The sequence below is a fragment of the Aphis gossypii genome, chromosome X (assembly GCF_020184175.1).
Source record: "Aphis gossypii isolate Hap1 chromosome X, ASM2018417v2, whole genome shotgun sequence".
Lineage (NCBI taxonomy): Eukaryota > Metazoa > Arthropoda > Insecta > Hemiptera > Aphididae > Aphis > Aphis gossypii.
The window spans coordinates 10,285,217-10,344,659 of NC_065533.1; the positions used below are offsets into that span (position 1 = coordinate 10,285,217).

Genomic DNA, 59,443 nt, shown 5'->3' on the forward strand with positions numbered 1-59,443 from the left:
TTGGCAAAAAGAGTGTTATTTTTAATAATAGTTTTAAAAATGCTTTATTATTTAAAATAGGTATTTAAATTTAAATAATAAAAAATAATTTTTCAATTTTTCGTCTTAAATAAGTATTTTATATAATTTTTTTTTTTTTTTTATTGTCATCACTCAGTAATTGTATTAACAACATAAGTTTTAAGGCCTATAGTGATAAATTAGAAAAAAAAATGTATTTAATTGCAATGAAATTATAGTTTTTAAATTTAAGAGCAATGTAAAAATCAAATGAAAAAAGCAACTTAAGAATAATTTAATTATACATTTTTAAAGATAATTCGTAATGTAATTGAATTACCTGCCGAAAAAAGTAACTTTCTTCAACACTGTAAAACTGTGCCAATTTCACTAAAGCTCCACTCATGGTTGTATTATCGAATGCAATGTATGCTTTAAAACACAATAACACATCCATTGCATCGACTTGTTCAATGACGAGGTAAGTACACTAGAAACCTACTACGCAGTAGAGCGAGTTCCCAATTTTATTTTAATATACATATCCTCTTCTTATTTTACCTCGCCATACACTTCAGACTGTATAGGGTTCGGCCACCCTCGTCATACTACACCATCATAAGGCTCGATCTCTATTACATATCATATATTCACACCGGCCATTTTCTTTATATTCTCTTCCATTTATCCCTCTCTTCTACGGTCTTCCTCCCCTTCCTAGTAGTGTCTTTTCTTCTACATTTTTTTATGCATATAGCGACTCTCGACTGCCTTTGAAATAATCATGTTCACATTATGTTAAAATTATTTGAACCTATTTCTCATCGTCTTATTCACAGTTGATGCTATCCTACTGCAATACTTCTAATTATTATAATGTTTTAATTTTATTGACACATATCTTTTAACATTATCATTTCCGTCACACTTATTCTTATTGTTTTAATATGGATATAAATTCGTTTTACGCGGATTTATATTACTATGTGGTCTTAAATATAATTTAAAGCAAACAAATAATAATAAAAAATATGTACCTACAAAAATTAAAGTTAGTGTCATAAATAAATAAATTATGATTTTATGATGAACCGCTAAAACTGTACCTAGATAATTGCCTATTACCATTAAATTATGACGACGTAAAAATATTGATCGGAAATTGTACGTTTTGGGGGGATTAATTTAAAAAATGCTAATTAGGTGTACGTAAATTATAATTTAAATAAATACCATTAGTAGTTTAATTTGTCTTAAGATGTTTTTAAAATAGGTACTTCAGATTAATTTTATGATTTTTCAGTTGATTAAAACAAAACCTTTTAAAAAAAATAAATAATCAAAATGTTACGTTTTGCATTGTCACCTCTATTTAGTATTTCGTTCTTCCTACGTACTTTTTTTTAAGCAGTTGAAAATATACTCAAACACTAACATTATTATTATTAGACAGAAATAAAAACTATAAAAAAAAATAAGTATAGTAAGTTCTTATAATATTATAATAATAAAATAATAAGTACAAATAAATGCACAGAGTTAAAAATATGAAAAAAGTACTTGCAATCTTTACAAATACAAATAACATTTGATAATAACTAATGAAGTATAAATTTGTTGAAAGACAACTCCGTATTTGATAAAAAGATTTAATTCAATTATTAACGTTAAAAAAACAATCATAATAACAAAACTAGATACTTGTAGTTAGTGTTAAGTAAAGTAATTATAGTTGTTTTAGCTTTTCAACTCTTAAGTATATTATAACTGATTGCTAGTATAATTCCATTTATAAAAATGCCTATACATAAAAAAATCGAATTTTCTATTGTTTTCTTTATATTAATATTTTCCTTTAAAAGATTTTTTTTTTTGTTTCTTTACTATTATACAAAATAAAAAAATAAAAAATATTTTTATAAAACGAGAATTTACCTTTATAAAAAGTTTTTGTTTTGTCAAATAAAAGACGGCTTACAGGATCGAAAAAATGCAAAATATTTTCTCGTTTATTATACGAAAATTCGTTAAGTGTATAGAAACTTTTTCCAGTTTGTATTTCATTCAAAACATTGTTAAAGTCAAAGTAATTTTGTTTTTTTTTCGTGCAAGTAGTTATGAACGATTTTAAATTCTACTGATTATATATTTTTTTGTAAGTAAATTTAACCGGTATTTTTTCATTTTTAAAAATTATTATTAATGTAAGCTCTATCAATATTAATTTTTTTTTTTATTTATTTTGCGTGTTTCTATTATCACTTTTAGGGGCATTAGAAATGCTTAAATTAAAAACTTTGAAAATGGTTTTTGGTAAATATAAATCAAATTACCATAGCATTAAATTACTTTAGTAGAAGTATCAAAAAACGAGTAACCTAAACAACAGAATCTTACTGTACAGAATCATTTTTCAAATAAATTTTTGATATACTATTGAATTATAATTTAACACATTCATTAATCATTATAATGACTAACTCTATCGATACCTATACTGTATAGCAAATGGGAATCAACTTGCTTACCTTTTCAAATTCTAAGTTAAGAATAATTTAATTGTTAAATTATAATAATTATTATAATTATTATGAATTTTTGAGCCAATATTTTTTTTTCACATTGATGAAATTATTATTAATTATTATATATTGATTACCCTCTTTCTATTTAAAATATAATATCAAACCACATGCAATGTTAATTTCATTTATTTATCGATAAAATATTGTATTATAATGTTTTAGTAAAATGTATGATAATATAATAATAGGTATAGTAAATTAATGAATTATATTTAGATACCTACTGCTATAATGTATACATTTTCTGAAATGTAACTATAAACATAAAACGTAATATTATTTTAAAATGCCTCTAAGTAAATACATAAATAATACAGAAAATATTTTAAAACAATTCTATAATATTATATGCACAGAATTATACATTCGCAAAATAAAAATTATGAAAATTGGTAACAGCTATATGAAATCAATACACGGTTTTAATGATTTTATTAACTAATTTTCAAATAAATACATTTCAAAAACATGAATAATTACAATATTGATATGACTATAGATTACGAGATAACATATCATTAGAGCACACAAGTATTACATAATATGTAGACGGTAATTATTAATATTTATATTATAATGTTGCTGAACAATCGTATATTATAACTACGACAATAAGTACAGAACAGTTTTTAACGTTGTGCCGAAATGTTCATTCGATCTTGGCATTCACCGCGTGCCTTATGATTTATATTAACTACATATAGGCCCAACAGTGAACGCAAGGAGCGAATTTTTTACTGCTGCAATGATGTATGAGGTAAGTATATAAACTATAATATTATTACCAATATCATAACAATAAAAAACTGGTAATCGATTACCGGCGTGGTATTTACATACCTATGTTAATTTAGCGAGTGTACTTCCGGTATGAATCTCCGGAACGGTCTGTAATTTTTGAAGATATTTGGCGCTATTTAAGAGCTAAAACAAACTTCGTTATCAAAATTTATTAATAATTAACATAAACAGAACTGTTCGCTTTAATCATAACACACACAAAACAAAAAAAAAAATCATCTTCCGCCGAAAAATTATTGTCAAATCAAATATGTATGTGATTTAGATACTCAGGAAATGCAGAGATGATATTAATATTATAACTAGGTTCACCCTTTTCCGATTTTGGTATAAACAAAATGTTTTGCAATAATAACTCGCAGTTATTTACATATTTACACAATATTTTCTCTCTAAGGTTTTTTAATTTACTAGACATCAACTTTGGCTTATTGTTGACCGTTTTTATACGTTTTTTATACGTTGTTATTATTTTTTTTATTTCCGATTCTAAAATAGAAATGAATAATAACGAAGATTTTAATTATTTATGTCGGAAAACCCTTGATGCTCATACAATGAGTTCAAAATCTATTAAAAGTAATTTGCAAAAAAAAAATCAATTCATTTTTGCACTTTATTAGCATACAAATATATATTTGAATCGTTTAAAATTAAATTCAAATTTTAATGAAGAAACAGAATTTCAGAACATGATTATGCAATAAAAAATAAGGAAATAATAACGCAAAGGTAGAAGATTGGTTTTTTATATATTTTTCAGTATTTACAATTTTTTATATTCGTATTTTAATTTAATGAATTGCCTTTGTATGATAATGTAAGTTATGAGAAATACACTGCAAAATTGAGAAAAATAAATCTCCAATATTTGTATTTTAATGGGGTGAATTGATATTATACGTTTCAAAAATAACTAATACGAGTTCTTATGTACAAATACTGGAATAATTGTTAATTTATATTTTTTTTACCATGAATCAAGTTATATTTTGCTTTTGATTTTATAAGTATAAAAATATACAAACAATATTTAGATACCTACGTATTTAAATCAATGAAAGCTCATTGATGTTTTCATTTAGTACTTATAGTCGATTAAATTTAAATTAGTCAATTAAAATTGTAATAAATGGCCTACGTTGTAATTCTATTTTAAGATGATTATACAGACAAATCTTATTATATAAAATATATTATGTAAATATTACTCTTAATAGTAACGTACGAACAGGGTCAGATTTAGAGAAGGGCAACCGGGGTGACACCACCTGGGCCTCCACAATAATCACTTCGGGAAAAAAAATCTTTCAAATTACAAATGTACTGTCACCCCTGTCACCCCGCCGTCCTGTCGAAAGTGGCCAATAGGATTAAAATAAATTTAACACTGATTCTCGATGGGCAATTCCGTGAAATTTTATGTAGCCAATATATTTGTATATAACCTTGAATCTACTTTGAAAAAAAAATTGTTCATTTTATTTGGAAAATAATTTGGGACCCGGGGGCCCCTACCCTTTGATGCCCCTAGGCCTCACTCCTCTAAATCCGGCCCTGCGTATGAAAAGATTTTATACACATGTAATGTCGTTATTGAAAAAAAAAGTGTATTCTATACATTGTGCACTTCAATAAAATGTTATGAATAGCTATAGGTGTTATCTATGTAGAAACTGTGTATTATTAATAAAAACACTTTAAGCTAGCATACTAAATAAAATAATGTTAGTGCAAATATTATATACAACTTAGCAAAAGGTAAAGTTGTTAAAAGCGTTTTCATTCAAAGAACATAAATACATATGTATGAAAAATATGTCTTGTGGTAACTATATAGTTTTATAATATTGTAGAAGACCATGAAAAATCTAAAAGATTATGACGTAGTAAGGACATTTAAAAACTTTTTGTTCGTAATATATTATTATGTTAGATTAGGTGAACTTTATAATATTATATCAACATTTTAAAAATATATGTTAAGAAGATAAGACTCTACATTTGAAATAAAGTCTGTACATAAAAAATACATTAAAAGAATTTACTTCATATCACGTTATTAAATATTAATACGTATTATAATGGGTTTGTTTGATGTTGGCGAGAAATAAATATATGAGCTATGCATAAGACCAAATATAATGTTACAAAATCGTAATATATTATTTCATGTCAATATGAATGCAATAAGCATGCATTACCTATTGGCTATTAAAATATATATCTTATTTTATTATTCTATTAATCTAATTTTATGAATAATATAAATTTAGATTTAAAATAAATGAATGTAAGAAAAGTTTACCAAAATCCAAAGTTAATGTGATTACATACTCGAAATATTATAATACCTATTTGATAATACAAACATCTTATACAAAAATTGATCCAAATTTGTCAATATTCTACAAGCTTATGTACTTAATATCGCTAAGATAAAATATTGGTTACAACTGATGAACAAATTTAAATAGGTATGTAATATACTTAACTAACTTCAAAGTGAAAGTTTTTACTTATTAACGAATACAAAAACTATTTATTTACCTAATGATTATAATAAAATAACGTCTGTATAATATTATGTCCATTTACCATTGACCATTTTACGTTTAATAAATTGTATGTAAAAAAAAATATTTAGAAACGATATACAGTGTTACAACAAATTCATACTACATGGAAAAAAGACATTAAATTAATAGCTTTCATTCACCTAAACATAATGTGAAGAAGTTTCTATTTCTAAAGACACGACGTTGTTCTTGACTTTAATTTAAAATATTTTACTGACCAGAAATAAAAATAAATGTACATTGTCGAAACAATACATTGTGAATCCCTAAGTCTTCTGTCTTACTTAGTTTTAAATCGATTTCTGAAATTATTAAGTTTACTGTTGGACGACTGGGGAATATAAAAGCCTTAACTTATACTGTAAATACGATTTAAACGAAACTTTCGTGATTAGATAGAATATATTCTCTTGTTCTATCTGATTATTCGAGTTTTATATTACCATATAAAATTTGAAACATTTTGACAATGAAATAAAGTAAATGTTACTAAAACATTAAACATTATGTAGGTACTGAAAGTTTTTTAAACAACTCAATATTTATGAACGTAAAAACCCTTAAGTTAAAAATGAAAAACCGTAATTTTTCTTATGATATTTACGGTTTAGCATTAATTATTTCCAGAAAATATGATGTCTAATATAGTTTGATATGATATACGAATCCATAACTTATTATCTAATAATTATTATTCAATACTCAAAATTGTATAAGTAATGAAAATTATGTTGAGAAAAATCAATCATAATATCAAAAGTTAGCTTAAAAAATAAAATAACTATAGGTTATTTATAAAAGTAGGACGTGATATAATTGAATTTAATGAATACCTACAATATTATAGTACCTATGTGAAATAATAACTATAGGTAAGCAATCACTCACCGAAGAGACTTATAAAAAATTATGAAACACTAAACTTTGTTAGAGGGAAATGTATTATTCAACTGGTTCGTGTATATTATAACTATTGTACCCACATTTTAAAAATACGAGCACACAACGAAATCTTATTACAAGTAGGTATAATTCCATTTGTTTAGTTACCTACGTCTGTTTTACGGTTATTATAATTTATGTAATAATATCACGGGAGCAGGTATAATACGGTATTTTTAAACAATTAAATGAGATAATACGATATTATGACGTGGGTGGGTAGGTACTAAAACCAGAAATAAACGTAAAGCTCTATATATTATTTCAAAGGAATGTTATGTCACTGCTATATATACTATATACACCTACACGTAATACACTATGGTCAATGGTGTTCATCCAAACATAATATCCCCAAGAGCGTATATTTCTCTAACTTAAATTCGCTATTATAGTGTTTTTATTACCCTTTGAGTGGGCTCTGATGAGGGCTCTAAGCGTTGCAAAAAACTGGTATATCAGAGGAAACATCGAAATCGGCTTAAGTATTTTACATTAGTGAGTAAAGCTTTTAAAAATATGCTAAATATATTACTTATTTGTGAATTATTTTGTAATTAATATGTTTAAATTTAGTAGAATCGTCCAAAATTCAACACCATAATAAATCGAATCCTTAATTTTCTAGTTTCCATTTTTTTTTTTTTTTTTTGTAATTTTATTTGACTCGGGTGACGTACGATAATACATTTAGATTTCCGTCTATGGCTTCAGTAAAAATTGGTTAAGGGATAAATGGTGAGTGAACTGTTTGTACTCGCTACTCGCTATCCGGAATCGTAATATCAATAAATAAATAATTTTCACAAAACTCGCATTAGGAACAATTATTTAAGTGTATTTATTTTGGTAAAATCTTGTCTTATGTTATTGTAATAATTAATAAACAATTTAAAGATTTCTTATCTGTAATGTAAAAAATATGTTAATACAATTTTTAAACAATAAATATTAAATACCATTATACTTAATTCATAATATTAATTTAAAAATATATTTTTTTTTCATTGAAGAAATTGTATTTAATAACATTATAATGTTGACTATTACCTATTCTAGAGTCAACGTAACAATATAATACTTGTTATTTTATTTGCTCTTATAATAAAATGTATTTTAAATGTAATAAATTTATTTAAATATAACAAATAGCATTAATAATTGTTACCAAGATACTTCGAAATAATAATTGAACGATTAAATTCGCAATATTATTTTAATGGAAAATCTATTTTAAACAATCTTTATATTTATTGTCAGTATATTTTTCGCTCAATTTAAAAAATGTATATCATAACGACATACGCATTGCACCAATAAATATTTATTCAACGCATGACCTATAAAAATGCAAGTCATTATGAAATATAGTTCAAAAAATTATCCATTTGAAAGAATAAAAACATGATTTATTTTAATGCCAATTGATTCAAAAGAAAATGTCGTGTATAAGTATTTTGATAACGTATTCTCTGACATAATAATAAGTGATAAAAAGACAAGATTACCTATGCTTATAATTAAATAGCATAATTATGCAAATAACTTTATTTACATGTCTATTACAGTAATTTTTTCTGTAAAACTATACAGACAATGAGAATTATACGCGTCAATACACTGTATACATTTATTTTTTATTAATAATATTATTACGTGCACGAGACAAATAATAATATAAAACTGATCAACAAATGTATTAATGCGTAATAACATGAAATTATCAAGACATAAAGTGACCTGTTATAATTATAGACATTGCAGTAATTGATTTTAAACTTTGGACCAAACTATTAATAACGACGCAAATACACGAAGGGTAAGCCACAGCTATTTACTATCATTTCAAAACTTAAACTGATCTATACGAGGCATGATATTGCTTGATCACAGAAGTCGCCCTTAAACTGACGATTTGTGTACCTATGTATAATTATATAAGTAACTATTTAACTCTGATTAAGACTATGTCTGATTACCTTTTAACATTTCCAAAATATTTATGATAAATTCATTAAAGAAACAGACTGAATGATTATGATTTTTAAAATAGAAAGTTCTATAAAATTTAAATTACCTCTTCAAATTGAAGAATCAACAATTACCTAACTTTTTCGAGGTACAAAAAATATTTTTATAAGAATTAATTATCTCCAATTCAGATTTTTTTTTTCACCAAAATGTAGTCTTGAATTAAGAATTGTAAAATTCAATAGGCAACTATAAAACGAACATATACCTAGGTTACTCTTATAATACTGTTTTAATTAAATATATTATCAATAATTATAAATTAATAAAAAGTTAAACATTATTGATTTTAATAATCAGACGTATTTTGTTTTCTACACGATTGAATCCGAATGAAAAATAATGTCCAATTTAACTGATGTTTGTGTGCGCATCAATAACGTTTAAGTGCAAACTATTGGTATTTGTGACGGGATGATAAATGTCGAGTAATAAATCACACGGCAACAACTGATTAATACAGCAGTTTGGTTATAATTAATTCTAAAAAGTATAATAGATACCAATTTACCGAGATTTAAGCTTAATTATATTCCATAGTAACTTTTTACACTACACTCGGGCAGTTGGGCTAGACTCGTCATCCAAAAATCTAAAACATTTTAAGGTATTAATCTTAAATCTTAATTTTCTTATTTGTAATCTCGGACTTAAGGCGCCATCTAGTGCAATAATAATTTGTATTCTACAGCCATTAAAAGTTCTAAGCTTACGCAGTTCCTTCGTAATTATTTTTACTGCGTGGCAAAAGATAACAATTAAAAAAATAACGTCCATAGACATTTTTTATAGATAATTTCTAACTATTATTAATGTAAAAAAATTATTTTTTTTCCTCTTGATACAGATTATAAAAATGTATTATAAATTTTGTAAATGGTAAAATTACACAAGTTATGTTGACCTAACGGGTTATGAACAAAAAAAATAATGTTTTAATGGCGGTATTGCATACGGAACGTTCAAACAGTAAAATATATATGTATATATATTTCTATGGGCCGGAAGTATGAATAAATTCTCGTACTATACAAGATTATGTATTAAATAAACAACACGTTTATATGGATATGTTAAATATTTTTGTGAGAATTATAGTAGTTAACGTTCTGAATCATATTATCGTTTAGCAAAATGTATGAAATGATTTTTTTTTTAAACAAAATCGTTTTAAATACATATTGTAAAAATAATATTCTCCCCATAAGATAACAAAAATATGTTTTTTCGTGAAGTTTTTATAAAATATTTATTTAATATAAAACTGTTTTATAAATTAATATATTAAAAATTCTATATATAACGTAAGATTATTATAAGGATACATTTTTTCAAGTATAATTTTAAAAATAATCTTTAATCAAACAGTAAAGGTCTATATAATGTATAAAAGACGTTGCTGTTATATTCATTTTCAGACGTTTGAGTTATATTGTAATAATAATATGTTAATAAACCTGACTGTCAAAACTTTCAACAGCTGATGACGAAATTGTTTGTATAGTCCTACGAGATGGTATTTACGGGTGATCGAAATGTTTAAACTAAAAGATAAAATTGATTCTGTTCAAAACCCTTTTTTTTTAATGTATTACTATAAATAAAAGAGAACGGATTGTGTATATTTTGTTATAAAAAATGCGTCCTATCTTAAAAATTAGCATTTTGGAATTGGTTTTATAAATTTAACTATATCTTATTACTTAATGTATTATGTATATTTGTAAAATATGTATTAATGTTTATAAACCCTAACCTTTATCTACCCAAGACAATATTTTGTATACAAAAATAGATAATAAGTGTACTACTTTTATTATTATTATTTTTTGTATTTAAATAATTAAAAACGTTTAATAAAATATTGGATTTTTTAAATCACAAGATGTCGCATAGTACCTATATTATAAATAACAATATACAGTGATATTATTAAATTATAAATGTATAGTTAAAATACTAAAACCATTTAATAACGATAATAATAAAATTCATACGGTGAGATATTTATTAAAATTCCTTAAATACACCTTGAAAGATTTCAAATTTTTAAATAATCTAAGTGGAAACTTATATTTTTTTTTTTTTTTAAATAGTAATTTTATACAGCCAAGTGAAATAGTAATGTTCTTTTTTTTTAAACCGAAAGTTGTAATAAAATTATGATTTATGTTTTATACAATTTACAAAATAAAATATATTATCTATTATAGTTAAAACGATAATGTTAATGGCAATTGGTTGTTCTAAAATGTTCAACAACTATAAACAATAAAAATAAATAGTTTTGTGATTTTGTATCGAATAGTATAGAGGGTAATTATTTAAATAATAGCCAGTTGATGAAAAATCTATATAGAACTACCTTCATTGTATAGTTAATGGCTTTAATAAATGAAAAAATTAACTTCCGGGTTATACTGAATAATTGATATTATATTTTAAAAGTTTTATTTGTATACGTATAATCTTATAAATTGTATTATATTATTCTTATAAAATCAATAAAATGCACAAGAAAATAAAAAAAGGTTATACTTTGTGGTACAAGATACAAAATACGAATAAAATGGTAATTGTGTAAAAAAAATGTAATACATTTTAAGTATTATTTTTCGACTAAAAAATATGAGAAATTAAAATATTTTATCAAAATAAACATTTTCACTTAACGTAATAATGCATCATAACATAGGTAATATAAATAGTCAAGAATATAATATCATCTTCCTATAGTTAGTATTATTATTTGTATGCATACAATAAATATAAGTATATCTTGTGAATGATTCTTTCATAAAAATTAATCTAAAATATTAATTCTGCAAAAAACACCGATTTTATGAAAATAACAATATTTAGTTATAAATTGTACAATAAATACCTATTGTTATTATAAAACAAAAATATGGTTATGTTAAAAACGTTGATATGAATTTCAAAATTAAATTTAAAATTAATATTTTTATACAACCATGTAACACTACATTAGTTTTTTAATATTTTTTGGTGTACATATATGTATCCTAACTACGTATCGTTTTTGTTTTGTTTTTAAGATAAAATATATTTTAAGAACAATATTAAATTATTAAAAAATATATTTATTTTAATTAAAATTTTTTTGATTAGTAAACTATAGTTATTGGCATGAATATTACATCAACATTACACTAGTATAATATATAAATATGTACGTACCTGCAAGTAAGATCATAATATAATCTACACGGTTAAATATTTTATAAACCGATAATATGAATAAAAATAATTATTAATATTCTTATAACTAGAAAAGCATAATGTATCTTAATATAATTTTTAATTTTAACTGCAATACACCATTATGCTATAAAATGTTTAGATAGGTACTATAATAATTAATAACTCACCAATATAGTATCGCATTTATGTCTTATAAGTTACCAAAAAACGAATTAATGCAGAAATGACGATGTGCTTAGACACCTAATGTTTTGTATTCGTTTTACAAATGTATAACAGAAAAATTTGCATTTCAAATTTTGTGTTTATTCAATTATAGTCCAAATTTAAACTCGTAGATATTATTTATTTTTACATACTGAAATTTTTTCGTTAATTTAATTTTAAACTTTTAAAGCGAGGTTTAAGTTTTTGAGTTATGACATTTCACCCACTCATATTATTATGTTTTAAAATTAAAATATCAAATAAAAATTAATAACACAAAATTGGAGTTGCTGAATGCAAATTTGCTGTGGTATACATTCGTAAGAGAAAAACAATCTAACGCGGGTGTGGCGTCCTTTTATAACAACAATATAATAATTCAAACCAATATAACACAAAGATAGGATATGAACGATATTATAAGTGGTATTTTGTACAGCCGGGTAACAACATAATTGTAATTGTTCTTATCAGTATTGTCGAGGATCTTGTATATATGTAATAAGTTTAACATTTATGAGTAATGATAAGTACCTAGTACCTACGTCATATAATATAACATCAACAACAATAAACCTAGACCCAAACGGTCGGTATCATCACATGTTTATAAAAACAAAGAACACATTATCAAGTTAAAATATAATGTTAAACATAATATTATTATCCACAAGTGAATTTGGTGAGCTAATAATTTTAACACTCGATTATAATACCTTTAAACGTTTAAAAATTAAAACCTAGGGATAGGTGCACAATATTATAATATAGTAGATAATAATATTGTGGTGACTGCGATCATATACCTATATTATCTTAAAACTAAAAATCAAAGGGGACAGTGAAAGCTTTCGAAGAAAACATGACGAATAAAATAATAATAATACTCGTCACGCATAAATTACATAAATTATTATCATCGCCGAAGAGGAAACGAACGATGGTCTAAGACAATTTAAAACCGTATAAATAATAAAAAAAAAGTCGAGTATCCTTTGAGGTTCTGATATGAATTTATGTAAACACCGTATATTTGATATCAGACGTGTTATACCTATTATATTATCATAATAATATTATATTTACCTTTGACGAGCGAAGTCCTTTGGCGCGACGACGAAGACGATACAGAAAAGGTACCTATATAAAACGTAGTGTTATGGATATCGGTTTAACAATAAAAAAGATGACATTTGAAAACAACAAAAATATACATATAGGTATATAAAAAAAAAACGGGAATCATAATTTGATAACAAAATAAATTGTATTAATATTTACGATCGTATTGCTATATTTATATAATAATATGATGATGATGATGATGATGATAATGACAATGATTTTTTTTTTTATATATATAACGTTAGACAATATACCTAATATTTTTTTTTATTATTTTTTTTTAACCTACAAGACAATTATAATACATCGTGATAATTATCGTCTTCGCGCCCGCGATATGTGTGATTGGCGGCGTGGTGCGTGGAGTCGCGTTGTGGTTTGGTCCCCATCGGCCGGTGGTGTGCACGCGCCAGGCTTGCCGGGCGTACACTGTTCGTCGGCCGTCGGACCGAACCGACGTCGACAACGAGGACGACGACGACGACGACGACGCCGACGACGCCGACGACACGAAACATCCCTCCGACGGCAGAGCCCGGCCGCCCCCCGTGGCCGGGAACGCTAGGAGCGCGCGCGCCGCCGCATCCCTTATATATTATTATTATTATCATTACTATTATTACTATTATTATTATTATTATAATATTATTGCGACCGGAGCCGTGCCGAGTCGCCAAAGTCGTCCGGCGCACGCGGTCCTCATGGTCAACCGTGAGCTCCAACCTCCATGCCGTCGCGGCGTATATATTATAATATATTATAATACCACCTCGCTGCCGCCCGTACGACGATATCGCTTCCTGCACGTCATCGCTTCTCCATATCCGACTCGCTCTCATCGCTCCGCTAAGCGCTCGCCACCCCGTCCGCCCGCCGACAGCACATCTCGCTCAAACCCCACCGCTCGTACGTTTTTTCAACCCCCTCCCCCCGCGACGCTCCGCGGCGGCGACGGACTGGCTGCCGGTGAAACCGCCGCGCCGCGGGAAAGTCCCCGCGGACGCGGTCCAGAGACGAGCGGGCGCGCGCGCAGCGGTTGGCAGTGCTGCGACGTCAGCGAGCGGGGAAAGCGCGCTCGCCCGGACGGTCGTGTACTCGAGGGTAGGCACCCACCGCCGCTGTCGCACGAGCGCGTGTGTGCTAAACTCCGCTGCCAAAACGCGGCCGTTTTCCACATCCGCCTCCCGCCGATCACTGCTGCAGCGTCGCACCCTCTGCCAGTCCACGTCACTCCCGACCACTCGCGTTATACTTACCCCGTTTTCCCGTCGTTCGCGTTTTTTTACGCCGTCGAGTTTACGTTCGCCTAATTAAAATCGAAAAGGGGGAAAAAAATCGGCCGCGCTCTCCTCTCTCGCGCATAGCCCTTAGGAATGCTTTTCAACCCCCTTCCCCGGTTTTTACGACCCCGCGTCTACTGCTGCTAATACCTCTGCGAAGACGCAAAACGCGTAATACTACTGCAGCACCGCACGGAAACGCTCCACGTGTTCCTAATTGTTCCTGTGCGTCGCCTCTCTTACCTGTAAACGCTATGCATAGATGTGTGTTATATATACATTGCTATTAGCAATAAATCAGGACGATTCTGCATAAGCGGAAAAGATAATAAAATATTATATTCGCGAGTTCCAACCGCCACCACAGTTCTGGTATAACAATACTTATCTCTTTGTTTCGTCGGAAACGGATAAAATCTTTATGTTTTGTCGGAATGTTTGTGTTGTGTCGCATTAACAAAAAGAGAGACAGTTTTTGGGGGGTTGTTTTATTTTTTTCGAGCAGTAATCTCATAATATAACCGAAATCCTAAACTAACCCCTGAAAACAAAAATAAACATTGATAATTACTTTTTTCAAATTAATCAAAAAAATACATTATAACATGGGTTTGTACAAAATATCATCATCTATCATAATTGACATTATAATACAACAATTCGATCATTTAGAACAAAAGTTGTTACGCTCAACGTTCTTAAACGGTTACCATTTGCTCGAGTTGAACCGCTAATAATAATAATTGGAAATACTTTTTAAACACGTATTAAACTTAAAACGTCATTTTATCATCATCATTTTTCTTAAAGGAATTTTATCAAAACCATATAAAAGCAGAACTCTCAGAAACCATAACAATCGGGTATTTTAAAACAATCTATACCGTACATATATACTTTGATTTTTTTTATACAATCATATTACACCTGCAATCATATTTGTGTGTAAAAACTCTTTCAATCGACTATTAATAATTCTTCATCCCTATTTAGTTTGATGCGAGCACACATTATTTTATATGCACACAAAACGAGTTAACTTCGTTATCCATACTTACCTACAACGGAAAAATAGGCATGCATACCTTATTATTATTACTTTGTGTCCTTTTTATATTATATGGTAGAACGACTTTTATACTATACCTATATTCGGTCATTTATGGCTGTGCAGCTGCGCATGCGATATTATTTTTTATTTGATAACAATATTTTATTTTTATATAAGACAAAATAATGGTTTTTCAATAATAATATGCGGGGTAAAATATACATGCAATATCTTTATTATTTATTATACTATGCAACCTCTTATAATTTTATTTAAAAACAAATCACAACGTTATAATAATATATTATACCTACCGCTATCGCTATTATAATAACCTACCTATATAAAACATTATATTTATATTATACTCGATATTAACTTCTCGTTTCTATACTTGAGCTTTTATTTTATAACCAATTACTCGTATAAGTATCAACCCTTACTAAAAGATTTTTTCAATTCTACATTCTTACGATTACAAACAAGCCATTATTTAAATATAATAAAAATTGTATGTTATTATAATACAATTTACGGGATTGTATCTAATCGAATCAATTGACCACCAGAAAATGTATTATATTTGTTCATATGAATTTCATCTAAACAGCAAAGATCACAATTGAAAACATTTTTTTGATGTTTTATCTTAAGTTACATTGCATTTAGTTTATTGGAACGTTTTGACATTGGTCCAACAAAAAGTAATTACATTGCGTATAGTTTTACATGCACCTAAGCTTTAAATCATATTACATAATATTGCAGTATATAATATTTTATATTATGAATTTTTTCAAAACGTATTTTGTGTTTGATGACTACACTCTCTACCGCATTATATTATATTACACTGCAGTTTAAATATAAGGGGTGCCGATTGAGAACAGACTGGCTTTTTATTTTTGGTCGTGAATCATCGATCTGTCAATAATTTATTCACTGATGTGCTATTGTATTAAATGTATAAGATTGGAGATACAAAACACAATGTATTCTACTTCTATTTTCAATAACGTTTTATTGTCATATTAAGTATACACTATATTATTATATTTCAGTATTTATGTCCTAATGTGATGCAGTGTAAATAATACAAACCACAAGATATATAAAAAAAAAAAATGAAAAAATGAATATTATTCTAGCTATTAGTACAAAAGAAAAAATGAAACGAAAGTGGAATTGTTAATTGTTTTTTTTTTTTTTTTTTTTTTTTTTTTTAATTTTATCAAGTCTGATTTTTATTATTTACTAAAACGGCATAATTATATATAAATACGAGTATATTATGTTTGTTATTCTATTAATAAAAATTCAGTTTAATTTTACGAATCAACATAATAAAAACTATAGTAATACTAATTGTTTGGTTGATAGAACATTTTGTGAAATACGTATGTAGAGCTGCTTAATTTTTATGGTAAGCATAATATGATTTAAAAAAAAAATCACGATAATTATTTTTATTATTATCATTAGATAATAATAAAACTAATTTTTACCAATAATAATTTTTATTAGTTTTATAGAAAAATAGAAAATAGAAATATACCCATCCGAAAGTCACAATAAGTTTTGTACAGTATCTACAAATTATAATTATTGAATTCAACTAAAAAAACGAATTATAAACATAGCCGCAAGTGCGCAACTATAGAACTTAAATATTAAAGGTACTAAATTGTACGATCCTCCTCGACCTACCAAATACTATTAATAATAAACATTTTTATATGCACAGTAAACACGCTCACCGATATTTAAGTATAAAAACTAGTTCTACTGTATAGTAGATGTCAAGTGTAGGTATACCTTCATTATTCAGAATGTTACTATTTGAAATTACAATGAATATCAGCAATGTAAATACATACTCTTACTCATAAATATTAAATGAAAATTTCAAGTTTCTACAGTTATTTATTTTTGAATTACATAAAAAGAAAAACTAAATCAATATTTTAAAAATCTGATTTTGCATAAAACCCTATGTTTTTCTCAATTTATTTTTTATTTCAATTTTCCTGATTATTTTAAAAAATACAAAAATATATTTCAGATAAACATCATTTAATTCTTTCAGCTGAAAATATAAAACTCATTTATTATCTTTAAAATGAATTTATTTTGTTAACCACCTACACAGGTATTATTTTCTTTAGATTTTTGATATTAAAACATATTTTGTGAAACACCGTTAATTCATTCTGCATATAGTAGCCTATAGCCAATTTTTTGATAGTATTTAAACGATAAGCTTATTTCAACACAAAAAAGTTATCGAAAATAATTTAGAAAAACTAGTAACTACTTAAACATATTAATTTTTTTGATAGTTTAGTCATAATCTAAAAAATAAAATATGCAACAGAAAATAAAAAATAGTTTGTTCCCAAAATTACTTTTGATGTTTGACTAGGATTGCTGAATTAGAATCTCGGACGCTGAAAAACATACCTATTTGTTCCATTGTTGAATCTATGGTCTTATATATTATTTAATAATAATATGTTAATATATTTAAGTGTTTACAATTTTTTATTTCAGAAAAATTCATTTCAAATTTTTTTTAATATTATTATTATACAATTAGGTATATGTGTTTACAAAATAATATTTTTGAAAAACAATTATATTTTCACATTTTTAATCGTTATTATTTTTTAGCGTTTTATTAATGTTATGATTATTATACGTTTTTAAATCAATTAATTAACAATTAGATGGTAGTTTGAAACTTTGCTTTACATTAAGTGTTGTAGACTGAAGATAGTGTATTTTGTCATTGAGTTTAATCTCTGTAATGGATAAGTTAAATTTGATAAATAATTGCTTAAAATTTAAATAAGACAGTCTATCTACTAAATAGTGATATGTATCTCATAAATTTACTGTTTATAATTTTACCATTAATGTTAATATTTTACCAAAACGATTGTACGCAGTAAATTCTTTTTATCATTTTAAAATCAAATGACCACTTAATTTTTGTACATATATATATATATGAGTATATTTAATTTATAGATTAAGATTACAATGCAAATTGGGATATTTATAAAATGATTGTGACCCGCGAAAATGGTTAAAGATCAAAGATCATAAATTTTATTTAATTTTATGGTAATAAAGTAATCAAAGACTAATATTGTATAGTTAAATTGCACTTATTTTAGTCAAACTTCAGTTTCGTAAAAAGCAGGTATCGGTCAAACTGCAGTCGAATATTAATTAACTAATGATTAATTAGCTTTTGGAGTCAAAAAAGGTATTTGACAAAATTATTATCCATTTGAAGGGGTTAAACGTTTTTAAAACACTTATTTCCTTTTCACTTACAGGCTATGAGGACTGAAAATAATTTTAATAATATTGGCGTGGTTAAAAATGATTTTTGATACACATATAAATGTAATTACATTTTTTTTTAATCGTTTTTAAAGTCGTAAATTGTTTTTCGTAGTTATTATAGTAAACCGAATTTCAAAACTGTAACCTGATAATTAATTTTTAAGTGTAGGTATAAATTTATATATTTTTCAATGTTATTTATTTATTTATTGTTGAAGTTCTTGTGTTAGCTTCATTTTAATTAAATGATTCTTTGTGATTATGTATTAACTCACATCGAAAAATTATCCGCAATTGTGAATGGCATTCACGAACCAATATAATTATTAATATGCTATTAGATACGCCTTAAGGTTTGTAAGTAAGATTCGAAACATTTTAAACATATAGAACTTTATTTTTCAAATACTTTTATTAAAACCTTTTTTTTAGTGTAATTCACAAATTACCTGTTTTTACCCGAGTGAAATTCGATCATTTATTTTAGATAAAAAGCGTGCTTCAGCCATCCCAAAGACTAATGTAGATTTACCTATTGTTTTATTTTAATATTTCCTTACCTTTTTTAAATATATATTGTAACAATAATCGATACAACATTAAATGGGTATAGACATTAAACAATATGAACTACAAATTAATGTTAAATAGAAGTTTACCAATTTACTGGTAAAATAGTTCAGTAAATTACCAAAAACTAATTTACTTAAACTTCACATTACTATAACTACCATTATTTTATGATTTATTTAAATGATTATTAAAGTAATATATTTAAAATATAGTAAAATTACTATTAATAATTTTGGTAATATGAATTAATGTTGTTGAAAACAATGCATTTATTAATTTTTAAATATAATAATATTATAATAGTACATATACATTTTAATCACATACCTATTATTGTTATTTATTGATGATTAAATTTTGACTTTTCGTAGAACAGTGTAAATAATTTCATGTTTTATCTTTTTTAAATGTAACTGTTATGTTTTATACTTAAATTATAATAATATTAATGTACATTAAAGTTTAAAGTCTAAAATAATAATATTTTTGAACTATAACAAAAAAATTTAAACCGTTATTTATTGCTTAAAATGTTTAAATAAATATTTAATTTTGAACTTCAAATATCTACGAGTATAAAAATATTCTATATGCATATAGTATTGTTTACATTTTTAAATTTCTTTCTGAACTTATAGGTCTTTATAAGTATAAACAACGTTTTATACAATTTTCAGATCAATGGTATAATTATATAAATATTAAACATTTTATGATTTTTAACCCCCATACGAATTTTCAAATATTTAAGGATTTTAACAAAATTTTAACTTTGAATTCTAAAAAAAAATGTGTTTTAGAATATAAATATTTAATATTTTAAAATAGCTATATGTAATAAAAATGTATATCATGAACTTTAAATTCGATTTTCAATTTTTTTGAACAAGCAAATAATTTTTTATTAACAATAATTTAAAATAAATTGCTAACACCTATAAAAGCTAAAAATAAGCCTCAATATTTTAAAAATGATTATTTCAACGTTTAGTGAACAAAATAGTAATTGTTCCTGTTGTTTGTTTTGAATTATAACAAAATATCAAAAGAAGAGAAATTTTTATTTTATGAATGAATATCCAATGTCATAAAAATTTTAACTGCAAACAGTGCAAACGCTTATAAAAAAATAATATGATTTTCCAATAAAATTTTTCAAAGTAGAAAAACTTATAAAAAATCATGTACAACAGTTTTAAATATTTAATATGAAAACAAATTTTTTCATGAATTCCTAACAGAATAATTTGAAAATTGTCACAATTTAGACGACATTTTAAGATCAAACACTTATAAAAAAAAAAAAATGTTAAATAATTTTCAAAATTTATTAATACTAATATGAACAAGTTTACAAATATGACCGTGAATTCATTTTTTAAGGTTTTTTGCCGAACAAACAAAATATTTATATATACCATAATTTCAAAAAAATTTAATCTAATGGACAATTTATTACGTGTAAAGGAAACTAACTAAACTTAATTAAAATTTGTTAAGTATTGTTTTTAAATCTAAAAATTTGTAATATTCGTTAAAAAATATTAATGGAAATACTACATTTTAAACGTTATATTTTAAAACACGTTTCGAAAGTTTGTAAATACATATTTTAAAACTGGGAATACTAATTACTTATTGTGCATTTTGTTTTCAAATAGCTATGAAATTACGATATGGTTATTAAATATTTTAGATCCTAATCTAAGACCCGAGTATTTTTATAAGTTTTAAAAATCCCTTTTCGGAACATTTTATCAGGTTTAAATAGGTTTAAGTTAGTTTTTACTTGTTCAGACATGTTAGATATTTAAGAAATACTACGAAAACAAACTCAATATAATATAATATCTATCTAACTAAATTAATGAAAGCGTAATTTTTCTTTAGCATATAACTATAAAATAAAAAACTGATGGAAACTATTTATTTATTAAATTGTTTTGATATACTTAATAATTCATATTTTTAAATATAACGTTTTTTATCACGAAAGCCCACCATACATTTTATTTACTTAATTAATAACAAGTGTTATTGATTACGTTAGGTAGTGTAATTTATTCGGTTTTTTATGTTATAATTATCTACTAAAATATATTTATTTTAACTGTAAATTCTTTATTTTAATACAGGACTATAATATCAATAAATATAAATTTAACTAAGTACCTATTTCATATTATTTTATTTTTGTTTATAATGTTTTATTGTCTTAATTTATTATTTAGCTTTTCTAAGTCTTTAATCAGCGTCTTCTCAATAAGTTGTAAGCTTTTTTCAAAGTTTAAGCTTTACCACTTTGGTATACTTAGCATTGGATTTATAATATAGTCAATGCCATCTACTGGAGTATTTGTACAACTCTCAATGTTTAAGTAGAGAAAAATATAATGGTTTATATTATTATATTTTTGAATTTTTATTTTATTTTATTTAGTTTATAAATAAATCAATGTCTCATCAAACTAGTGAATAAGTTCAGTATAATTGTATTCGATTAAATATTATTTTGTGTAAATTTAAGTAAACTTAAAATATTTTTTATTGTTCCTGAGTTAAAAATATTATTGATATTGAAATATTCAAAATACATCATTTATTTTATCTTGCATTTTAGACAAATATTTACAAACTAGGAATTTAAGAAATCTTGGAAAGCCATAAAAAATATTTATTTTTCAAAGATCGATAACATTTGTATAACGTGAAATGAGTGTACACAATTTCTCATCTAGTTACTAACACAACTTGTGGTTCAGTAAAGAGTTATAAGCTTAAGTACATAACTCTATAAGATTTTAATATTTATATACGTTTATATGGAATTTGATTACATGTTTTTATGACCCGATTGATTTATTTACTTAACGTTTGGCATTTAGAATCCTAATGAGTGATAACCCAGACCCTTGATTTACCCATAGATTTTTATGGCTTAATAATTTGATTTTCAAACTTTCTAATCAAATATAAAATATATATGCAACCTAGATTGATACTTACATGGCAACACTAAACTATAATAATATAATGTTATATTTGCCATAATATTAATAAACTATGAAATAAGTTTTACAATTCCATTGTAACTATCTAATTGGTATTTTCGATGCCGCTAAAGCTAAACTGACCCTAAAATTGTGTCAATATTTTTATGATTATTTATTTTTAGTCATTCTTATTATTACTATATCTAACATCAGATGATATATGATAAATAATTTATAGTGTATTTATACGTCATATTAACTTGATGTCAATTGGCTATTTCAAATTATGTGATGGTTGTATAGTAAATAACATAATATTATTATCAACATAATATTTGCTTATTTACTAGAGGCATACAATGTATACTTATTATATCTATCATTATCTATATTTATTAACGTTATTAAATTTGTGTAATAACTATAATAATATATACTGAAATCAGTTATAATAATCACTACAATCATATCATAAAACTTATGATATGTTAAATACAATTATTGTCTTTATATTCTTCAAAAAATTATGTCTTTTGGTTATAAGTTGAAATATGGAAATACCAAAAAAATTATTTATTTATCTGTATATATTTTGATCATAATTTATTTTATCAAGTTTTTAAAACGAAGAAAATTGTAGACTTTTAATTTTTTATAGTAGTCAGTAGATATCATCATTTGAAAAGAACTTTTAAGCCTATTAAGTTAATTTTTATAAAAGTAAACTGAAGTAAGTTATAAGCTTTTTTTTAAGTTACTCTAAAAACACGCAAGAAAGTTTCATTTAATTCCTAAAAGATTTATATAGTTTAAGATTACCAATAAATTGCATTAATTAAACAATTTTAATCATTTTTATTCTATTTTTAAAAGATTTATATAGTGTCTTTGACTTTTGAAAGTATAAACAGTTAGGGATTAGTTTATATAAATTAAGCTTAGCTAAGGTGGCTTATTTTTTTTCATTTTTAAGATCTTATTACATCATTATCATTAACAAAAGTTTAAAAAAATATTTACTAAAATAATTTATTGTATTTTACTATTCATTCAAATTCTAAAGTAAATATAAAAAATAAATAAATATTTTTATTGCCAATTTCAATGTGTGATTTAAGTAGTAAGCCTTGAAATACTAATAAATAATTTAAAATTAAAATAAATAAATCGTATTTTAGTCTATAATTTTAAAAATCAAATAATTAATTTTGGTTTTATGCAGGGCCGTAGACATGAGGGAGTTTAGGGGTTCAAACCCCTCCCATTCACATTGTATATTGTGGAAAATATAGGTACAAATGTTTGACTACTTAATAATGTTTTAAATATTACTTCAATATAATTTGACGCCCCCCCCCCATTAAAAATCCTACCTACGGCATTGGTTTTATAAATGTAATACCCAGTTAATATAATATAGGTGTTATTATTTGTATATTATATGAAATCAATTAACAACGCTTTCAAGAAAAAATAAGAATAATCAAGTTGGTAAAGTTACCATCTATTGTTTAGTAAGTTTTGAAGGCTACTCGTTATTCTAGGTCACTTAATCTACGGATTTAAATGCATTTGAATTCAATAATAAATCATTTCATACAAAAAAGGATTCTAAGTAAAAACGTCTTATCAGCTTTTATAACAAATGATATTTTATAATTTATTTATATTACTATTAAATATAGATAATTTATTTTTATTTTAATAATATATACCTTATATATTATCTTATTTTTTTTTTTCACTTGTAATCAAAATCAAAAAACAAACAAATATTTTCGTCGAAATCTAAAATATTAACATACATAAATTAATTTATGTGGTATTTCTATTTAATTACATTTTAATTTTAAGAAAGTTTTAAATTTTAAAAACGACGTAATCATGATACAAAATTATATGAAATTAGCTCCATTTTTGATATTCTCTTGATTTATTATTTACTTAATAATATTGCGGCTTGGTGGTATGAAATAACGTTTTAAAGTGAAAGCCACATTCAGTTTTGAATTTCTGTTAGCTATATTAATTATTAACAACTTTTTACTGGCCTGCATACTTTTTTTCTGATAAATAATTCAAGTTTTAAAATTAGAAAACAACCAACAATATTGTATCATTACTTATAAAATGTATATCATATTTTAATATATCTAACAAGAACCCTTTACGGACAAGGTAAACTAATGTTATAATTAGGGTAAGGATATTTATGATTTTGCTAATTTTTTTTAGGTTGTCCAATTGCTTCTTCCATTCTTATATAGTAATATGTTTCATGATATCTATATTTAAAATATCAAAATTTTATTTTGCATTTGCATACAGTAGCATATTTTACCATTTTTTATTTACAAGTGAATAATTTGTATTTTTTCTATTTTTAAGCATATATTTTGCGGTTTTCAATGCAAAATGCTGAAAAATAAAGTTACTTTATAATAGAATAAGCACATATATAAATATATTATAAAAATAATTTTATTTATCCCTATTTATTTATATTGCATTTTTTTCCACAATTCTTTATTTTTTAATGCATATTTTTCAAATTTTTCATGCATATTTAGCTGTTTTTTAGTATATAAACATCATAACTTATACTTTCGCATAAATATCACGAGTAAAACTTAATAAGGTAAAATATATAGTATAGTACTAGCATTATCTACACTATTCAAATACATTAGATATTTTAACATATTCAATTTTATAAAATAAAATAAAACATATAAAATACATCATTGGTGTGCATTTTACGTATTTTTTTTTTTTTTAACACACAGATTGTAGTTTAAATAAATTTGAAATAACATTCAATGAGACAATAAATATTTCGTGTAAATTATACATCGAATGAAAAAAAAAACTAAAAATTCGAATGGATTAAGAAGGTTAATAATTAAAGATGGATTTTTTCGCAAAAAGTTTTATAAAAATAGATATTTTTTCATATTTTATTTAAATATTTTAAAATATAAATTACACACTCGCATTTCTAATTTAATAATATAAATTATTCAATCCAAAAATCTAACTCAAATAAGTTGGTTGGTATTAGTCATGTCATACCTATACCTACTTCGATTAATTTAATGATATCATAATATTTTTAATTTATCATTATTCTTGTGAACCTGATCCACTATAATTGTTTTAATTTGATCGGGAAGGTTAAACTACTTGTCCAATTGTTCAGTTGACGATCAAGTGCTTTTTTTTAGTGCAACGTTATCGTTATCTTATTCAATGTTTTGTTGTTTTTATTAAATTATAAACATATGTATTATAGTTTTATTAACAATACTAACAGAGTTGAATATTTAATACATTGACACAAAGTATCATTCTGAATTCAGAGTAAGAAATAAATATGAAACATTTTTAAATCACAAAAATGTACTAACTACTAGTATTTTGTAGAAAAATACATAAAAAACTTTTTTGTCATATATTAATTTATACACATATATTTTATATCAGATAGGTTTGATAAAGTGACAAAATATGAAAATATGTGATAATTTATAATATTTTGTGATTGCAATTGAAGTATTGACTTTTATTATGCTTATGATATTCATAAAATTGTGTTTTCTCTTCTTATATTGTTACTTATATTCATGCATTCATGTAAATTTCGATTGGTCAAAGCACGAAGACATATTTTTATTTGGTATAAAAACATAAACAGTAGTTCAACAAAATCAATACAAACATTGTATATAGTTATATGTACTATTTATATTATATATTATTATTTTTTCGTGTTAACAGAATTTAAAACTTTATCCAGTAAGCTTAACAATTGTCTGGGGAAATGAATGACGCTATAAATCTTATTTGTTCAACCGCCCGAAAATCTAGTGACTTAGGTGAACTGATCGATTGATGGTTCTAATGCATTACTAGAAATTTCACAGCGTAAGCTTAAATCTAACGAGTAATCAATAAACATTTTCTTAAATCAAATTTAATTTATTTTTGGTTTTGTGAAGAATTTTAATGGATATAGACTTTCGATAATCTTCAACATAGTCTACGTCCTATATGGCTATTGGCTATATAGTCTCGTACTTTTTTTTGACTGGACATTTTACGCACGACGTTCCGATTTTGAGCTTGATCAAAAGATATCAAAAATTAAGGATCGAATAAAATAATCTGAGACGTGACAGATGAGAATAATTATTTTTAAATTTATTAATGTAACTCAAATTCGACGAGTATTTAATAAATAAATTGAGTTTTATTCGAATCTCCCATGGTTTTCGATTTGCTAAACAATGCGATATCATACATAATATTTATATTTATTTTATTTTAATTATTTTTACGCCAAATATTATTGATGTTGTATCTTAAAAATCGCACTTTCACATTTGAATTTTTTTTAGAAATAAACAAATGTAACTGCATTTTAATGGCATAGGTACCTTATGATGTCGGTCTAAAAATGTATATAATATGTGTTATTTAGGCCTGACATTATTCAACCGCATAAAAATATACAATAATATGGTTCAGTGACCATATCCGCAGAGTAGTGTTCACTACAGTTGGCATTAGTCCGACGTGAAACGTCTGACAAAACCAAATGTATACGTTTGGTAATAGCTGTATAACAAAATAAATTCAGCTAGCTTTGTGGAAATCAGAGAAAAATAATTACAAATTAAATTTATCCACCAAAAATATTGTAGTAAACAAGTAAATAAATTAAATATTATATGATATTAGTCTGTGTATGATATGTAAACGTATAACAATACACGTACGATCTTTGCTTCTGCCTTTGTAATACGCACTACACTACTAACCGACAAAATGTCAAGTAATTATAATTATTTAATAAGTCTTAGCACAAACGAATTTAAACCAACACAATGCACTTAACTTAACTCTACTTGTAATATAGATTATTATACACTTTTCCGTTATCCCAAGTATTTTACATTTTTCAGATCACATGCATTTCCAAAATAGTTACTGACGGTATTTTTGTATACCTACATAATATTTATCAGTATTTTTCACTAAAAGCTGAATTTTATTTAAGTAATAAGTGAAATTAAAAACAAGTTTTTTATTTCAATAATAATCAAGTTAGATTACGTATTATTACATATACATGATTAATAATATTTTGTATATTATTATTAATTTCGATGTCAAAATATTCATTTTTTCTTAATTCCGGTCAAAGTGAAAATTAATACATTTTATTATAATATTATCATAGTAACTATCTATAATTAATGATTTAAGTTTAACAGTACATATTATTATGAAGTGATTTATGTATTTTATGAACTTCTATCATATCTAGTTAAGATATAATATATAAAAATATAAGTGTAAAAAACTAGAAAACTCACTCTGCTGTATAGTGGTTTGTTTTATTGTACCTCGTCACTTGTTAGATCATGTCATATACTTTCGTCTTATGAATTGCCTATTATAATATAGCTAAATCTATAAAATAAAAGGACAAATGTGAATTCATACTCGAATAACCTTTTTACCTTTAAATAAAGTATAGTGTAATCTTCTACACTCATCTTCTTATTTTACTACACGTAAGCTTAGAATGTCTCAATAATCTCGGATTTTAGTGGAAAAAAATATAAACTCTTATTCGATGGAATGTTATTTATCTTTTGAAAAGTTTTAAAAACATAAAATGTTTAACACTATATTTGGTCAATACAAAAATTTGAGTCTTCGTTTTAATAGTTGGCCAGATAGGTAATTGAAAAATCAATAGAGCTCTTAAATTTTCCAAATATTTATATTACCTAGAAGTACAACGAACAGTAATTTGATTGAATTATTATTTAATCATCTTGAATCAACGTATAAACTACTTGTGTTTGAACAACAAAACACTTATACGATGATGTTGTATGATGTTCAATACTTCAATGTCACAATTTTATTATTGTCCTATTCGATGAAATCACACAATACCAAAGGCTCGATACAATACAAGATTCCAGGTTGACTTATACATAATATTGTTTTTAATTATTATTTTTATCAATTATAATAATTATCAACGTTATAATACTATTATTATGGTTTCAATATAATTATAATATCATGTATAATGCTAACATCATAGACTAAGATTAAAATATTAATTAAACTCTAAATTTAACCTGAGTAAGTAATAATAAGCCATAATACCTATATTACCTATAAAGTACAATTTTCTTTACACTTTTAAAGCATACAATTACGATTATTAATGGATAAGAAAACATTTAAAGTTTGTTTAGGTTCCTACTTATATAAATATTTAAAAAAATAATAAAAAGCAGAATAGTAAACATTTTACCAAGTAGATAGCGTTACTGATTTTCACTGAGCACTAATTGTGTAGGATATATTGTGGAGAAAACAACAATATATTACTGCCCGATTCATCGTTATCTTCTCACAATATTATTCCCAGTTCTTTCTATTTAACTGCGTTAATATTACTTATAATTAATTATTATTATTTTAGGAAAATCGGTATATAATATTTCAAAATTAGGTATTAATAAGTTATAATTTTGATTTACCTACCTTCATTAAAAGGTTTGTAGTTTGTGCTGAAGATAAGGATTTTTTTATAATTATTAAATATTAAAATAGTAATATAAAATATAAATATAATATAAGATGACAACTATACAATAAAAATAAATAAATAAAACAGAATTATACATGTAAGTAATAAAAATCGACAATATACATATTTTTATACCAACAGACTATTGAACTGGAGACTGGCGTGTATTGCAACTTTTTATATTATATTATACATACATAATTATACATAATATAATATATTTGGCTCAGATTGATAGGAAAAAAATTATTCTATTACAATTCGAGGTCTATCGTTCACCAAGGTATAAATTCTAATATCGTTCACCACATATAAGTATTTATTAGACATGGTAAAATGTCATAAATATTTTATTTCTTTTTGTGGTGTTCATTATTCATTTATTACGTAGTATTTCAAATTTTAATTTTTTAATAAATTTTAATAAAATTATTGTTTTTGAGTAAAAAATCTTAAAAAATAAATACAAGATTCTTCATAAGCTGTTCTTGCAGGAATATAAAACTCCTAAATAATTCATAATATACTTATTTTTTTTTTTTAAACATTTTAAATGTTGTCGAAATTCAATATTTAAATAAAAAATAACAGCTGTAATTTCTCTGTAATGTGTATACTTAAAACATTAATGAAATATTCACTCACAAATATCTCAAATATTGGGTGAATACTATGGTGAAAAATGCAAATCCGCTGTGAACATAAAAAAATATAAAATATACAATATACTTACTACCTATAGGTACCTACTATTTTTTGAAGTATTAAAATAAACTATAATTTGCTAAGGACTTATTTTTTAGCGAATAAATTTCCGGTTAAAAATCATGTATTTTATTAAGTATTTAATTCAATTAATTCAATTTTTGAAATTATCGTATTAAGTCGGTAATAACCAAATCTCTAAAGATAGTTTATTGTCTAAAGGTTAATTATATTATAACAGACTGCATAGTACATATAGTGCACATGTTATCTACTATAATTACCTTCAAGTACTTATACCATATTAAATTTAATGATCTATGACTACGACAGTATCTGTATTGAACGTATGGGAAAAGTATAATTGTCTTTGCATGTGCAATTAATACTTAATGTAACAGTTATTGGCTAAAACAGGTGTGTTAAATTTAAATTAAATTAAAAAATATTATTGTGTACACAAAAATGATTCTGAGTGGTGACTGTGTCAGTAACTATTTCTACACATATATTTTATTAGTATAATATTTGTATGAGTTATATATTTGTTTATTAGTACGCAATACATTAATTATACTAATACTACAGGAAGAATAATTATTTTCCATCAAAAACAGTATTTAACAGAAATCATTAAATCCTAAATTATGAAGATTTAAGTTTTTCGGCTCTAAAATATAATAAATAGATAAAAAAAAAACAATAATAATAATAATAATAAATAACAACAGTAGGTATTCAATTATTGGAGAGTTATTACATTCATCACTCCAGTTTGATAATAATTGAGTATTCAGTTGCAAAAATTACTATTAAAAAAAATTTCATTTAAAATTTAAAAACCCGTTTTCAAAATTTAGGTTATCAAATATTACATTTTTTCTTAGGATAATTAGGTCAAAATACTATATTTTTGTTTGACGACTTTTCACACAAAATTATAACTACTGCAATAGCAATAGTACATATTTCTACTTAATATAAATATAATAACTCTTTTAATCACTTCTGCCTCTTTAGACATTTCTGGTTATGCTATTGTTAGTGATTATATTATATTTATTAAGTTAAATATTAAATGTAATCGATTAGTTATCAAAAAACCTTAATGCTAAATAAATATGTTACTTTTCGTTATCTAAATAATCGAAATTATTTGAAAAAAAAACAAGAAAGTATATTTTTTATTTTTGCAGTGTCCCACTGTCGGGCACTGTTCCTAGTATATAATACAACAACGCAGTATTCAAAAAACATGTCAATTTTAAAAACTTTCGATTACCATCACAATCTCTCAGTTACACAGTCAAAGTAAATAATAGTTCATATTGTATTGATGCCAATGGCAACAGTCCAAAATGTTTTGGTTGTTGCCGAGAAACTTCCCAAACTGTCCAAAGGTTTTATTTATGTATAAATGGGTGAGCTTAAATCGAGTAAAATGTAATAACATACTATGCATGTAATAATATTATCTATTGCGTATTGTCAAATGTGTGTGTTTGTGTGTATTAATAGTATTATAGAAACTATCGTGTTTAAGAAATTGATAGCTAAAAAAACAAATGAAAAAAAAATAAAACTAATGCGTTGGATGTCATCATCTATGATCATAATAATATAATTGCGTTAAATGTTCTATCGTCACGTTATTTGTTGTTATTCAATATAGGCTGACTGCAGTTATGAGTATCCCATAATGTAAAAAGTCGTATCAGTACTCTATGTCGGTGAGAACGTCTCAAGTTGTTTAAAAATTGTTTTAGAGCGACTTAAAAATATCGTATTTCCTTCGTTTACACTGTACACTGTATATGTTATCCATAATATTTTATTTTATAATATGATGAATACAACAATAATTTTAATGACTAACGATATGTATGATTAAAAAGATATTTTATTGAAACTATCTCACCGTCTGTGGGAAAAAATTTCAAACTATGTATAATATACATAAGGTTATATTTTTATTCTGAAGGTACCTATATAATAATATATATAATACGTATCAGTCTAATAAGATATAAGATTATGTATTCTGACCAAATTGTTCAAAGAATTCGTTACCGAATAAATGCGTTATTAAAACGCATTACCTAAGTTGTAAACCATATAAAATAAAGTTATATTTTGTATAAAAATATCTCTAATTGCCTTTAGTATCTTTTAGACTTATTTCAATATCAAGATATCCTAATGATATTTAAACCTAAAACATTTTTGAAATAAGTAAGATAAAAGAGCTTTATATAAATCGTTATTACTTATGTGTAGTTTTTAATAGCTACACGTATTATAGTAATATAACTTCTACACTCATAACATTTTTAAGTTTTACACAAGAGATTTGTTGTTCAGTATTGAATTTTTTCTTAGAATAACTTCACTCCATTATATACTTTACAATAAATAATTTATTGTGCAATAGAAGAAACAATATTACACCAAATTCCATCACAAATTCACTCTGCAGACGAAAACAAACTGATATTTTAATTTTTGGCATTTTGAAAATGTTACAAATATAATGTAGATATATTACATTTAGTTTTTAACACAACAGAAATATGTAAATAGTGAGTAAATATTCGACAACATAAATTCAAATGCTAATTTCTAGGTATTAAGTTATTTAAAGAATCACAATGTTCGTTGTCAAGCTGTTGTGCTACATTGCTACTTGCATATAATTTGACGAATGATGAAAAACATAATTTAATAGTGGGTTTTCATTGTTTTCAATAGATTCGTTATTGTTCTTTAAATTAGTGTAAAATGAGTAAAAATAACTGAAAATGAAAATAAATGCAGAACAAAAATTAATTATTTACATTCGTATGGCATTTAAACACATTTTTAACCATGAAAGCATTGTCTAAGAAGTCCCCCCCCCCAAAAAAAAAAAAAATTACTTACTTAAGTATTGCAGCTACGAATAAGCAACGAATTAACGCTAAGAGTAATATAATATTCTACAATAACAGAGCAGATGATGTAGGCGTATAGCTATATATTATTTTAGCCTTGATTACTGGCGAAGCAAGAGATGATCGTGAACTCATGCAGCACGGGTCGTATAATGTCTGCGGTATTCTCTATACAAATACTAAGTAGGTACTAGGTACCTACTATTGAACGAGTGGATTATACAAACATTACAAACAACGAATTAATTGAAAACCCACCTGCAGCAGACACGTGTAATGGTCCCGTTCAGTTGTGCGTAATGTTTGGATCGTGTATTATAATTTATAAATTGCTTCTTTAGAGGGACACACTAACGTACAATTGATTCAATATTTATTGTACATGGCAGGTTTACAATAATACAATTATGAAGGTATGGTTTAATAAGCACCGGAAATTATACACGCGTAGGAGCCACTAACCAGTATATAATATTATACTAACTGTATTAATACCTCTCTGGCCTCCTACCGCAGTATAAACATAAATTTTCGTAAAATAAAAAAAACAAAACAAAGTTACATCTTTGTACGTCAATACGAAATAAATTCGTGTATAAACACTGTGAGCTGTCAAATATTATTATAAGCGACAGTATTTTTAAGTACTTAAGGAAAGTGAGTGTGACAATCAAAAATATATAATAATATTATATATATATTACATAAAAAAATATCAAGTTGAAAATTAATAGATAAATATTCAACAAATTAACATTGAATATTTAGTTCAAATGTAAGATAGTCGTAGATTTGTTTTTGTAAAAGAACATAAAATGTCTAAAATGTCCAATAAACATGTTGAAGCATTTTTAAAAATATAACAGTAGGTTGTAAGTATACCTACTTAACTTATATTTTTATTATAAAAAAGAGAAAAGCAATAGTAGAAGAGTTGTTGTGAAGTAAAAATGTTGACCCTTTATCAAAGGGGAGGCTGTCCAAATCATGTGTGAATGCGTAAAAATACTTATCTCGGTGTAGATAATATAAACAATATGAATGTTATGAGTTAGCACTACAAATGTGAAATAATGTGATAAAATTACCTTTTCCGACCATTTTCAATACAATTTTACTTCATTGATATAGGCATGAATAAAAATAAGATAGCTAGAAGACAAAACCAAATTGCAAATGTAGAAAATTAGTGCATGTGTACGGAGACGATAGCTAACACAGCGCGATCAGGAAAAGTGTGTCGAACATCACGTCAGGGCCGTTTAAAATGACTGATTAGTAGGTATCTTAAGGTAGTAACAGCGATCAGGGTGTTGCAGGAATGTTAGGATATTGCTTGTAAATAAATATTTTTTTCCTTGTCATATTTGTATAATATTTTTTTTTTGTAGTTCGTTGTTTTTTATGTATTTATAAAATATATATACAGAAATTGTTTCATAATAGTGTTTGTATAAATTATATTCTCGTATTATTTTGTTTTCAAATAATTGCACAATTACTTTATTTATAATATAATTTTTAAGTAAGAGTAAAAAAAAAAAACAATTAAGTATCTTGCTCAATTAAATTAGTTACATGCAATTCTCTCGAGAATGCATCATTTCACCAGCCCTTATATATAGTTGAGTGTCTATTAATTGATGCCTACAAACAACAGTATTAGGTACTGTGCAAATATAATATAGAGAACATGTCACATGTGAACTTCAATAAATCGAAAATGTTCTAATCTCAAAGGAATCGGAATTCATTGCGATTGCAGTTACACTTTGTTTATTTAATTGTGAGGTGGCCACTGGCCAGTCATGTCATAATAACTTTTATACTAAATAATTAAATGCAATGACACACTAACTGCTGAAATGATGAATAGTAAGTAGTTCGAAGATGTGACTCTAACCACTTCACATTAACAATTAATATTATTATAAGAGTGATTCACTGCAAGCTTGTTCAAATCTTTTAATAATTGATTTATTTAAGCTCTGAGACTTTTTTTTTAATAATTTATTAAACTTTTAAACTTCAGATACTACTTGTTATTAGTTATTGACTAACCGTTCAATTTTTTGTATTTATACATTTTCAGAAAGATATCCTGCTTGAAAAAAAAAAATAAAATGTACATTGCGATTTAAAAATATTAACAAACTTAAGATAATAAAACATGTTTTTTTCAAAAATATTGTTTTGTCATTACTTAAAGTTATGTGAAAAAAGTTCAGCTTTTTGATAAAATATTTACCTTTTAAAATAATTGTCTTGAAGCTAATGACTATTAAATTTTTTACTTTACTAATTTATTAGGTAGTTAACAAATAATTAATGAATTTCCTTGGTCTAAAATTATTAAAACTCGTGAGTAGGTACAACGTAAGATCTCTTGAAGCATTTTAACAATAATGTTTTCTCCTTTTCAGTTGTTGTAATTAACCGTATAATAGAATGTTTGCTTATACAGACACACAGTGAGTATTTCGAATCTAAATTTTAGACGATGATTTAGAATTACTTGATTTTGTTTGAGTTTAATATGATAGGTATAGTGCGACAAGCAACGATGAAAAATTAATTCAATTAATTTTGAATAAAAGTAATTAAAATGTAGTATACCTACCAACCTACCCATATTTCACGATATTAGTTGTTATCAATCAACAAAAAAATATATAGGTTATAATATATTATAGGTAACTAGGTATTATTATTTATTATGTCGGTATAATGTGGCGATATTAATATTATACGCACTGATTTCCACCACAAGTTTAGGGCGTTTAAACTTTCCTGACACACTGGATAACAACACATAATGATATAAAATATATATCATAATACTAGTGTATTATACTTGCATTACTTCTACGTTATCTACGATCTGCTGCATTTCGCGTGTCTCATATCGTTATCATCGACACGCCGAAACTCAAATATTTATTCCGCCGAATGGTCTCTGCAGACAGGTATAAATTATAGGTTTCCATTGTTATACGAGTATAAAATAATATATTATATTATGTATCTGAACGTTTCGCTTATGTGCGGCTCCTTGTAATAATATTATAACGACTATAGTGCGTGTCTCCGTGCAGATATTGCACTATTGCAGCAGCTTATTTTATACGCAATAGTTTTTCTTCGTCTGTGGTGGTTCTTTTGGAGTAAACTGTAGTTAATCTGCTTGAAAGTAAAATTAATAATAATTCCAATACGCCGGTTCCATTTGAAATACAAAATGACTAACGGTTCGTACACGTACATTATTATGCTATCACTCACGCGTATATAATGTAAGCTGGAATAGTCAGTAATATACTGACTAGTAGTATATTTTATTTAAAAACATATTATACAAAAAAATGCTTAAATGACATTTCAATTTTAAATGTGTATACTAAAATAAATACAATGAAATAAAAACATGACGTTCATAACCTGCTGTAAAAATCGTATAAATTGATGATTTAAGTAAATATCATTATCGCCACTAACTTGAGAGCAAAATTATACTATGAAATATGAATTAATAATAAATATGTTATTATTTTAACCATATTGTATTATGGTGTTTACACAAAGAACGTATGGCACATAATTTTACGACCAATAATTTAGTGTAATCAAATTAGGAATTAAGAAAATTTAGTATTTTACTTTATCATTTATATGTTTTTAACGTACCTTTAAATTATATTATGTTCTTTACACCTGTGTGGCTGTGTTTATGTGTACCAATTGTAACCTACAGTGACTCATTAAATAGGCCTATAAAGGCGTTTTAATGTTTTCTACAAACTAGGTACGTAGTGTGCCAATGTTTGAGTATGATGACAAGTCATCATTACCTATCAATATTATTATAGTTATATGTAAATGAGTTCGAAAACTATCATAATAGATCTTTTGCTCGTTTTGGAAATGACCTGAAAACTAATTAGAATGGGTTCTTTCAAGTTTCCGACGTACTCATTAATGCAGTAAAGCAAAAATAATACTAAAAAAGGATTTTAATTTGTCATTATGCCTACTTGATCTACTTTCACATGTTATAGATTTCGTTACATCATTACCCAACAGAGTTATAGACATCATAATACGAAATACATTATACAGTACGAATATCACACAAGAAACCATCCCTGTTTATCCACTCCAAAACAGTGTATCGTTTATCAAATATTATTATAATGTTGTTATTGGCAAACAGGATACAGGATGTGTTTTAAATCGTACACGTTATGTTATAGTCACGCATTGACGCATTGTATAAACAAAGTACTAGTATAGTTATGTATTTAGTACGATGTCTTTACAAAAACATTTCGGAAACGTCAATAATATATATATCGATAAAACTTGTATATTGATATTGTAGATTGATCGTTTTAAATTGTGTTGACATTTTCGTCGGCGGGCTTGTGGATATAGCCAAAGATAATACCACTCGCAGAGCTATTTAGATAACATCGTCGTAATAATAATATCTATTACACATATCACGAATATAGTAGACATAGTAGATACTCCCCCCTGAGCTTCCGAGAAGTTCCATAATTTTTCACAGCTGTATGTCGCCTTATATAATAATTTAATTTTACACAAATGTGTTGTGCTAGCTGCAGCCAGTAGTCATTGTCGAGTAAAACATACATTTCCCTTGTTACACAGAATTAATAATATTAGCATAATAATAGTATGGTATGATTATTATTATACGGTAAAAGATTTTTTGGTCAAAACAAATAGAAAAATATTGTTCCTTGGCCGGTGGTCATAATATTTTCTGGCTTGTCACGATGACGTGTTAGGACTACGAAGGGACCAATACAATATAATTATTATTTAACTGTATCGATGTGTCAATTTGACCAGTCCATTAGTGTTAAATTATTCGAAATAATATTATTATAGTTGCAGCATTAATTTTGTGGTGAATTTTAGTCATAGTAGGTATATATTAGGTAACCTATAGTAAATAAGTTGTAAATTGTACTTGATATTTCAAAATTATATAAATATAATATTTCACGTTGAAATAATTGTCGATTTAAACGATAATTGTAAATTTTACTCAGTTTCAAAGTTTAAAAACTTAATATTATTGTATGGCTTATTATTTTTTAAATTACTACCTACGCGTTATACATTATACGAGTATGTACCTATTTCAATAATTTAAAAAAAATTACGATAATAGTGAAATGTTCTGCATATTGTTATAAATACCATAATCGTATTCAAATGAATTATGATTAAAAAAAAAAATCGATTTTAAACATATAAAATAAATTAAATTTAAAAAAAATATCAACTTTTCATACTCTTATTGAATTGAATGGGCTAATATTATATTTGTATATATTTATTACGGATTTTTGTCCATTGCCAATTTGTTGTTTATAATATAAAAACATCGTTTCAATACTCAGAAGTAAGTTGATAACCCGATTGTTTCGATTTCAAATTACCTATATAGGCTATATACCACATATACAACATATACATATGTATATATGTGTACTTGCTTTTGTGTTTGTTATTTTTATTTACAAAATATTACACATATACAGTAGAATTGGGTTACTGACAATATGTCGTCGAATCGTCCATGTAGTATGCTTAATATTAAATTGGTACCTACGTCACAGATAATAATAAGTATGTTGAAGGTAAAAGTACCTGTAGTAGTTTTGGAAATGGACAAAAAAGGTTTAAAAAGGTGTATTTGCGTTCCAATGTGCTGACATGGGTTAAATAAAATTTACCTTTTTACGTTGCTAAAATGACATAATATAGTCTGGTTGCTGAATAAGAAATTGCCTGAAGCGTGTCAATTATACCTTTTTAAATATATTATATATGTTTTCTAATATAAAATAAAATTATCTGCTACTACTATTTACAATAAATAATATTATATTATTTATAGTGTAATAAAACACCAATATGGATATATATTTTGTACTTTCTTTTTGCTTGCTCGTCAAAATATTATATTATTTATAAACTTTCCTAGACAAAGTAAAACCTAATAAAATTTTATAATATTAAGGATTTATACAATGCACATAGTATAGGAATCATTTCGAAAAATTGTATGATGATATGCAATTTTAAACAGAACCAATTCCGTATTATCCATATTTATGTTAAGCTTATCGGACCAATAGTAATTAATGGAATTCAATTCACGTACGTATTATGTAATGAACTTTGTTACTATTAATGCATATAAGTACCTATTTAACTTTAATTGACCCATTTTTAAAATACATCTGATAACGTTGGGAAATTGTGTGAAGATTAAGTTTCTAAAATAGTTTTTAATTTGTAATAATCAAATCACATATTAAAAAATTTTAAAAATTAGGTAATTTGAAGTTATTTAGATTATAATATGCCTTTATACTTATAATATGTTTGATGTTAATAGTTCTAAAGAAAAGATTTCATTTTTAAATATTCATCAAGTTTAGTTAAAAAATTTGATAATATATATAATATATATATATACATATATTTGGAAATTCCAATATTTTATGAAATCAAAAAAGCTTATATACAATCAATAATTATATCCAAGTGCTCACCCTTAGTTATTTTTATTTAAACACCAATATTTATTTATTTTTATTATTTTAAAACTTATATTATTATCTTTAAATATTAAAAATGTTCTAGATACTAAATTTACATTTTATATAGGTAATATCACCACTGCATCAGTAATAATATTTATTTATCGCTTTTTACCACGGATTAATATACTAAATACTAATCAATATATTAGTAAATAATATATATGTATATATTATGTATATTAATCCGTGCTTTTTACTTATTAGTTTTTTTTAAAAAAAAAACCTTAATATTAGTAATATTACATGTATTTTCACTTTTTTTATATTATAGTATGCTCTTCGATGGTACTTAAAAATATCATCATCTGTGTATATTGAATAATACATATTATTATTGTTATGTATTAATGTGTAGACTACTGTAGTGACGAATCACGGACCATTGGGAAACCTACGTATAAATAATGGCACAATGGGGTTGGTCGGAGAGGGTAACAAATCGGAATAACAATATTATTGTATAGAGTTAGGTGTACCTTTTTGGGATACCTATTTATAATGTATAAGGTAAGTGTCCCTGAACACGTGCATCCATGTATAATATATATATTATATAAATATATAGTATATATTATATATACTGTATAAGTATAGGTTATTAATACATATAATAATATAGTATCAATGACTGCTTGGTGTGAATAACCCGAGGTAGATGATCCATTTATACCATGGTTAAATTAATTTTATGATTCAGTTTTTTAAAGAAAAATTTATACGTTGACCTAGTGAAATTATATGGTTTAAAAATTATATGTTTTATTATCTAAAAAACTAACTAAACTTTAATTTTACTAAATATTTTTATTTATTTTTTACTTAAACACTTTTATCGTTGTGATTTCTCAAAATTATTTTTAATTTCATAAACAGACATAGAATAGGTACTTTTTTTAAAAATGAATAAATAGATTTTTATGAGTACTCGTTTAATATGCATTTAATATAGTACATTTTTGAGCGGTACGTTGAAAAAAATCGTGGTCCATTACTTCCGATTTACTATACTAAACTCAACGATTTTTGCATAAAAACGTATAGTATTTTAAATTTTTCAAAAACAAAAACAATAAAAGTTATTTTTGAAAAAAGAAAAAACTATACAGAAATCGAATTAGTAGTGTAGCCGCATAATTATTATCTATTGAACGTACCACCCTATACATCATACGAGATATACGTAAAGAAATAAATAAGAAGAATATATTAACATAACATTATAACATGTTATACAACAACAACAACAACAACAACAGCGACGACTATTGCGGATTTCAGAGTGTCATATCGACACGCACGAATAGTCTTATCGAAACCATAACGATAACGATGACGACGACGACGACGACGACGATGATAACGGCGGTGCAGCAAAAGAGGGACGTAAAACAAAACGAAACAATAATAATAATAGTAGTAAATTTGTAAAGGGGATCGGCGGCGGCGGCGGCGGCGGCGGTTAGCTCAGCCTCGGCCGGCTTGGCTGCTCGTCGAGGGTTTTCATATTATATATTGTACATAGTGGGCGCGATGGGTGATCGTCGTCGAGTGGGTGGGTGGGTGAGCGAACGGCGCGCGTAATGTATTATAATATGTATTGTACGACGGCGGCACCGCCGTTAGCAAAAGCAGCGCGGTAAAGGCCGCCGCCGCCACCGCCGAAAAAAAAAAAAAAAGAGAAAAAAAGGGTGTCGATAACTCGTGCGCCCGGCGCGGCGGCGACGGGGTTACCACGGTAACGACGCCGCCGAGTCGTCCGGGATCTCCCCTCCGCCGTCGTTCGCCGCACCATCTGTCATCCCTTTGAAAATCACGGATTTCTGATTACCAGCTCGCCGCCGATGATCGGAGCGGGGCCGCCGCCGACCGAGCGCACATTATAATAATAATAATAATATCGTATACTGCAGTCCGCGGCGGCGTGCGGCGGGGAGGTTGCGATCGCAACATAAGAGGGTGGTCGACGGGGGCGGACGCGGTCGAGAGCGTACTGTACAGCGAGAGAGGGCTTTATCGCCGCGCTTTATTCGGTTTTCCGGACCCGCAGAATCGGGGGACGGGTTTTCGGCGAGCGCGGCGCGGCGGTCCACACCGACACCCGTTATCGACTTTTACGCGAATCCCAAAACATTACGCACGCACGCACCCACGCGACACGACGTGCAGTATACGACGACACACGGGGCGCGCGCTTTGTCCCGCTTCATCTCGCCGACACCGCCGCCGCGGGATCACAGCCGGGAGAGACGTCGTCACCGCCGCCGCCGCCGCCGCCGCCGCTGCCGGTCCGTTTCCAACATCACGCCACGACGACGAGCCCGCGTGAATATTTAATTAATCGCACGACGTCTCCGAATATTGCATTGCAGCACACGAGGTACGTATATAGACAACGTACAAAATTATTAGGTATTATAATAATCATAGTCACACTCGCGTTATTGCGATTCGTCTAAAAACTCTCGAGTTTGTCGTTGTCGTGTCGTCGTCGTAATCACTATACGTCGTCCTCTGATGTTTGTACACAGGGATTCCGCCGTTTACGCCGCAGTCACAGCGACCACCGCCGTTTGTCGTCAAATAAAAAAGCCGTTTCCCGCGGACCGCGTAAGATTTTTTTTTTTTTTTGATTTTCAAATATTATCGCAAAATACTATATATAATATTTAAGTATACAATAAATATATCGTTCTTGTAAATCAAGCGTGCACGACGTACCCGACACTGCGTACATAAATCACGATGACATATATATAGTCTAAGAATGTCTATATTGTAGGTAGATACTTATTGTGTTGTGTTCATATTATTATAGTTTTTACCGTAATACTATAGCTCCGTTATTATGGCACACGAGAGTCGTGATATTTGTTTTACTCTTAGGTGCACGCACCTATTATAATATCTCACACGCGTAGTGTTACACGAATAAACGACGTTTTTTGTGTGTAATATGAGCACCTACTTGATAAAACTATTGTTGCGTGTGTATACGATGAGTTCCAATAGCATTAATATATTCGTTTGTCTGTCATCGATAATCTACATAAATATATTGCAATATCCCTGCAACGGTTAATGTTTATTTGAAAACCGAAAAATATCTATTCAAAATATTCTATTTTTTTAATTCTATGTTATTACATAGGTTATTGAGGCATATAGATGCACTGCACTTACATATATTTATATTTACACAGATATAGTTATTATATTATATTTGTTTTTATATTCAAACGTAATAGTTTGACGATTAAATAAAATTATTTGAAAATGAATTGTTTTTGTTTGACTGTTCGAATAATGGGCCTTTTTATAAAATGTTTAATATGACTATTTTTTAAGTTTATATTGCACTTACACCATTCCATAATTGCTGAATTATTTCATACTTTTTTTCAAAGTCAATAAAAAACGTTTTCGTTTTTCGGATATTTTATTCTACGAAAAACACGCACACGAGTACGACGAATGTATATAAAACAACTAAGTACCGATTGTGTATAGTGTATAAAGTATACGTACGTAAAGATACCTAATATACATATACATAATACTAGAACATTAATTATGATATTTTGCGTATACATCACAATATTCTATTTGTGATTGTTATTGTTTTATTATTCTTACGATACCATTAGGACGGTGGGTGACGGAAGTTGGCGGATGAGAGAGAAACGGATAATCGACGTTTTACTGTTTATAAATCATTTCAAATAATTTGTAATTTAAATTTTTAAGTCTATATATAATAATATATGAATATAATAGTCATCTAATAAAAACTAAATACGTGTGATTACTGATTAGTATAATAAACGATAATATACATTTTATTATAATTATGATGATAACTGATTCAATTAACTTTCTTAGACTGTTTCTATCATTTATAGGTATACCTATATGGCTATATATACAGTTGGAACTTTGGCATAAGACCACATTAATTATAATTTATAATAATATACATAGAAATTAAATGTATAGTAGAAGTTAGGTTTTTGAGATGTTATAATCATATAGGAGCAATTAGGAGGTGCTTACAGAATATTAGCACCCTCCAATAATTTTCGTGTTTATGTATCAAAACCTCTGCTTACAAAAAAAAAAAAAACCAAAAACAGCTTATCATTAGATAATCTATCAATCCATCAGAGTATAATGAATAAAACAATGTTATTCGACTATTGAAATTTTGTCGAGATCAAATCTATTTATTGAACAGTATTTATTATTTTCCAATTTCTACTAAACCCTGTCGTCGGTTACATTATAGTCAATAGTCATGTTCAATATCGACTTAATAACGACAATAGGATTGCAGAGTATTTATTAATGTAAACAGTTCCGTGCCTGTAGGGGTTCAATATAGAACAGGACAAAACAAACAGATTTGCCAATATATAATACATAAAAATATATATGACAAAATTAATTAAAGTTAATAATTTTCAGAACAAAATAGGCGTATAACTTTCTTATAAACTTGTAAATAACTCATATTTACCTGTAAATTATAATAGGTACTTATTACATTAATTATTATAAAATTTAATAAATTTAAATATTCAGTATTAAATTGTTACTAAACGTTTTTGCTCAGAAAACTAATAATATCTCATAATTCATATAGTTATAATTTAATTTAAATTTCGAAAAAAATCAGAGCTTAAGCACACCAAGTTATTTTTATTGAAATTACGCATATGGTTATAAAATATGATTCTTTTACATTTTAGAATCATGGATTTTACGTCTAGTTCTTTGGAAACAAATGGCACATATTTTGCATGTGAATCGAACCAAGTGCCCGGCAGACGAACTCCTCTAAGCGCCGTTGGACTGGGAGGATATTACTTCCCGCAACCATCTTCTGTGGCTTCCGATGAAAATAGTCCAGGACCGGCTTGCCAACAATTCAATAATGGTTCTGACAACAGGTAAACAAAATCTGTGTATATATGGTGTTGATTAAGTAAACGAAACGTAGCGGGTGAACATCATATGGTATTACATAGTATTTAAGTTTTTCAAGAAAAAATCCTAAGGTTATAAATTCATGTACATATGTGTAGATATAACTAAATATGCATTTTTCTCCAACTATATTAACATAATAACATAATATTATTCATTATATATAACATAAGCTTAACTATCTAGACTTGCCTTTATTATCTATGAATTATGAATAACGATACGAAATAGGATAGACAAATCGTTTTTTTTTAATTTTATTACTCATTGTTCAATGAGCATTATGGCAATATTAGATTCAATAGATTTATTAGATTCATTAGATTTTTAATGCAGTACAAAACACTAAAATCATAACCTCAACAACTAAATTTAAGTTGTAAGCCCTAAGTAAAAAGGAAATTTGTTTTAGTGCTGAAATATTATTTTCACTTAGGTAAAAATAAATGTTCGGAAATAAGAAATTACATAGTTTGAATTATTTTTATTTGTATACAAAATTAGGAGTGATTTTTAGTTTTTATCTGCTATGTATCTTGTGAGAATTTCTATTTATTTTTCTGTTTATATATAGGCATATATAGACAATCAGATTTCAAGTATAATTTTGGACTCCGAAGTCCGAATACAATCATTATAGATCAAAAACAATAATTCAAATATAATTAGTAAATACTAAATAATACTAGTTAGAAATGTATGATAGACCATAGCTTAACAAAATGTAATAAAAATATATGTTAACAAATTTTGATATAGAAATAGAATAGTTAATGGCCAATGGATATTATCCACCTGGTCACACACTTGGTCAATAATTATAAAATATAAATCACATAATAGTAACAACAGAAAATAATATATTTATTTACAAAAATGTAGATTAGGTAGGTATCTTATACAGATACAAGATAAAAAAAAAGTATCTATAGATATATTATAACACTGGTTTTAAATCACCAAAATACATTTATTATGCAACTAGTGTTAGTTGAGTTAGTTAACTGTTAGCTTAAAAAGTTGAAATATATATAGGGTGATTCTTTCATCAAACAATATTTATTGTTTCAAAAAGTATTCAATTTTTTCAATTTTTTTTCCAAGATCTATACTATTCTAGAATTGTAGAACTATTCTATTTTTCCACCCTTAACGTATATTTATAAGGTTAACCTATAAACGAGAAACTTTTGATTTTTGAAAGATCACTCTGTATATATAGATATAGGTTAAATGTAAAATCACGTTATTTACGGGTTATTAACGTTATTTGTTACGGTTAAGTTAAAACAAATTAAAACAAATTAGTATAAATTCACTATATAACGAAATTATTTTATTTTATTTTCACTTAGAATACCTAACAATGGTCAAGGCACTTCGACAATGTCTAGTGCAGGAGGCAAGTCTAAGTCCAAACAAGGCAAGTCTGTCCGGTTGAATATCAACGCTCGTGAGAGGAGGAGGATGCATGACTTAAACGACGCGCTAGACGAACTCAGAAGCGTCATACCATATGCTCACTCACCGTCCGTGCGAAAATTGTCGAAAATCGCTACGCTTTTATTGGCGAAAAATTATATTTTAATGCAAGCAAATGCTCTAGAAGAATTAAGAAGACTGATCACTTACATACAGGTATACCTGACAGTAATATTATTGCAAATCGCACATCTGTATATTGTTTTAAACTACAATGAACAATGATGCTCCTTGTCGCATAGCGTTTTGTGTTTTAGTTAAATTTATTTTTTTTTTTTTTGCTAATTTGCGGACATATTCTATTTTTAGGCTCAAGGAACGATGACAATGCCACCAGGTTTTGATCTACAGGCTTCGATGTATCCCATTAAACCTTCATTGGCTTCACCCAACGCTTCGCCAGATTCTCCACAGTCTTAACATGTCACACCGACGATTCGTTTTATAACAAAAAATATAAAAATATAAATTTATTGTAATAAAAATATGTAAACGACATTAATGAGTGGATTACAATTAATACTTCTAAACAAACGTCGCCGTGTTTTATGTGATTTTCATAAATTATTATAAATATTAAATATATATAAATTACACACACAATAATAATAACATTATATTATCATAGTCGTTATATAAATACCTACAAATAAATTTTATATTTTTGATCTGTCTGTAAATAAAGTAGGCGGACGTTTGAAAAAAACAGAATATTTTGTACATGAATGCACATCTTTGTAACATAATTTACTTACAATAAGTATAATGATTTTGTGTTCAAATATTCAGATTAAGTATTGCTAGCCTCTTTTCGATGTATAATTATAATGTAGAGTACCTTTATAGTTTATATCCCACACTGTAAACACATTTGTAATTTCAAATTAATAATAAATTGCTTAAATTGTCTATACATACAATTATATAGACAGTGGCGTGTACAACTAAATTCATGTAAATAATGACCGATGGCTTATTAAGTTAAAAATATATTTTATTTTAATTAGCACTTAAATAGTTTGTACTTAATAATATGTATTAATTTAGCTATACGTACTGCCATGCATACGATAAACTATTATTTAGTTTATAGATAGGAAAATCTAGTCATTTAAAACTTAATATTATAATATATTAATGCTATAATTTATTATTTGAAATTTCATAATTATAATGATACATTTTCATGCAATTATTGACTAGACTCATATTGTAATAGAAATAATTTTAAAAAAAATGTATTTTTTAATCTTAATCATATCCAATTCTTACACATAATATTATTTTATCAATTATTGTAAACAATAAAAATATATTTGTCTCATGTTGGAGTTATAGGCACTCAGCGATTTTGTTATTAAAATGTCACCACACATCCAAAAGTTGTTTGTATAAATCGTTTGCGACGTTTGAGTTAAAAAGAACTAGGTAGATACTCTGGTACCTAATCAGTTTAGCTACAGATATAGCTGAAAAATCAAATTTATGTGCGAGATAGAAGAAAGACAAAAAGAAGTTTTGTTGTGTTATAGGGTTTTTATTTATTTAATATAAAACAATTATTCCACATTGAAAAATATAAATATAATATATACATAATGTAAATAAATAATTTAAGTTTTTGTAAAAATTAAAAACTCAAATAATAATATTCTCTTCTTTATGGTGTATTCTAGTTGGTAATTACAAAATGTAGCTTGAGTGGTGTTCTTTTTAATGTCAAACCGTTTACTATATATTATCGTAATCATTGAAAAACCAACAATTGCAGTACTAATATACAACTTGTAAATTACTTTAAATTAATATTTAAATAAATTTAGGGCTTAAAATTTTAACTTTCTTAAGATGTTATTAAAATTCTCTAAATCAAACCTTTTAAAAAATAGATGTGTAACGTAATAATAATTGATTTTATTAGAATATATTAAAATAAAAAAGAGACTCTAATATCTTAAGAAAAAAAAACAAGTGTTGGAATATTAGACAAAACTAGATTAAAAAATAATATACGTGATATTAAACATCATTATAAACTCAATAAAGTTTAAAACTAAACAACCAGATTAAGTCCTTAAGTAAATTATTATATTTATCTTTGTTAATAATAATAATAACAATTAATACCCATAGCAGCCCATAAAACATTATAACAAAAATGTGTTCAAATCTATTTTTAATTATTAATTATTATGCTGTCTTTATAACATCAAAAAATAATACTACTAACGAAGGAAATCGCATTTTCAAATAACCTAATTCTATAATCCCAACACGCAATGTAGAAATATATTTTATAGTAAATTAATTATTATTATTATTATTATTTTTGTTTAATTTTTAGATAAATTAAATGATTATAAAAACAATTTCATATTATTGATATTTAATATTAAAAATACGTTCCGAAGAATACACCCGCAGGTGCTGATATGTCTTATAAGTAGATATGTATTACATTGTAACACATTACGTTTAGCTTTGTCATAAACCGTATTATGTGTATTGTGTATAATATTTAATCGACAATCGTAGTATTGTCATTATCTGACGTCGTATTATATCAATATACTATTTATAGTTATATTATTAGATATAAAAGTCTAATATTTCATATAACAACATAATACAGCAATAAAAGTAGATAGTTGATGTTATAATATAGATTACGGAGCAAAAATATTTGTACAAAAGTATACTTAATGTAATACCTAACTAATACATTTTTATTAAAAAAAAAAAAAAAAAACAGAAAACGTACAATTTTGTGCCAAATAAAACTTTTTTTTAATTAATCTACATTTCTTGATTTGGATTTGTAGCTCGTTTCTGCTGGATTTAGAATACGCCATAAAAAGATGCGATTGCACTGGAATCCGTCTTATTACTTATGAGCATTTTTAATTTACGCTACCTATATTATACACGCATAACTTGTTAAAAAACTAAACTATCGTATAAAAACCCGACATACGAACTTAGATAATGTTCTTAACATCGAGTTTCTTATTTGGTCGATTTACTCTAATTTTTACATTAACGCAACTAAACGAGATCGCTTAACGTAAATGTGTTATGTGACACACTTGTAAGACAGAGACATGCGAGTGTTGATTATCTATATTACTACTGATCGATATTATGTTATGTATCTAGTATAGGTGATACTTGACTAAATAGTGTTTTACAACTTACTACAACGCATTGTTTATAAATTATACACTAACAAATATTTTACAATAATAGACACTTATTGTTTTTTTTTAAATAAATAGCAATACTACATATTATATAATAATTTTATTTTTTAGAAACTTAATATTTAATACGTTCCTTTGTTTGTATAATGATTATTACTTATTTATTTATTTGCCTTACATCCAATTAAAAAAAATTAAATTTTAAACACCAACCTCATTTATATTTTGAAATTCTCACATTAAAACTAAAAAAAATACATTATATTATATAAAATAATAAATTATTTATAATATATAGGTAAAACTTAATACTTAAACATTTTGAATTAAAATTAACCTATATTTATTTATAAATATATATATATATATTTATTTGAGCTAAATATTCCATTGAAATTATAACTAGATGTATGAATTATATATTAAAACAAATAATTTACTCATAAATACAAGTTTATTGCTTAGTAAATTGTTTATATAAAAAGTCAAATATCAACGGGCAGTCAGCGAATCAGCTATGGTATATTTAAAAAAAAAATTGTAGACTGATAAGTAGATATTTGTTAACATTTAACAAATGTCACGTTAACCATATTATTCTTTGACACAGGAACTCGACGTTTTGATTAAACACTACTTTATCACATAGAATGCTTGTCAAGTGTCTAAAAGATTAAGAAATGTTAATACAATAATATAATAATTCGATTGAGCAGACTGAAGTCAACTGTTATTTAAGCAGCAAAATATAGACTAACTGAGATTAAGTGATTATGGTGAAGTGTGTGACAAGTGAGGGTGGACGGGAATAACGTGCTATGTAGCAATTGGTATATTGTTCAGGAACAACTATAAAAACAAAAAAAGTATACGTATATTTTGTATTATGTTTCCAAGTTTGTATACGATGATTCTGTACAGTAAAAATATGCTAGGAATTTTTCGATTCTTAAAATATACCAAGATTGCTTCATTGTACGTTATTCCGAAAAAAACATGAGATCCGAAAAAATGTTACATTATAGCACGTTATTCCCGCCCACCCTTCAAATGTTAAAATTTAAACATAGCACACTTATTTTGAATCAAAATCAGTTATTAAAATTAAAATCCATATAAAACCAAAATCGTAATATCTTGTCAGGTTTTAAGGTTTAAATTCTATATAGTTTTATAACAACTATTATAGTTCCCTTAATGGCTTAATATATTTTTCATTGCATTCACATCCCACTGTGCAAAGTTTGTTATTATTTATCGCCGTCGTATTAAAATTAAGTCGCAAATGAAATATTGTAGAATGATGTAAATAAAATATCAATGTATTGTTACATTGAAAAAAATAAATTTAAATTAACATTATATAAATACTGAAGATACCACATTAAACATTATTTACTAACACGATACTACGATAGTTATTATTATGATTGTTGCTTATAAAAAGTATTGTATTAGTATATATTACAGAATAATATTATTTAAATGTTGAAGATTATTTATCGATGTAATATATTAAACTAATAAGAATACAATGTTATTATTGTTATCTTATGACACTTTTCTTTTTGATAAAATATGTATGTATGCTATATATTAATACAATATCCATGCAATATTTATGACAATATTAACATTAAGTTTACTTATTGCTATTTTTTTTTTAAAATAGTTTGATAAATTATAATTTATTCATAACATAATGAACTATTTATAAATCAGTCGATAGGTATTACATAATATTATATTGACTGTGATCTGTTTTTTTATTTTTAATACCTATAGCCTAGGTACGTATTTTTAATTTTGTTTATCGTAAACACTACTACTCCCAATTCTCTATATAGTCCCATTGTACAGTGCTCAATCTTATTTAGTAGTCTCCGACGAGACAGTCTTACACTAAGTATTAAGGCTTATATTTAATTACTATCTGTGATTGTGTTGAAAAAAAACACAATATAGCGGCTTTATCTTTTATAAAAGAAGTAAGTACTTACCTACCTAGGTACTAAATTAGTTCAATTCGTACATAATCACTTAATAAATTAAAATATGTAGATAATATACCTATTTATCGATTTATTTTTCAATAAAAATCGTTAGTCGCTTAATACTTAGGTATAGGTTAGGTATTATACGTATGTACCAATATTAATTTATAAGTTTAAGGCTATCATAATAATTATTATATGTTAATTTATTTAATTTAACTACCTATTTATTGTAAACCAAATGAATATTCAATAAGAAATAATACCTACCCATGGCTAATACCATAAAAATACCTATAGTAATACCTATTTAATATTCCATGTTCTTTGTTCAATACGTTTTCTATGTTCACCATGGTTTAATTTCATCATATTAATAAAAATGTTATTTTATTATTCTTATATTATAGGGTCATACATCAAAAAAGTGGGTTGTAGCCTGTAGATATTTTCCCCGAAACCAAAAAGTTCCCATAAATTGGTTGATAAAAAAGTTGTCAATAATCGCACTGTGTTAAGTTGCAAATGGCCTGCAATCTTCAAAATTAAATTCATAGATACCATATATTTTTATAATGACTTAAGTGTCTACCTATCTATATTCTATACATACAGTCATGATACAGGATACCCTCTTATAGTAGGTACATGCACGTGAAATGTGATTATTGTGAATTACTATTCAGTATTTCAGTGTAATATCTATATTCAATACTCAATAGTCATGTACTCGTGTTTGCTACATGATTATTGAAAACTGATTAGCAGGGTTCGAGACTTATAGCATTTGTATATCCATCATAGGTGATGCAAAACATAGCAGAGTGATTTACAAATACGTTGTATGGTACGGAGATTTCAAATATGAAATTTTATTTTGCATTTTTTTGTATATTTTGGGGTTTCTTGAATACTTTGCATTTTTAACGATTTTAAACGATTGATGGATAATATTATTGTTCAAAATGTATTAATTAAAATGTTGAACGATTAATTACAAAAAATTGTTTTGAATGTAGTAATACACTATACATACTCAAGAAATCGAAAACCATGTAGTTATGTTTTGTAAAGATTTTATTTTTATTATTAATTAATAATTATAATTAAATTACAATGTTTTTTTATATTGATATGAAATAAATCCTTTTTTAATGACTTTTTAAGTTTTTTTTTATTTTTAGAACATATTTTTTAATTTTTAGTGCATATTTTTAAATATATCAGGTTGTATAATATATAAGCACATATTTTAGTGCTTTTTAGTGCTTTAAGTCCCGAACTCTCCTGATTAGTATTTTAGTAACGACTAACGATTTTTTATATTTGGTGACCGTTATCTAGTAAAAGGTATACACATTTTTATCTTAAAAATTATTTAAAATTATCTTATCTTATCTAGTTAATTTTTTAGTTATCTATTCCCAACACTCCTCTTGAATGACCTATATACTATACGGTTTGCCAGTGGCGAACTACGGGGGTGGTGTAGGTGATATATCACCCCCTAGACCTCTTTTTTTTTAATATAATGAATTATAATTTATAAGGTACTATAAGGTATAAATGTTTTTTTTTACAAATGGAAAATATCTAAATTACCCCCTCCCCCCTAAGTAGTCCTAGTTACGTCACTGTGGTTAGCTAATAATGGCAAAGGGTATTTTAAGTACCTGGCTAGGCCACTAAAGTGACTGTATAATATTGATAATATATTTGATGTTTAATGTTCTTAAATTATTAAAATCTAATATAAGCAAATTTCAACAAAGCATGATATCAGAAAATAATAATAAATTCTGAAAGATCCTTGTCCGATGTTGAAAAATGACTTAGTTTTAAAAAATCTTAGAACTCGTCACAACATCTTTCTTCTGACTCTGGTTGTGTAGAAAGTAAGTTGTGTGACTTTTGAAACTTCATAATTTTAAGTTTAAATATTATTATTTATTATTATTATTTTTTTTTTTTATTAATAAGTATCTATTCGATTATTTATAAATACTATTAATTAATGTTAATATTACCTACAGTTTTTACAAATTATAATTTAGTTAAACGATGATAATATTCATTAGACCTATATGGCTATACGTCTTTTAATTTATTTTGAAAATATATTATAATGTGTTAATTTTTTTAAATAAAAAATGAATAACTGTAAAATCTCATTAGTCCGGACTTCGCTTAATCCGTTTGTAAAAGCCGTTTGTAATATATAAATAAATTACAATAGTTTATGCTAGAAAATTGCTAGAATGTGTACCTTAATACTATATGTATATTGTATGTATATTTAATGATTATAATACAATTATTATGTACTATATTTTAATATTGTTAGATACCTAAGTGAATTAAACTAAAACAACTATTTGTATGATAACATTTTTTTAAATTTATAATTTATGATTTTTGATTACTTTGTTTAATCTATACTTTCATTAATTCGGATAACCTACGTAAAGTCCCAATTAGTCTGGATTTATGAGGTTTTACTGTATTTACAATTGTATGTATTTAGTAAAAATTAATTTTTGATTATGGAATAATATTGGTAACTATGTATGTGACTAAAATAATATATATATATATTATTATTTAAAGATTAATATTTTTTTTTATGTGAAACTAATTATAATTCAGATAGGTAATTAACTAGTTAAATTTTTTAATGAGTTATTAAATAAATTAAGACATAATGTGGCAAAAATTAAAATTAAGTTAAAATAAGTATATAATAGGTGAATGACCATACTGATTAATTATTATTATTATTACTATTTATTTATTACTAATAAGATGATCATATAAAACATCTTGAAATATAGTTTAAAATTAATAATAAGTTCTCCTAATAATATAGTTATTGTACACACTTATCTTAAAGACCTTTATATTATTATTTAATCAGGTAATTTTTAAATATTGTTTAATTAAATGCATTTCTGTTAAATATAATACTAATACAATAATACATTTGTATTAAGTACCTAGTCTGTGTGACTGCATCCTATTATTCATAAATTTTATTTTATTTTCATAATTATTAAAAACAAAATGATATAATAATTTTAATAATATTACATAATAGGTACGTAAAAATTTAAATGATACGGTTTTTATAAATTAACATTAGCTTTTTTTTGATCGGGATACTCAATTTCATAATTGTAAGCTGCTTGTCAATTACTTTCGTTGTTTTATAACTAACATTTCACAGTGTTGATATAGGTAGTACTCATGTACTGAAAAAGTATGAATTATTTTTAAAGTTCAATTAAATAGGTAGGTACGAAGAAAAAAGTTATAGTTTAAGGCGACAGTACGTACCTATGACACTAATTTCTAGAAAGAAAAATCATAAGTGAATAATTTTTATTATAATTTTGAAAATTGCAATGTACGTAGGTATTATTATTATAAAATATACATTTATAACTGTAATATTTCGTAATTTTAGATTCACTTTACAATAATTAAAATACTTAAAAATAGGTAACCAGTTTCGCTGCTCAGTAAACGATAAGACACTATTGTTATTTCTATTCAAATTAAAACTTATATTGGGTATGTGTTACAATTGTCAGGCTGAAACAGATAGTTATTTTATTATTGAAATGTGAAAGAATTAATTTTTATGAATTAAAATACAAAATACCGATTATTAAAACAAAAATTCGAATTTTTATATCTTAACTAAGTGCTTCACTAATAATTAGATATTAATAATAAATTATCATAAAAAAATCAGAGTTCTTATCGAAATTCATTAAAAAAATTGCAATTCGTGTTTTTATAGATACCTACATGACTGCTATTGTTTTAAGAAGTACAAAAAATAATTGTTTCTTACTTGGTCAACTTTTATTCAATTTTAATATATTTTCTAAACTTTTTTTAAAAAATAGTACCAACAAAATCGCTACCTTTAAAATTTAAAAAACTTAATTTTATAAACATTTTTTTGAACTTTTGAAAAAATAAAATCGAATTTTATGTCATTCAATCGATTTTCTCACTTATTTCTGTAAAAACCGTATTTAAATGTATTGATTTTTAACAGAGATACTAAGGGTGAAGGGTGATAAGGGAGTTTTGAGACAAACTCTATATTATATTTTACACAAAAAATGAGAAGTTCTTATAAAAAAACGTTTCATTATTATTGTAAAAATGTTAACACATAATCAATAATCAATAATCAATATTGTTTCGTCTAATTAATATGAATAAAAAGTATCTAAAAATAATTAAATAAATAATTTTAATTAAATTACACATTAGGGCGAAATCGAATTTTACTCACTTAATGCTTTGTAAAATATACCTACCTATGACCTATGTGTATATTTTATAAATATAATATAATAATGGAAAATTATCTCGATTTTAATCGAGAATCTATAACAACATTTTATTTCAAATGATGAAACGTGAAACGGAATATTTTATATTTGTGTAAAATATAGATTAGAATTTATCAGCACTGAACTTGTGACAAACTTAATAAAAAATGTTTAGCTCATGTAGATACCTGAAATGTTGACGAGACACAACTCGTTAATCACGGATTTGACTAATTACATATTATAATGGATATCAAAACTATAATATATCCATATTATATTTGTAGATAGTTGATATTAAAATATCAATTAAATCAATTAATGTGATTATTCATCTTTAAAACTGTAACTGTAAATGGGTCTTAAGTGTAAAAGTTACATCAGTATAGCAATGTACAGTTTAAAACAATTAAAATCCATATACCATATTATTTGAGAATTTTAAAACTAAAATAAATTTCAAATATATTCCTCGCTCCGCTCAGAATCTAAAAAAAAAAAATATAATAAAATATAATGTAAAGAAAAAAATTTTTAATAGCTTCCTGCTATTTTCCCACACATCAAGTACCTACCATTGTATAAGCTTTTATTGGTACCGTATGACTTAATAATTTGGAATGTAGTTTGTTTAAATAAATAATCTTAACTGACCTAAAATGTTATGCTAATAGAATTATATCAAAATATGCATTGTAAAATATTCATATTAAGCAGAAATAATTTAATAATTTTTTCATAAGACGTTTAATCTTATTGGATATTTTCTTAGTAACTTTGTATAAATTAAGTAAATTTTCTGGTAAGAAAAATACTGGTTTAGAGTCATGCCGTCTATCTATGTTATATTTTAAGTTGATTTAACCCACCTAAACTCAAACCCATTGAACATTATAATCAAAACTGCTTTACTTACTAAAGAAAATCATTAAACACTGTTATGCCCAACATATACAGGTGCGTTAGACCGCTGACCAAGTTTAATAAGCTAAAAATATATATGAATCATCACATATTCTTTCAAACGGATACTACTATTTTATATAAATCAATAGCGGGCATCCACCAACACAAAAGTATTTTGACCCTCATCAGACACTACCTGTACTAATAATTGAAAGATAGGTAGTATATACTCTACCCCTGAATGCAAAAACCAAAATTCGTTTAGTACGAATTCGTCTGTTGAACGCGAAAATTTTCAGCACCACTCGCCTTTCAAAGTATTTAATGTTAATTTATTATTTTTGAAAGACGAAGTGATTCTTCTTTTTTTTTTTTTTGATTTACAAAAAAATAAATATGGCAACATTATTATATATATTCGTTAAAATAATGATTGTGGGATTTTTTCTCCCTTCCTGATGGGAAGTAAAAAAATATGAAGAACCGCTTCTAAGCACGGAAGATCACATAAATATATATGGAGTAGAAGTGTAAGTTTAATTAACTGTAAGATTTTGAATTCGTAAATAATTTGTTTAATAGGTTTACGCGGGAAGATATAATTAGATACATCGATCGTATTTCGTTCAAAGCTGATATAATGACGTTTTTCGAAAGAAATACATCGGGAAATAACATGCATACAAAAGTAGATTGGTAGGTCAAGGCAAAATGTTATAGCAACAGAATAAATTTGAGGAGGGGAGTATAATAACTTTAAAAATTAAATCCAGTCCGTTATAAGTGCTATTAGGATTACAAAATACATCTCTGGAGTTTGATGCAATTAGAAGTAATTATTTCAGTTCCACTTATGAGGAGATGTATTGTATGACTTAAATATAAAGAAAAAATTATTATTTTTTCTAATTCAATAGTTGCTGACTATGCCCTGATCGGGGCGTCAGTATATGCTCTAGACACTAACAAAAGTATTTTTGTGCTAGTATTATACTGATTACATTATAAAATGTAATGATAATATAAATGACTCCATACAGTTATGCACTCATGTAAAATTGAGTGTTGAATATGTTGACGGTTTTGAAAATGTATTATCAACATTGAAAACTTTTAAAGCATGTACTATTTGCAACCATCGGCTACAGGTATGGACGGGGGAAAAGAATTTAAAAACACTTACGGATATTCTCAGGGGTGAAGCAAATATTGAAGAAAAAATTTTCGATTTCCTTTCCTAATCATATCTTCTCGCGTTAACTAATAAAATAGTTTTTATAAGTAGGTATAAGGTATGAAATAAAATTTAAAAATTAATTGGTTTGTAATTATACCGTGTAAATAAAATGTATAAATTTAATAGTTTGTAAATATGTACAACATATTATTATGAAATAAAAATATTTTTTTGGTTTTTATTTTTTATAATACTAACATACATTTAAAACCTCATCAACCTTGATAGTTGGTACCTACAGTTAATAAAATTGAATATTTATTATTAAATAAATAATAACTCTTTATGTTATTAGGAATTTAGGATTTATATCACCCCCGGATCTTTTGTCATAAATGGCACACATCCATCAACACAACCAGGTTAGGTTTAGCTAACATATTATAAAATGTGTAGCAGACAGATCAGCACATAATCGGGATTTCCGCCAACACAGTTAGGACACCAGTGCGTGTATGAACTTCGTACAGCCCTTCGGCTTCATAGAAATCTCGTCCGACAATTTAGTCTAACAACTAAAGTGTGCAAGTGATCAAACGATTTTTATAGCAAAAGTAGTTTTTTTATCAAAAGCTAGATAGTAGATTACCGGATACTAGATAGTAAAACTCGTGAAACGCTGTACGTACGTAAACTACATAACTGTAATTTTTACTATTTAGAGCTCATTTAATAATGTAATGTGAATTAAAATGTACACGATTTATTTTTATTTATATAATCATAGGTATTTATAATAAATTAATTAAATCGTAAAAACTTAAACTACAGAATTATTTACAAATTTTGGAAATTTTCATAAATTTTGTCAAAATTTGAACTTTAAATAAGTATTTAACAAAAACTTGTGTCTAATGTCTATAATATGTTATTTTACACTCTTCCATTATTCGGTATGTTGATGCGTTTATGATGTACCTACGATATTTTGGCATAGGTAAAGACACAGAGGATGAGCAAATACTTTACGTCAATTGCACTAGAAATCACAGGTAAGGGAAATAAAATTATGGGATTCAAAAAGATTATACATCAACTGCGCCGGACGATATTGAAGTACAATGAAGGTCAGCTTTCATTTCACCGCGATACCATTTCGCCGAATTTATTTTTTCGCAGTTCCATTTTGCCGATTTTATTTTTGTATAATTAATATTTTTTTTAAACTAGTTAATATTATTCGTTTTGTTTAATTAAATAACTAACTAATTAAATAATTCTTTCATTTTGAGTTACAAAATCTCTTTCCTGTCTTAAAACGAAGTTCCAATTTCTTTATAAATCTATAGAAATAAATAAGTAAATTTATATTTAGTGTAGGTATCTAATATCTACTAATTCTACTATATAGTTATCTTTATATATATACCAATAAATTAAACTATCTATAAGTGTGGTCGTAGTATATTATTAAACATATTTAATATTTAAATAATTTTATCTTAAAAATCGTAACTTTTAATCATTACGTATACCTACAGTACAATATAATTATTATTTCGTTTTTTAAATAAATAAATAAATAAGTGTGGTCAAGTGAGTAACGCTCTGCTGTATAGTAGGTTACTATAATAATTGATGTATTAAATTTGAATTTAATGATAAGTATCATTATATATGAAAAACAATTCTGAACGGAGATGATTTG

General features: G+C 25.9%; 1 protein-coding gene across 3 annotated transcripts; it reads left to right on the forward strand.

Moving 5' to 3' along the window:
• The first annotated feature begins 3,322 nt into the window (after positions 1–3,322).
• Positions 3,323–47,124, forward strand: LOC114133000 (class E basic helix-loop-helix protein 22). Of its 3 annotated transcripts, XM_027998615.2 has the most exons (5): positions 41,647–42,021; positions 42,173–42,251; positions 44,390–44,590; positions 45,983–46,265; positions 46,419–47,124. In XM_027998615.2, the coding sequence occupies exons 3-5, from the start codon at positions 44,394–44,396 to the stop codon at positions 46,527–46,529; spliced, it is 591 nt and encodes a 196-aa protein (XP_027854416.1). In that variant the 5' UTR covers positions 41,647–42,021; positions 42,173–42,251; positions 44,390–44,393; the 3' UTR covers positions 46,530–47,124. The 3 variants fall into 3 exon arrangements, with proteins under 3 accessions (XP_050062358.1, XP_027854416.1, XP_027854415.1); XM_050206401.1 differs by lacking the exons at positions 41,647–42,021; positions 42,173–42,251 and adding an exon at positions 3,323–3,342; XM_027998614.2 differs by lacking the exon at positions 42,173–42,251 and having other exon boundaries at positions 41,649–42,021.
• Positions 47,125–59,443: the final 12,319 nt, after the last annotated feature.

Coding starts and splice junctions, on each gene's coding strand:
- LOC114133000 (XM_050206401.1), top strand. Junction 44,591..45,982: donor AATAATGGTTCTGACAACAG/GTAAACAAAATC, acceptor ATTTTCACTTAG/AATACCTAACAATGGTCAAG. Junction 46,266..46,418: donor GACTGATCACTTACATACAG/GTATACCTGACA, acceptor TTCTATTTTTAG/GCTCAAGGAACGATGACAAT.